The sequence below is a fragment of the Beta vulgaris genome, chromosome 6, assembly GCF_026745355.1.
Source record: "Beta vulgaris subsp. vulgaris cultivar EL10 chromosome 6, EL10.2, whole genome shotgun sequence".
Taxonomy (NCBI): domain Eukaryota; kingdom Viridiplantae; phylum Streptophyta; class Magnoliopsida; order Caryophyllales; family Amaranthaceae; genus Beta; species Beta vulgaris.
Window position 1 is genome coordinate 14,690,043 of NC_079207.1, and position 60,948 is coordinate 14,750,990.

The 60,948-nt window shown below is 36.8% G+C and overlaps 5 protein-coding genes across 7 annotated transcripts; 2 read left to right on the forward strand and 3 right to left on the reverse strand.

Moving 5' to 3' along the window:
• Positions 1–8,102: 8,102 nt before the first annotated feature.
• LOC130591770 (uncharacterized) lies at positions 8,103–10,385 on the reverse strand. The gene has a single exon (XM_057395681.1). The coding sequence runs from the start codon at positions 10,383–10,385 to the stop codon at positions 8,103–8,105; it is 2,283 nt and encodes a 760-aa protein (XP_057251664.1).
• A 21,551-nt stretch (positions 10,386–31,936) lies between these two features.
• Positions 31,937–33,175, reverse strand: LOC130591771 (protein FAR1-RELATED SEQUENCE 5-like). Its single transcript, XM_057395682.1, has 2 exons — positions 32,825–33,175; positions 31,937–32,203 (listed from the first exon to the last, which is right to left on the reverse strand). The coding sequence occupies exons 1-2, from the start codon at positions 33,089–33,091 to the stop codon at positions 31,937–31,939; spliced, it is 534 nt and encodes a 177-aa protein (XP_057251665.1). The 5' UTR covers positions 33,092–33,175.
• A 3,555-nt stretch (positions 33,176–36,730) lies between these two features.
• On the reverse strand, positions 36,731–41,517 carry LOC104895865 (putative F-box protein At3g23950). 3 transcript variants are annotated; one of them, XM_048645851.2, is made up of 3 exons: positions 41,366–41,517; positions 38,702–38,792; positions 36,731–37,953 (listed from the first exon to the last, which is right to left on the reverse strand). In XM_048645851.2, the coding sequence occupies exon 3, from the start codon at positions 37,950–37,952 to the stop codon at positions 36,849–36,851; it is 1,104 nt and encodes a 367-aa protein (XP_048501808.2). In that variant the 5' UTR covers position 37,953; positions 38,702–38,792; positions 41,366–41,517; the 3' UTR covers positions 36,731–36,848. The 3 variants fall into 3 exon arrangements, with proteins under 3 accessions (XP_048501808.2, XP_048501810.2, XP_057251624.1); XM_048645853.2 differs by having other exon boundaries at positions 38,702–38,773; positions 41,366–41,496; XM_057395641.1 differs by lacking the exon at positions 41,366–41,517 and having other exon boundaries at positions 38,702–39,511.
• Positions 41,518–48,504: 6,987 nt separating this feature from the next.
• On the forward strand, positions 48,505–55,972 carry LOC104895866 (hypothetical protein). Its single transcript, XM_010682504.4, has 3 exons — positions 48,505–49,067; positions 49,143–49,358; positions 55,588–55,972. Exons 1-3 carry the CDS (start codon positions 48,801–48,803, stop codon positions 55,654–55,656), a joined length of 552 nt encoding a protein of 183 aa, XP_010680806.1. The 5' UTR covers positions 48,505–48,800; the 3' UTR covers positions 55,657–55,972.
• A 1,136-nt stretch (positions 55,973–57,108) lies between these two features.
• Positions 57,109–60,037, forward strand: LOC104895867 (hypothetical protein). The gene is made up of 3 exons (XM_010682505.3): positions 57,109–57,770; positions 58,580–58,738; positions 59,050–60,037. The coding sequence occupies exons 1-3, from the start codon at positions 57,180–57,182 to the stop codon at positions 59,821–59,823; spliced, it is 1,524 nt and encodes a 507-aa protein (XP_010680807.2). The 5' UTR covers positions 57,109–57,179; the 3' UTR covers positions 59,824–60,037.
• Positions 60,038–60,948: the final 911 nt, after the last annotated feature.

Here is a 60,948-nt window from a genome sequence, read left to right on the forward strand (position 1 = left end):
TTCATGTTGGGCCCATCTCATCTGTTCTCACTGCAACAAAAAGGGCCACGGCAGCACCCACTGCTATGATCTTCACGGTTATCCAGATAAAACCGCAAAGGGTGGGGCGGGCCGTGGCCGTGGAACTCCTCCAGCGCGCGCTAATGCTGCTGTCGCAGCGCCTACTGCCGACCCTTCTGCCGTGGCTGTACAAGGCAGTCCGTCCACATCCTCCTCTCTTTTCACCTCGGAACAGTGGAAAGCCTTAGCCGGGCTGTTGGGTAATGTTACGGGTGTTCCTGCCACTCGTCTCAATGGTAAGTTTGATAAACAATTATGGATTATTGATACAGGGGCTTCTCATCATGTTACGGGTGTCAGTTCATGGCTTATTGATTCTAAAATCTTTGCTTGCTCTGTTGGTCTTCCTAATGGTGCCTCGGTTCAATCCACTTTTATTGGCTCGGTTTGTTTGTCCTCTACTATCACCCTTAAGAACGTTCTTTTTGTTCCTAATTTGAGTTGTAATTTACTTTCGGTTTCCCAACTTTGTAATGATTTACAGTGTATTGTTCAATTTAATGATTCTGTGTGTATGATTCAGGACCGCATGAAGGAGCAGATTGGAACGGGGAATAGGCAAGATGGACTCTACTATTTTGCGGGCACCAACTCCATTCATCATCTCACTGCTTCTCCCTCCACTTCTCTTCTAGAACTCTGGCATCAGCGTCTTGGTCATCCCTCTGAGAAAATTGTAAAAATGCTTCCTCTTCTTTGCAATCATAAGGGTCATTTAAATCCCAATTGTGAAATATGTTTCCGTTCCAAACATTCTAGGACTAAATTTCCTACTAGTGACACTAAGGCCTCCCGTATTTTTGAAAAGATTCACTGTGATTTATGGGGTCCTTATCGTCATGTTTCTTCTAGTGGTGCTCGTTATTTTTTAACAATTGTGGATGATTATTCAAGAGCTGTATGGACTTATCTTTTGGTTAATAAATTGGAAGTTTTGCCTATGTTCATGTCTTTTGTGGCCATGGTTCAACGTCAATTCTCTCAAAATATTAAAATCGTTCAAAGTGATAATGGCACTGAATTTCAATGTTTACTTGATTTCTTTGCTGCATCTGGTATTCTGTTTTATACTTCTTGTGTTGGCACTCCTGAACAAAATGGGAGGGTCGAACGAAAACATCAACACATTCTAAATGTTGCCCGTGCCCTTCGTTTTCAAGCCCACCTACCCATCTCCTTTTGGGGTGATTGTGTTCTTGCTGCTGCTCACATTATTAACCGCACTCCATCTATGGTGCTTCATGGTAAATGTCCCTTTGAATGTCTCTTTAGCCATCCACCTTCATATGATGCTCTTCGTGTTCTTGGTTGTCTTGCTTTTGCTCACAATCAAAAAACCAAAGGTGACAAGTTTGCTAGTCGTAGTCGAAAATATGTTTTTATTGGGTATCCTTTTGGCAAAAAGGGGTGGAAATTATATGATCTTGAGACTCATGAATATTTTGTCTCTCGCGATGTTAAATTTGTTGAGCACACTTTTCCCTTTCAAAATTCACCACCATCCACCTCCTCTTCCACTCACTCGCCTGATACCGAGTTCGATATCCCTTACGACTTTGCTGCCTATGACCCGCCTCACGCTAGCCCAGATTTCTCCCCTTCTTCCGCCACCAATACTGACCCAGGCCCAAGTTCTCCCACGGGCCCCATCCCTGCCTCTGGCCCGTCTGTCTCCATCCCCCAGCAGCCTCCCGCGTCCGCTTCCGCACATTCTGGGCCTCCTAGCGCCCCATCTTCCCCCCCCACAAATTTCTTTTCTTCGCTCCCCGAGCCCGATTCCCCTTCAGCTCCACAAACGGCCTCTGGGCCTTCTTCCCTATCCACTTCAGATCCGGCCCTTTCTTCTTCTACATCAAACACTCCAGCTTCTTCCCATTCTCCTCCCCCATCTGATTCGGCCTTGGGCCGTGGCCACCGCGCTAAAATTCCATCCACCCGTCTACGCGACTTTGTTACTCATGCTGTTGCTGCCCCGCATAGTCAGTCCTCCTCTCCTGTTCCTGGTTCCACTACTTCTTCAGGTACTCCGTATCCCCTGGCACATTACATTAAGTGTGACAATTTTTCTGTAAATTACCGAAAGTTTCTTGCAGCTCTTATTTCTACACAGGAACCTCGTTCTTTTAAGGAGGCTATGCAGGATGCCGGTTGGCGAGATTCTATGCAGCAGGAAATTCAGGCTCTTGAGGAAAATGGCACTTGGACTCTAGAACCTCTTCCTCCTGGCAAACATGCTCTTGGCAGTCAGTGGGTGTATCGCATTAAATATAACTCAGATGGGAGTATTGAACGTCTCAAATCTCGCTTGGTTGTCTTTGGTAATCATCAGCAGGCTGGTCTGGATTACAATGAAACTTTCGCTCCGGTTGCCAAAATGACCACTGTTCGTGCCTTTCTTGCTATCGCTGCCTCTAAAAATTGGGAGTTACATCAGATGGACGTTCATAATGCCTTCCTTCATGGGGATCTTGAGGAAGAAGTATACATGAAGCTTCCTCCCGGTTTTTCTCGTTCTGATTCATCTTTGGTTTGTCGTCTGCGAAAGTCTCTCTATGGCTTAAAACAGGCTCCTCGGTGTTGGTTTGCCAAGCTCGTCACTGCTTTGTAAGGGTATGGATTTTTGCAATCGTACTCAGATTATTCTCTCTTTACCTTTACTCAAGGTTCAGTTCAGCTCAATGTTTTGGTGTATGTGGATGATCTCATTATTTCTGGCAATGATTCTGCTGCTATTTCTGTCTTCAAAGCTTATCTTGGTGATTGTTTTAAAATGAAGGATTTGGGTTCCCTAAAGTATTTTTTGGGTATCGAGGTAGCTCGTAGTACTTCTGGGCTCTTTCTTTGTCAACGGAAGTATACTCTGGATATTATTTCTGAAGTTGGTCTTTTAGGGGCCAAGCCCTGCGGTTTTCCGATGGAGCAAAACCATCGTCTCAGTCACGACTCTGGTGAGTTATTTGATGATCCTGAGCGGTATCGTCGTCTGGTGGGTCGTCTTATATATCTTGCGGTTACTCGCCCGGATCTGGCCTACTCGGTTCATATTCTCTCTCAGTTCCTTCAGGCTCCTCGTACGGCTCATTGGGACGCCGCCGTTCGTGTGGTTCGGTACCTGAAGGGTACCCCGGGCTCAGGTATTCTTCTTAGTTCTGCCAGTGAATTGACTCTTCAGGGTTGGTGTGACTCTGATTGGGCCGCTTGTCCTATCACTCGTCGGTCCTTATCTGGTTGGCTTGTTTTCTTAGGCTCTTCTCCCATCTCTTGGAAGACTAAGAAGCAACACACGGTTTCCTTATCATCGGCCGAAGCCGAATATCGTTCCATGTCTGCCATTACATGCGAGCTCAAGTGGCTCAAAGGTCTTCTGCTTAGTCTTGGAGTTCATCATCCTAAGGCTATTCCTCTCTTCTGTGATAGTCAGTCTGCGCTGCATATTGCTAACAACCCCGTTTTTCATGAGCGCACGAAACATATTGAGGTTGATTGTCATTTTGTTCGTGATGCTATAAAGGATGGCTTGATTGCACCTTCCTACGTTCCCACTACTGCTCAGCTGGCTGATATCTTCACCAAAGCTCTTGGCAAGTCTCAGTTTGATATTCTCATGTCCAAGTTGGGCATTTGTGACCCTCATGCTCCAACTTGAGGGGGGGTGTTACGTTATTTAGGGATATTGTTAGCATGATTTTAGGAATATTAGAGATATTCTTGTATATGCTATTCTATCTTTTAGGGAAGTTATTATCTTCCTGATTTCCCTCCTTATGGAGTGGACTTTGTACCCTATATAACGTATGATTGAATGAGAAGAGAGGCAAGCTTTCCCAGTGCATTATCACTTTGTCAAGCGCACAATCTAGACATCTAGTAGTATGGGTTCTAATATCATAGCAAAAGACTTTGGCACCAACTCGCAGCAAAATCACATTATCCCAAGTCATCAAAAGTTGTAGATTGTTTCACTGACATTGTAAATCTTTAACATTTAACTGAATATGATGCTTCGGTAGCCATGGGATGTTCGTAGAACGCATTGACATTGTATTGGCATGTATAGTGTGCAATACATCCAAAGTTATAGACAAGTTATCTCGTATGGATGATTTGCAGAGCTTCCCATCAATCATCTCTAAGGATGACGCGTACGTAATTCCAACTATATATCGCCCATATCCATAATCCATTACCTTTTCTTTCTTCAAATCAAACATCAAAGTCTTGCCAGAACCCAAATGCCAATAGATAACTCCACTCACAGCGATCCCTCTTGTAAACTTTAGCTGTTTTGTCATTGTGCTAAAAAACATTTCAGAGCAAACTTTCCAAGAATCTTGCAGCGAGGAGTAAATCTCAAATTCATAAGCTTCCTCAATGTCATTAGAAGCAAAGATGCAAACCACCTTATAATCAGCCACGAAATTCAATAATGACGGTTCAAACACAAGAACAATGGCAGGATCAGATCCATGATCAGCAGTAGGCTTAGGGAGTTTTTTCCACTGCTGATTTACAGGATTGCAGACATAGTATGGCTTGTCCGCAGTGCGGCCTTGACAGCAAAGCAGGCCATTAGAGGAGGACTTCAAATCAACTGGTTCGGGCAAAAACTTGAGTTCTTGATCAGCTACACCATAAGCTCCTGAGACTGAGGAGAAAGAAACTGATTGCTTGTGAATGAACAAAGGAGTTGATATTTGAAGTTTCCAGTCCTTACACACTGCAAGAGACCTGTGAAGGGCCTTTGCAGGGAGATAGCAAAGGGCGTACTCTCTCAGTATAATTTCTAAGGTCTATGCAAAGTCTATTACTTTTATTCCTATTTGTCAAGGAATTTTTTCGATCCATCCTGTTAAATAATGTCCACAGAGAAGTCAGTTTAATTGAAGTCCTCAAAATCGGATTAACGTATTCCTAACTGTTATAACTTGTCACAAAAGATATTGGGAAGAAACTTGGGGAAAGATGGGAAGTTTTGAAAAGAAGGATAAGGCATGTAAGTGTTTTAGTGTGTTATAAAGTTACAACACTTAGACATATGAATTCCACTCAAAATTGATAGAAGAAGCTATCATAGACTACCTCTATTTTTTTTTAATCTACATAATTTGACCTTGCCAACGCAAAACTTATACCATTAATATCTCTACTTACAAACAACTAAAAATTATAAGAAGTTATTAGGAACATATATGTTATGACGAATTTAATAAGATCCCACATGACTATTTCTTTTGTGTAGATACAAATGTTATCATCACTGGTGTACCGAGTCAAACAAGCTTTTGCAATCTAAAAAGCTAATCACCATCAAGTTCATCACTTTAACTTTCTAAGTTTTGGTTCTAAAATCTTAAAGAATAGTCATAGGATACAAAAATTACTTTTTCCGTTTTCCAATTTCCATAATTTTGTTTTAATTTTTTTAAAAGCAAAAATACAAAAAAAAAAGCTAACAAACAAGCCCTAAGTAATAGCTTTTGATGGACTTAAATTTGTATTTTATTATACGACTTATTTTTTTTTTTTTGGAAACAGGAACATTATAATAAAGCATAAATAGGTTCAGACATACACGCACTTATCCATGATCATCATGGACCATGTTAAATGCAGAAAAGTAGCAGGTACAAGCATCTTGCTGTAGAAACATTATACAGACCGGGGGAGGGGAGTTGAAAAATTCTATTGAATTAAAAGCTGATGTCCTCCCTTTTGCATATCTTGCTAGAGCATCAGCTAACTTGTTAGACTCTCTACCTTCATGGAGCAGCTTGATTCCTGCGGTTTCTTGGAGCAACCCCCTACACATGACAATTACATTATAAATATTACTTTTTACATTACTAGAACTTCGTATTTCCTTGATTGCGTTTTTGCAATCTGAGCCTATTATGGCTTTCTCCCATTTCATGTCGCTAGCCCACCGTAGGCTCATGAGTACTGCTCGAGATTCTGCTTCATGGGCATCCATACAGTGAGTAGCCATTGTAATGCCGCCAAGCCAAGAACCCCTATTGTTCCTGCACACCGCTGCTAAACACGATACTTTCGAATTATAATCAAAGGAGCTATCCACATTTATTTTCATAAATCCTGGAGGTGGGGGTTGCCATAATGCACTAATCAGAGACGTATTGGTTGAAGGGACCTGGTTGGGAATATCATGTAACAAGCGAGGATGAAGGGGTTGATGGCGGCCGTGAGAATTTGGAGAGGCGAGGTCGGGAGCTTTACCCACCTTAGGATGGCTCCTTGAAAAGAACCATTCGGTGGTGGCCCAACGCGAATTTTTTATAGAAATGGAACAAGAAATATTCTTCCTGTTTAACACCCAAGCATTCCTTCTCAACCATATAGCCCAAATAGTGAAGATGAAACTGACATTAGAAGGAATTTGTGCCCCATTCCCCCCCACGCCACTGCTATGATCTTCCGAAAAATTCAACTTAATCCATTCATTGAAATTAATAATATCTCGAACCATGAAGTCAACATTTCTCCAAATTTCCATAGCTCTATGACATCTCCTCAAAATGTGATCCATGCTTTCTTCAACATTAGGACAAAAAGGACAACTACTAGGATGATTAGGTACACGGTAATTAATATTTCCATTCGAAGGCATTCTATTCCATACAATTTGCCACACAAAGAAATGGTGCTTAGGAAGCCCCGGCCCTTTCCAAATCCACTCCCATGAAATCTCACCAATCCGAGGAGAGATGGAGCTCAAAGCTTGTTTTGAGCTAAACTTCCCTAAGTGAGACCATAATGAGAAGAGACTATCAGGCTTATTGGTGAGCCTAATCGAATTAATTCTATCCTGGATTTCAAGAGTAAGAGGGATGGAAGATAAGCAAGAGATGTTGTTTGAATTAAGATACTGGACTTTAAGGGAGAGGTCCGACTCTTTAAGAGGACCGACAATTAACGATCTTAGGCTTTCACCATTAACCCATTTATCGTTCCACAAATTGATGCTCGCCCCATTTCCAACCTCCCAAGCTAGGCTATGGACGTAACTCTCCCACCCAACCCCGATGCTCTTCCATATATGAGAGCCTTTCCTAAAATTAAGCGGTTCGTCGTTTTTATTGAAATACTTTTCCTTGATGATTTTAGAGGCCCAAAGAACATTATTATCGAATTTCCAGCAGAGCCGCGCTAGGCTAACCTTATTAATGGAGTCATGAGAGACCAAACCCAAGCCTCCCTCTTTTTTGGGAGTACAAATGTGTCTCCAAGCGATCCAGGAGATTTTCTTCCTATTTTCGCTACTGTTCCAGAAAAAGTTACTACAGATGGAATCCAACTTACTTTTAATGCCAACGTGAAAATTGAGCAGATGCATGTAGTACCTTGGAATAGCATGAAGAGTTGCATTTATTAAGATGGTTCTCCCAGCTTTGTTTAGGCATTTGGATTTCCAAGATGCAAGCTTGCTAGTAATCTTGTCAATTATGAAACGAAGCTTCTTTTTCGATGGTTTTTTATGGCAAAGAGGGAAACCCAAATAAGTACCAAGGTCTTTGGTGCTGGCTATGTTCAGGTCTTGTTCAAAATCATCTATGACATTCAAATTCGTATTAGGAGAAAAATAAAGCATGCTCTTAGAGGTGTTCGATTTCTGGCCCGAAATGTCAAAGAAATTTTTAAGAATATGATTAAGAGAGGATAGAGTTGAAAGATTAGCTTCTCCGAATAAGAGAATGTCATCGGCAAAAAATAAATGTGAAATTTCCGTTCCCCCCCGACGGACCTGAAAAGGCTTCCACTCTTTTAAGGCACATGCTTCGTGAATGGTGCTGGAAAGGTATTCAAGACACATAATGAATAGGTAAGGGGAAAGGAGGTCTCCTTGTCTAATACCTCTAGAGGGGATAAAACTTTCCGTTCTATTTCCGTTAACCTGAATACAACACTGACCAGCTGAAACACAGCTCATTATTAGTTTTATAGAGTTATACGAGAAATTCAATCTTTTGAGACAATGTTCAATGAACGGCCACTCCAGTCTATCATAGGCTTTCTCAAGGTCTAATTTAAGAGCAAAGAGGCCCTTTTTCCCCCTTCTTCTTATTCATAGAGTGGAGAATTTCCGATGCAATAATGTAATTCTCCTCCGCACCCCTACCCGCAATGAAACTATTCTGATTAGGAGAGATAACATTTTGAAGATGAGGCCTAATTCTACTAACGATTATTTTTGTCACAATTTTATAACAGGTGTTGACTAAATTTATAGGCCTGAAGTTATTAAGCCGTAGAGGGTTCTCAATTTTTGGGATAAGCGAGATAAGGGTCGAATTCCAAGATTTGGGGACCTCACAATTTCTGAAAATGACTGCAGCACAATTGAAACAATCCTCTTTAATGGTATCCCAGAAGTGGTGGTATAAAAGAGCATGGAAACCATCATCACCTGCCGCTTTGGTGCCTCCAATTGAGAACACAGCCTCTTTAACTTCCACTAGAGAGGGCACCAAGCTACAGTTGATGGATTCACGCGAAATAATTTCGGGAGGCATTACGGATCCTTCGGATGAAAAGATATTCTTATAATGGAGAAAAATGGTTTTATTAATATCGTTCGGATTTGTGATGATATTTCCCACATCATCTTTTAGCATTATAATTTTATTAGCTCTTCTTCTAAATATAGTCGAAAGGTGGAAAAAATGGGTATTGCGATCACCAAGCATTAACCAATTAGTCCTAGATCTGATGTGCCAGTATTCCTCCTCTTGGTCTAAAACTAGATTAAGGTCAACATTTAATTTTGCCTCAAGGTCGAAAAGGAAGGGATTCTTTGGTTCAGCTTCAAAAGCTCTTTGGGCCCCTACAAGCCGCGCCTGCAAGATTTTTTTCTTCTTAAAAATGTCATTATCCTTTTGGATCCAAGAAGGTATTTCCCTACTTAGGTCCGCTAGTTTACAATGCAAAAGGTTGGGACTTGCAGTCCACTGGAGTCTAACCCAAGGATCAAAAGGGGGATTTTGGAGCCACATGGGTTCAAATTTAAAAAACTTTTTCACCTTTTCCTTTTCAGCAGTTTTTAGAGTGATTAGCAGGGGGTTATGGTCAGAGGATAATCTAGGAAGATTGTTCACAACAGTATTAGGAAAAGTTAAAGCCCAATTATCACAACCCCACCCCCTATCTAATCTTTCAAAAATAGGATAGCTCCTTCTTTTATTAAACCAAGTATACTTGCTGCCAATGAAACCCAGATCATGCAAACCACAAATTTCCATAGTTTCCTTGTACTTCCGCATTTTATAGTCTTTAGGAGGATTGCCTCCAAACTTTTCATGGTGGTAAATTACTTCATTAAAGTCACCAGTAACAAGCCAAGGCATGCTAATATTTTTGCTCGTGTTAATAAGATTATCCCACATTTCAAGTCTACCTTTGTACTTTGTATTAGCATATAAAACAGAAATAAAAAAGGGAGAGTAGTTCTGAACCTGAATCACACCATGAATTGCTCGTGGCTCTTTTGTTATGGTTGTGAAGGAGTGAAGGCCCTCATTCCATAACATAAGAATGCCTCCCGAGTAGCCTTGCGGTTCCACAGTTTCAAACGAGTTGAAGGGCAAGCTACTAATAATCTCCTCAATGTTGTCCCGAGCCACCCTTGTTTCGGTGATTATGATAATCATAGGATCATGGTCCCTGATTAACTGCCTAATATTTCTTCTAAAACCTTGACGAGCCACCCCTCTAGCATTCCAAAGAAGAATTGACATTCCCAGATTGAGAGGTGGAAGGTTTAATAACTCCCCGAGAATATCCGGGTGTGTCTGGTAGTTGATCGTCACCATTCTTTCTGCTTTCGAACTGAACAGAATATCTCCATTCACCTTCATCTTGACCCCCGCCATTATTCCCCCGTCCATCTTCGAGAATCCCCACGCCATTTTCAGTGATATTTGGGTACATACCTTTGTCAAATGAAGCCATTTGACGTTATCGGTTTCGCTTCCCGCTTGCACCATTAGCCAATTCTTGGTAATTGATAGGGCTTTTCGCTCTCGAGGAAGCACAGGTACGGGGTCGGAAAGGAACTGCAGCTCCCATGGTATTGCTTCTGCTGAAAACTCGTCGATTGTCTTTCTCATCCACCAACTCAGATATATTCCCACTATTTCGGAAATTTTTTTGATGTCTGCTAAGCACGGGAGATGTGCTGGAACTAGCCTCCCCGACTCTTCCGGGTATACCATCATCATATTCTGAAGAAGGGGAGGGGTTGCTAGAGGCCTTAGAATGATTTCTTTCAGGACCCGTGGATATACTCGGGACCAATTTCCCATCAAATCCATTCGATAATAGTAATAATTGTTTGCCCAAACTTCTGGAAATGTGAGATGCGGACGACGTCGCTTTTGATAGTATTACATGAGCTGGGTGAGGTAATTTTGGAGGAAAAGGGGTAAGGGCTGGGTCGCAATCCTCCATGGAGAGAGAGGAGGAAGCCATGATCTTTTTGGTTTATTTTCTCTAACAGCTTGAAAATGGATATGGGTTCTTTTCTTTTTGGAGAGGAGGAGATACTTGGGGCGTCGAGCAGGTAAAAAGTAGAAGTAGGGGTTCTAGGGAGGTTCAGCTTCTCTGAAGAAAATCCGGCCATCAGAGATTTTTTTTGTGACGGTTTAGGATTGATTGATGTGATTTGGTTCAGCACCTTGGGAAGACTCTCCCTACTCTGCTCTATGATGCTAAGAGCGTAGGAGTCGTTCAGAGCTAAGAAGGAGTTCTTGTTATCTTTCGAAAGTGACTGGGGAAAGGAATTACCTTTTTTAGCCCATACTTTAAGAGGAAGCACCTGGCCCACCAATTTTTCTTTTCCTTGCCTTTGCTTGGCCTTCAGCCAGCTAGTTTCCCCTTTTAAAACTTCACCTTTTGTTGTCTGCTTTACCCCCAACATATTCTCAGGAGCATGCATTTCTTTGGCGACGTACTTCATGCAACTCTTTTCATGATGGTTTACACGATTACACTCTTCACACAAAACCGGCCAATCCTTGTAAGAAATGGTTTGTTTGAAACTACCCAACCAAATGAATTCCTTCCTTCTAACAAATATATCCATAATGGTGAGAATTCGGACGAAACGCAACTTGTTAACGTCTATTGATCTCATGTCAATCTTAATAACTGAACCCAAGCAACTACCAATTTTCCTTAGCACAGTTTCGCACATGAACTCAACTGGAAGTTCATGAAGCTCCACCCATATAGGGAGACAATGGACTTTTGCCAGGGAGGCTTGAAATCCCGGAGACCATTTAATCGTGGATATAAAGGTTCCATTTAAGAACCAAGGCCCCCCTGCAAGGACCCTATTCTGTTCTTCAAGAGACGGAAGCTTAGTGATGAAGAAACCCTTACCAATAGGACACGTTGGACATGAGGGAGATGTTTTCCATAATTTTTTTAAAGATGCTGCAACAAATTCAGATGAAAAAGATTTCCCAAACGGTTTCGAAATGATGGAGAAAGCCCAAGGAGAGCATAATGACTGGTAATCCACTTTGGAAATAGGAAGGAAGAGCTCGACCGAATCATCAAACCCAGGGGGAGGAGACGCGCTGTCAAGGGTACAGCCCTCATACGAAGGAGCATGAACCAAGGAGTCTCTGAACGATTTCGGAGAAGTATTAGTAGCTGGCCCTTCAGACTCGCTGATTCCTGAGGAAACCTGCACATGGGAAGAGCAAACAATGGAGTTAGTCAAGATGGGAGGGGTGGGTGGAGGGTCAGGAGGCTTATTTTCTTTGGTTTCGAGTGGGTTTTTTTGAGGGATGGGGAGGGGGGAAGGGGAGGGCATTCTCTCTCTCTCTGAGTGTGGTATTTTGAATGTACCTGATTATTATCTTGACAAACTTTTTATTATACGACTTATAACGGTGCAACCTGAACTTTCCATTTCTAAACCAAAAGCTGAAACCTGAGAGAGATACCAACATGCAACTAACACAATTATCTTCCCTCGAGAAATGAAGAGGACAAGAGTGTTTAGATCAAATTTCTAAGGGAAATTTCCTCAGGTACCCCTGAGGTTTGACGTAATTCCCAAATTACCCCTCACATTTGGGGAATTCCTCAAATACTCCCGAGGTTTGTGTTTGGGTCTAAAATACCCTTACTCTTGACAGAACCCTAACGCCGTTAACTTTTTTTCTCTCCTTCCTCCCACCCTCCTCCATGGATGAACCTCCAAGCTTTCTCTCTCCTCCCATCATCCCCCGCCATCCTCCAAACTGATTTGAAATAATAAAGAAAACGAAAAAATAAACAAATATGTAACAATTGAAAAACGTAAAAATAAATCTGAAAAACAAACAAAATGAGAAAAAGAATAGAATTTTCCCAATTTTTTTTTTGAAAGGAGTCGATCTTTGAGTCTTCAATCTTCAAGACTCTATCTTCGAGTCTTCGATCTTCGACAAAGAACTCGATAAGCCAACGAAGAACAGTCGACGAACAACGACAAAACGTGACGAAGAAGAACGACAAAACAGCCGACGAAGAACAACGAGTTTCAGGTCTGTTTTCAGATCAAGTCTTCAGATTTGTCGATGAAGAACAGCCCACGAAGAACTCGAGACGCTGCGATTAAGTGGAGAAGTGGGCTTTTCCGGCGGAATCTGGGCGGTTTTCCCGGTGGAATATGGGAGGAAACAAGGAGGGAAAAAAGAGAGATCGAGGAGATGAGGGAGGAGAGGCACTGATGAGATGAAGAAAGAGAAGATGAGGGGATGGAGGAGAGGCGTGAAATTGATAGAGGAGGAGAGAGAGTGAAACTTGAACAAGGAAAGTGACAGAATGAGTTGAAGGTGTATTTTTGATCTATTATATTTCTCATTGACAGCCAAGTTTATATACAAACATAAATGGGACCTTGCTTTACACTTGCTTTACACTTAATACGCCCAACTACTAATAAGCTTTACACTAAATGAGCCCAACTACTAATATACAACCTAAATGTTATTAATAGGATGTTTCCTTCCCTGACACCCCCCCTCAAGTTGGAGCAGACGGATCCCAAATGCCCAACTTGCGAAGAAAGGACAAGAACTTCTGTTTGCCCAAAGCCTTTGTGAGAATGTCCGCTAACTGATCATTTGTGGAGACATGATTGGTGACAATGAAACTATCCCGAATGGCATCATGGACATAATGACAATCAACCTCGATATGTTTAGTGCGCTCATGAAAAACCGGATTTTGGGCAATATGTAAGGCAGATTTACTATCACAAAATAGAGGCATAGCGGAAGGGTGATCGACACCCAGGCTAAGAAGTAGAGCCTTCAACCATTTTAATTCACATGTAAGAGAGGCCATAGAGCGATATTCCGCTTCGGCAGAAGAGCGAGACACTGTATGTTGTTTTTTCGTTTTCCAAGAGATAGGAGAACCACCAAGGAAAACAAACCAACCAGTCAGTGAGCGACGAGTTAGGGGGCAAGCAGCCCAATCAGAGTCACACCATCCTGTCAAAGTCAAATTGCAGTGAGATGGTAAGAGTATACCAAGACCGGTAGACCCTTTAAGATATCGAACAACACGTAAGGCTGCATCCCAGTGCTCCGTACGAGGGGTCTGCATGAACTGAGCAAGAATATGAACGACATAGGACAAATCAGGACGAGTAAATGATAAATAGATGAGCCTCCCAATGAGATGACGATAGGACTCGGGATCAGAGAGCAATTCGCCAGTGGCCAAAGCAAGCGAATGGTGTTGTTCAAGAGGAAATGATGCCGGTTTGGCACCCAACAACCCAGTTTCGGCAAGAATATCAAGTGTGTATTTCCGTTGGCACAAAAAAATCCCTTCGGGACTGCGAGCGACCTCAACACCAAGAAAATATTTCAACAAACCAAGATCCTTCATGTGAAAGCACTCACCCAAATATGTCTCAAAAGCAGCAATAACGGAAGAGTCATTGCCAGAAATGATTAAATCATCAACATAAACAAGAATGTTTAAATGAACGCGACCCCGTCGCAAGGTAAAGAGAGAGTAATCAGAGTAAGACTGCTGAAAGCCATAATGGTGAAGGGAAGCAGCGAGTTTGGCAAACCAACAACGAGGCACTTGTCGCAAACCATAAAGAGATTTGAGTAAACGACAAACCAGACCTGGCTTAGAAGAAAAACCAGGAGGGGGTTTCATATAGACCTCCTCCTCCAAATCACCGTGAAGAAAAGCATTATGCACATCCATCTGATGTAATTCCCAGTTCTTAGCAGCGGCAACAGCTAAGAAAGCACGAACAGTGACCATCTTAGCGACAGGAGCAAATGTCTCATTATAATTAATACCTTTAACTTGATGATTACCAAAGATGACAAGGCGAGCTTTTAGACGCTCCACAGAACCATCAGCCTTATATTTTATTTTGTAGACCCAACGACAACCAAGCACCTTCTTATGTGATGGTAACTCCGCCATTTCCCAAGTGCAATTATCTTCCAAGGCACGGATCTCCTTGCACATGGCCTCGCGCCAACCTTCGTCCTGCATAGCTTCCTTAAAGGATCGAGGCTCATGGCCAGTCATGATAGCTGCAATTAAAGTACGATGGGGCAAAGAATATTTTTCACAGTTAACAGAATGAGCAATAGGATAAGGAGTACCTGAGGAACTGTTGGAACCAAGAGTGGGCGAAGAAGGACATATACAAGGAGTCGGGGAGGAACCAAAAACATGTGCGACATAGTCACGAAGGAGAACCGAAGGACGTTTCTCACGTAAACCGCGCCCCAAATGATCAGTAGAGGGAAGATGAGGGGCAGGTACGGTAGCCGGGGGGCAAGAGGTGGCAGTAGGGGATGGCTGGGTTGGTTCAATAGGAGTTGGATGAGGCACAATAATAGGGGGGACATCCAAAGAAGAAACTGGCTCAAAGTCATCATCAACAGGCACAACATTAGGAGACACCTCAACATGCGCATTATCATTTGCTACATTAGGGATCACAGGGACACACCAAAAGGAAACTCGTTTTCATAAAATTGGACATCCCGAGACACAAATATATCGCCGGTGGCGAGGTCATACAACTTCCATCCTTTCTTATGATTTGGATACCCCCACAAAAACACATTTTCAACTACGAGAGGCGAACTTATCACCACGGGATTTTTGATTATGAGCAAAACAAAGGCACCCAAAAACCCGTAATTCATCAAAAGTAGGAGGAGTATGAAACAACATCTCAAAAGGAGTTTTATTATGTAACACACTGGAGGGGGTTCGATTAATTAAATAAACTGCCGTCAACACATCCCCCCAAAAAGAAACAGGTAAATGAGCTTGAACATTAAAGCGCGACTCACATTAAGGATATGTTGATGTTTTCGTTCAACTCGACCATTTTGTTGAGGGGTGCCGACACAAGAGGTTTGAAAGATAATGCCATTCGTATCAAAACAGGCTTTGAGGCAATTAAATTCAGTACCATTATCACTTCGGACTATTTTGACATTGAAGTCAAATTGGTGATGAATCATAGCAAAAAATGAAGTGAGTGCAGAAAAAACTTCAGTCTTAGTAGTCAATAAATAAACCCACACAACACGAGAAAAATCATCCACAATAGTGAGAAAATAAAGGGCATTACAGGAAGAGGGAGTATTATAAGGCCCCCATAAATCACAATGAATAAGCTCGAATGGCCTAGTTGCTCTGTAGTCACTAATAGGAAAAGGATCACGAGTTTGTTTGGCTTGGGGACACACAACACAGGCCTTATTCAAACACTTCTTAACAGTACTAGAGCGAATCGCAGGAACTAACTTGATAACTTTATCAGAGGGATGACCCAAGCGACGATGCCAAAGCTCGAAAGCTGATAAGTCTGGAACTGTCACTACACAAGCTTCAGGTAAACCCCGAAAGAAGTATAGTCCATTCCGACGCTCACCGGCTCCAATCAGAGTCCCCGAGAGTTAGTCCTGTATTGCACACAAAGAAGCAGAGAAATTTACTAAACAATGAGAACCATCAATTAATCGCGAAACAGAGATTAAATTGCAGCTAAGACCAGGCACATAGAGAACATTCTCAAGATTCATATGAGGAGAGAGAGTGACGTGACCACACATAGTGGCCGAGACACGACGACCACCGGGCAAGCCAACCGTCCACTCATCAATGGAGTGAACATCAAATAAGCAATCATATACACCCGTAACATGGTGGGAAGCACCGGTATCTATAATCCAATCAACGCAAAGAGGCTTACCAGTCATACGATCAGATGTAAAATTTGCGGAACTCAGCATATTAAGGAGAGATTGCACCTGATTTGGGCGTAAGGTAGGGGCAGCAGCATCCACGGAGGATTGCGGGACATCACTGCCAGGCCGGATAACTGCGGAGACGGCGTTGACACGCGCACTAGCAGCACCCGCAGCAGGACCACGCCCACGGCCTGCACCTGCAGAAGCAGCAGCGGGGTCGGACCCCTTGGCAGCCTTTTGACGGTCCAGCCACCAGTCCGGGGCGCCATGAATAACAAAGCAAGTGGAGGTGTCGTGACCCCGTTTTTTACAGTAGGTACACACAAGTTTAGACTTATCGGGGCGAGTAAAACGGCCTCGGCTGTGGTCATCTGAAATAGCAAAAGCACGAGCCTCCTCCACAACAGCCTTAGTGCGTGCAATGTGCAAGACCGTTCCTCTTGGAGCAAGGCTTGGTAGGAACGATCAATGTCTGCTGCTGGTGTTTGAGAGAGCAAATTAGTTCGAACCATAGCGTAATAGTCATCATCGAGACCCACAAAAAATTGATGTAATTTTTCCTCTTCGCGATCTTTGAGAAATTTTTCAGCAAGATTACAACTACACGCTCCACAAGTACATGTGTGCAGTGGTTTTAAGCGATCAAGTTCATCATAAAGGGCCATTAACTTAGTAAAATAATCCTCAACAGACATGGTTTTGGTCTGTTTGCATTCGGTAATTTGTTGTCGAAGTTGTTGTAAGCGCGGACCATTTGCAATACAGTAGCGTTTTCAAGATAAAGCCACAAAGCTCGAGCAGTATCATGAAAGGGAAGAGAGGCAGCTACTTTCGCATCCAACGTACGAAGTATCCATGAGACGATCATGGAGTTGACAGTCTCCCAATCAAGTGATTGAGCAGCGGCAGCGGGCTGGACGATAGAGCCATCAACGAAGCCGAATTTTCGGCGAGCCTTGAGAGATAAGGTAAGGGCACGAGCCCAAGCAACATAGTTGTCACCCTTGAGGGTCACATGAGAAATAAGATTACCGGGTTGATCACCGCTGCCGAGGTAATACGGTGAAGAAGGATCAGGTTTAGGATCCTTAGGAGCTTCAGTCATGGTGAGAACACGGTCGGAGCGCGCGTGGCCGGAGCTGTGGAACCAGACGAAGAAGAAAAAAAAATTATGGTTGTGGCGCTTGAGGCTCCGATACCATGAAAACTTTCGGGATATTACATCCTCTCCCCCTTAGAAAAAGTTTCGTCCTCGAAACTTAATAATGATAGTCAGTAATCATATTTTCATTTACTCATATATACATATATACAAGCACATAATTTCAAAGTCAAATATTCACATGCATATTATGAGTAACTTCAAAATCATCATTTAAGCAAATAGGTGAGGGTATTTCGTTTTCATCTGATCTTCTACTTCCCAAGTGGCTTCTGACGACGAATGGTTAGCCCATAGGGATTACTTTATTCCTAAGTTGCTTTTTCTCATCGATCGACAACTCAAATCGGTCTTTCTTCATATGTTAGGTCATTTCTAAGCTCTAGGGGTTCGTGTCTAATTACATGATTAGGATCTAGTATGTATCTTCTCAGCATTAACACATGAAAGACATTGTGGACCCTATCCAAATCTGTCGGCAGCGCTAAACGATAAGCTATTTCGTTGACTCGCTAAAAAATTTCATATTTGAAATCTCATAATTCATAATACAATTAGTCAGCAGATTGGATTTCAAAACCTTGCATAACACATTTCTTTGGTCACAGAAAAATATACATTTGTACTAAGTTACTCATCTTTTTATTATGATCTAAAGCATGTACGTATTTACATATGGTTCTATCAGTATTTCTAAGGCATCAAACTTATATCTAAAAATTCAATTATTAACGACTTATCACTAATCAGAACTAGTATTATACCATTACAAAATATCATTGAATTTGATGGCTTTGAGAATATCTCGGGATAGGGTTGGTAAGGTAAGCACTGCTTACAAGTAATTTGGTTGTACTTTCTTTCTTCCTCCAACATATGCACTAATGATTTTTTTTTTTTTATATATCCAATAAGGCCCTTCATCTATCTTCACTTAATACCCTTATCACAATTTGTTCGTCATTTAATTCTCTACCTCTATTAGTCACATAATCTCAAAACCAACATTACAATCCTAAAGATGATGTCAAATTCCCAAAAAAATCAATTTCCATGAATTTCAAACACAACTACTTGCGTCCGTTCAATTTCATAGAAATCTTTAGCCCATATTTATTTAATCGAACTTGTCCTTAATTTATAATTCCCCCTGGCTTAACTATTCCTTGCACACATCTGTATGTCCTTTATCTTTTCACCATCCATCATCTTATAGCACGAACTTTGTCAGACTTTTGAAATCTTCAAAATTATAATAATATCATCTAGTAATTTATTCCTAAAACCTCAAATTTTCTACTTCTTATTCACATATCCTTAATTTCAGTCGTTTTATCAAACCTGTTTCATTATCACTGTCCCGAGGCTAAGCGTCTATTTTCTTAATAATGTTGTAACATATTTCCAACCTAATTATACATTTAATTATCTGATATGCGCAAGGTTCATTCTCGCTTTATCAAACCCAAATACGTTTATTGTTCTCCCAACTTCAATTTTCTCCACATTCATCGTAACATGTCATTTTCCATATGAATCTGAGCACTCAGAATTATCTATTACACATTCCCAAACTTATCTGAATAACCGTACTAAGGTAATTATCATTGTCACAAAGTGTTATACCTAGTTCTCCAAATACAAGATGTCTCGTCCAAAATCTTCAAAATATGATGACCTTAATAGTTAAGAACTTCTCAAAATTTATTTCGACGTCCAAATGCTTACTTCCTAGTTATACTCCAAGTAGTTATTATATCTCCAAATGGTACATCCTTATTCCTTCAAGCTAATAATTTGTCTAATTAATGCTCCACTTAAAAACCATAATTTGTTCCTCAACAATTAAAAACCATAACACCCAACATTAGCTCGCGTAACGTACTTCAACTTTTAAAACTCGAATCTTTATGATTGAAATAGTGTTCTTGCTTCCTAATTCCTCAAGTAAGAGTCTTAATTTCCCTTGACATATATATATTATTTTGAATCATGAGATAATAGCACGAACTTTCTTAAAATAAAAATCGATCCTAAGTTACGACTTCGATAATGTCCACAACACCAAGAACCTATTAGATGGTCATATATATTTACTTATGACTTAACCTTTTTATCATCCAAAAGTTCATGCACCAAAATATCTCCAAGTATTCTTTATGTTATCTCGTTGACCCCTTTTTGTGTTTTACTTTGATGTGAGATATACCTACTCATCTTCAAAAGGTTATTCACAAGTCATTAGTCTCTATTACTTGAATAGCCATCAGCTTATCCTCGAGCTACTCCACATCTAATTTTCCTCAAAATTTATACCTCGGTGAAACCCTCATAAATTTTCTATTCAACATCACATATCACGTAATCCATTATCAACTCGAATAGCGATCAATTCACCTAAAGTTTCTCAATGCCTAATTTCTCAAAAGGGTCATACCTAGGCGCAAACCTCATAAATTAACCATTCATCATCTCGTTTCTTAGACTTAATTACCCAAATGGTCATGCATTAGCCTTGAGTTTCTCAATATCTAATTTCCCAAAGGATCATACCTAGGCGTAAACCTCATAGCTTTTCGATTTACATCTCATTTCTTAGACTCTATTACCCCAAATGGTCATTTATTAACCTCGACCCTCTCAATATCTAATTTCCCAAATGATCGTACCTAGGCGGTGCAAAGTTTATTACTCCGCACTTCCGGCTAGGTTTCAGCTCTGATACCACTCTGTAACGCCCCGAAAATTCATAACCTTTATTAAACACAATTGCTCATACTTAGCAACGGAAATGGAACTTAGGCCTGTGGGATATGACCCACTAATACAATGCAACCTTAAATAGTCCTTGATAACTATACATAAATACTCAACCCAATAATAATAATAATTTCTCCAACACCAGATACCGCACACTTTCCCTTGAACATGTTCCTTATTAACAGCGCACTTGCAATGGCTATGCTCATACCTAAAACAGCAAACAAAACATCATGAGCCGAAGCTCAGTAACATTCTACCCTAACAGCGTAAATTCATTTCAATTCATTTTATTTGCAAACAGGGAGAAGAGAATATAGTAAAACATATTTCAAATTCGTAATGAAATAATAGCAAAGTAAACATTTATGAATAACATCTTGATACTTCATAAGTTCCCATTACCTTTTCATCTTTTAGCTTGGTAACTGGCGAGTATAGACATGTGATGACCCTCAAGGAGCCCAGCTCCCTTTTCGGGTACACCACCATGTGATGATCCTCAAGGAGCCCAGCTCCCTTTTTGGATACACCACCATGCGATGATCCTCAAGGAGCCCCGCTCCCTTTTTGGATACACCGCTCGCACCAAAATAGCATGCGGTACCCCCAAGGAGCCCAGCTCCCTTTTCGGGTGTACGGCGGGTGCGAAGGTACGTGCACGGCCATAAAGTAGATAAGCGTAACATTATACTGCCAGAACCTCTTTCACTTTTATTTATCATGTTTCGTTCGTTTAGCATTCATCGGCATAAGCCATAGATCTTTCATCAATCATACTTGAGCATCAATAAGTCATAAGATCACCATTTACGAAATTCATTCGAAAACAATTTAATCCCACAATCCATATAAGAATCACATAGCAAAATCCTTAACATAATTATAAACATCATTTCATAAACACATTTCGAAGGGGATCGTGGGTGTTAGCAATAGATGTTACCTGGAGTCCTGCTTAATAACCTTGAAAGCCGAGGGAGGCTGTAATATCCTTTCCGTTTAATCTAATCAATTAAGGGATTAATAAAAAGACTTGTTAATATTTATTCTAAATTTGAGTTTCTTGATCCGTTTCCATCATGTGTCTAATTTACGAGGTGTGTAGGAGTTTTATATATTAACTTCTTTGGTGGTTGATATAAAGTCGTAGGCTCCCTTTTCACTTAAAACTTATAAGCGTCTAAGTCGCAATTCATTATTTGTGAGCATGAACGTCTTGTTATAACCATTTCGTATTTTATAAATTGAACATTAAGATCATGTTATACTCTTGTTAACCTTTAGTTCGAAACTTCGTTCCACTAGTCATAGGGTCCCTTTAAACATGTTCGTCATTTTATAAATTAAAACAGTGGTCGTTGATGTCATGGTTTGTGACTTAGGTTTAATAATTTGTACTTATGGACCTCGTAATATAACACTTTAATTCTTGAAATCTGAACTCTATAAATAAGTGTCTGCTACTTTATAATATATAAATTTAACAAGTATACTTAATTAATATTACTCTTTAGTTGATGATATATTAGAGTTATACGAAATACACTATTTAAGTATTATCCTTATTTAATCGTTTATTAATCGTTGAATCATAAGTATTATATTGTATGTAGTGAGTTGTTTATTATATTTTAGATACTAAGTAAAGAATCTATCAACATTTAATCCAAATAACTATTAAGCCATCTCACTTGATCAATTTTATTTACTGATTAATAAAATCAACCCAATTAGTAAAACAAATATAAATTATAGTTTAATCATTTATTAGTCAGAATCTCGTCTCATAATAATCAGATTGCAAGGATTATATATATTATATGACATATATTGTTAAGTATTATCACATAAATTATCGTTTAGTCATTTATTAATTATCGAATCACAAGTATTATATAGTGAGTCTTTTATTATATTTTAACTAAACATCAATATTAATATCCAAGTGAGTTAAAGAGTCTAACTATCTCCCTTAGTCCATTTTCATTTACTGATTTAATTTATTGAGCCCAAATAATTTATCAAACTATTAAACTCTAAAGCCCAATTCAACAAATTATGAATTAAGCATATAAAGGGGAGAGGTATGTTAAAACATACCTCTGCTTCAACTAGTGAAGCACGACAGAGAGGGTTGCCACGAAGGAGGTCGAAGCTCCGGCGACTGATGGTGCGGCGAGGCAGAAAGCTGCCTGTGTGTGCGCGCGACGGTGGTCCGGTGGTGCTGGGCGGTGCGCGCGAGTAGCACAGACCAAGCAGAGGAGAGAGAGAGAGAAAGAACTGGGCGAAGAAGAGAGGAGCTGAGCGACGGAGAAGGGGATAGGCTGGGTTGCGCCGCGGTGGTTGTTGGTGATGGACGAAGGTGGTTGTCGGCGGAGGATGGTGGTGCTACGGTGGCTGAACAGAAAACAGAGGGGTGAGGGAGAGTTGCGAGAAACAGAGGAGAGAGAGAGAGGGAGGAGTTGTGCGAAAACAGGGGAGTTTATGGGGTGGTTTTGGAGGCGGTTTTCCGGCGATAATCTCAGGAAGATGGAGTGTATTTGTTAGTGATGGTGGTGCGGTTTGAGGGAAGTAAACATGGCTATTTATAGCCATGGTTGTGCTCCAATTGTGCCCAGATTGAGTTGATGAAATTGAATTACAAAAATGGGTTATTGGGTGATTTTGGTTGAGAAATGAATTTTATATGAACATGAGTTTGATTGAGCAAGAATAATTCATTTTGGAGTTAGAATCCATGGGTGGGTTTGATTTGATGAAAATTGTATTTTTGGATGGGTTTGGTTGAATTGGAATTTTTAATGGAGGTTGAGTTTGTTTGTGTAAAATAATCATGAGTGGAGTTAAAACTCCATTGTTGGGTATTTGGGTTGGTTTGTGAAGAAAATGTGGGAATGGGTTGAAATGTTGATGAAACGTATTCTTCTGTGCTTTGCTTGAGTTTTCTATTTCTTTTTCTTTTCTTTTCTTTTCTCTTTTCTTTTATTTTCTCTTTTTCTTCTCCTTTCCATTCTTAATACCACTAATTTGTCCTATCATTGGATTAGAAGTAATTCTAATATCTAATTTGTTTATTATTTTGTTTTCTTACTTTAATCAATTAACATAACTTGTTATCAATTGCAACTCTTGTCGTACATAATAAATATATATCTTCTAACAAACTCATTATCCATTACTTGGACATAAAATAACGAAATTTCGATTATAACTTATTATTAGATGAAAAAAAATTAGCCACTAATTATTATTATATAATTTAAGCAAGTTTAAATTTTCGGGATATTACAGAGTAGCCCACAATTTTTTTTATATATATAATCCTTTGTTTTTTTGAAAAATAAATCCCATAAAATGTAACTAAACAAGAATTCCATATACCTATATTTACCAAAAAAAAAAAAAAAAAAAAAAAAAAAAACATATTTGTAATACGAGACGCAATTCCACAGTGTACATGAACATAATATGAATTTTTAGCCAAAAATATCATAACTCATAAGATTCAAAATCACTCCACATATGACGTTGAAAAAAAAAACCCTTTAATACGAGAGAAAAACAAGAAAAAAAATCAATCATTCAAAAAGCATGGTTTGTTGTAACTCGAAAATTACCAATAATTTACTGATAAAACATACCTGATGAGAGGACTTTATTAAGTGGAGCAAAAGAGCAAGAAAACTGAGAATATTCGTGCTTTTTATTTTGTCGTCCTCACTTCTTCTAATCATACTCGAAAATGTTGGATTTGAGCATTACTCGAAAATGTTGGATTTGAGCATTTTTTGGTTCCGATTTCGAGTCTGGTCTGACTTTGACCCGAAAAAATGTGATTTGGACAACAAAAATAAGCCTGAAATTTAGTCTGGCTCGTTGTGTGGGCCTCTTTTTAATAGTAGCAGCCCGACCCGTATTTTGATTCCTATAGTGAAAAGGTCAATTTTTCAACTAAAAAAGTTGGTTTTATATTGACTTTTGCCTTTAGCATTGAGTTTGCATTAATCAACCAATATTAAGTATTAACAGTTGGAGAGAGAAAGTGAGATAACTCAACTACTAATAAGTCATCTTTTTTTTCTCTCTCCCCTCTCTCCTCTCTACTTTCAAAAACCCTAGCCTCCATTGTTGATTTTTTAAAGGGGCTTCCATCGGTTTTTACCGTTGGAAAGCCCCCACCTTTGCTTTTTTATTTGTTTTTTAGGTTTCCAATAACGATTTCTCCCTCGAAAGACAGGGTTTTCGATCTCCTTCTGAAGAAAAGGTTTTTCGATCTCCTTCGAAAGACAAGGTTTTTCGACCTCCTTCGAAAGACAGGGTTTTTCTCCTGAGGGGAATTTCTATAGGTTACAATCCGGGATACTAGATCTAATGGATTGCCGTGAAATTATTTTGTTGGTGAAGAATTATGCGGGATCACAAAGGTTATCAATTTTTCGAATACGGTCAGATGAATCCGACGGAAATCGTCCTCACGACTACAAGGGATCGTTAGATTGTCTCTCCAACAAGGCTGTATTTTCCAGCGATATAAGCGGGAGATGTTCCACATTGCAAGATTTGTTTGACGATCGTAGTTTTTATGAAGGAAATTTTTGTTTGATTCAACTTATGTATTTGTTTGATTCGATTGCTTATGTAGATGTCGTATGACTTTTTATTAATGAATTAATTTTACTATTCAAAAAAAAAAAAAAAAAAAAAAGTATTAACAGTTGATTTCCCCTAAAAAAAAAAAAAAGTATTAACAGTTGATTTTATCAATAAACAGTTATTAATCAAATATCCAACATAAAAAATCAATAAATAGGACCTAGCCAATATCAAATTGGCAAACACCCGTTGTCAATTTTTGTTTTCTTCTTTGCTTAACAAAAACTAGTCTTAAATACATGTGATGCGTGCATTAGTTTCAAAACTTGTTATTATCTATAGATACTCTATTCGTACTATAATTATGATTACACCTAAAATGTGAAAGATTAATATTTAGATAAATTTAGATATATTAATTAAATTAAAAAGTATCAAATGTAATGAGTGTTTCAGACTTTTCAGGTGGACGTATGTATACCATCTTCTTTTATAAGAAAAGGTCAAGATATTTTGTCCATTTAACTTTTTGATTGAAATATTTTATGCATGTACCATTTTTAACTTGCTTATAACGGCAAGTTGAAATGAAAAAGAGTTCTAAAATTGTTTTCTTTTGTAATTTTTTTCATTCTAATAGATCACTAAAAGTAATTTCTATTTTTTAGAGGGGGACACCATCTTTATCCCTCCTTTCCTTATATAATAGAGATAAAACAATCTTTTAGGTTGCATAATTGCATTATCAGTTTTGTTAGAGCAATCGGTCTCCTGTTTAACGTGTCACATACTCTAATGACAGTACATCATCATTAATAATTCCATATGTGTACTGTTATTGTACCCATAATCTCTATTATATAAGGGAAGGGGGGAGATATGGTGTCCTCTTTTGAACTGACTATTTCCCCCCCCTTCCCTTTCTAAATTACAAAAGGAATCTCAAAATTATAATTGAGACTCAAAGAAAACTACCGAAAATTAATTTACAACACTTACTCACAAATCACTTAAAAGAAGAACTTTACAAATCACTCATACAATTAAGAAAATCATGTTGCAAATCATTCAAATAATCAAGAAACTTTATTAAACCTTAAAATAAATTAACATACAAAGTGAAAGAGTGTAATCCCTTGATTGATTCTATTCCCATCCAATCAGTATATACATTTGCAACTATGCTACTCATAAGGAAACTACTCTATAGTTACCTCTAAATACAATGATAACAAATCATCCTATAATATACAAGAATATTAACATATATTCTAACACAAAGTAAAACTAATAACCTAGAACGTCAATACATACAAAAACATTTACTACAAAAATTTACTTACAAATCACTGTTCTCAAGAACCATTCACAATTACTCACAAAGGTTACCTATAAACACAAATTTGAGAAAAACATAAGATTTTGACGGTGATATCACACATTTATCCATCAGCATAATTTGCGAACTTCCAAAAAGGCACATAATTCTTTTAACCTTCAAAATTATTTCACATTAGTTGAAATAAACAATAGGAAATTAGTTGACTGCTATGTAGTTAAAAAAATGGGATGACAACAATGAGTTGAAAAGGGCTTTTATACAATCGGACTTAAATTTAGTTCATTTTCATATAAAACAAATTTAGTTCATTTTCATATAAAACAAATTTAGTTCATTTTCTAAAAAAATGCCAATATTTAAATTTTTGCCCAAAACTTTTGCAAAAATTCCATGTTCAGAAATAAATTTTGAAAAACAAAACAATATCAAACTTTTTGCGAACAATTTTTTGCAAAAATCCATTTTCAGAAAAAAAAAACTAAATTAATTTGCAAAAAATAACGATTTTTGTTTTTCTAAAAAAAAATTCCAATATCAAATTGTGTATGAAAAAATCAAAATTTCATTTCAAATATAATTGAAGCTCAAAGTGTTAAAATTTAGAAAACGACAAAATTTGAAATGATGGAAATTTTTAAATATCAATGTGTACAAACAAAATTTAGAAGTTAGACAAGGAAAAAAAATTAAGGTGTATTTGTAGTGAAATCATAATTTAGAAGTTAGACAAGGAAAAAAAATTATTTACTTTTTCATAGTGTTTTCTATATATAATGAAACTTTTACATATATTTGGACCTATCTCTTTATATTATATTATAGCGATTAATTATCAAGGCAAAAAGGTTTATATAAAATATCATTCAATAATTAAAGTACAACATATCTCTCTATTATATAAGGAAAGAGGGGAGCTATGCTGTCCACGAATGAAGAGACTATTTTATCCTTTTTTTCCTTTCTAAATTACAAATCCACTTACAAACCAAAGGGAGATTCAAATAAAAATACTGGAAATAAAATTATAACAATCACTCACAAGTCAACTAAAATCATAGAATTGCATAATTTACATTATACAAATCACACAAATAATGAAACTTTACAAAAATCAAAAGATTAACTTACAAACTACAACCAATACACTGCAACGTCAATAGATACTCACAAAAATTTGACTTGAAATTCAAGTGTCCACTTTCTTCACAATATATGAAGTAGTGTACTTAATTCAAAAATGAACTAAAAAATTATAAATTAGAAATCATAGCTAAATTCAATAAAATTTCTATTTTATTCATAGAATTTTGACCTTGAAAAGTAAAAAAAAAAAAAAAAGACTGGTGAAAGACTTAAGTGACAGAGACTAAACCAGTTAAATTTTGCAAATAAAAACAATTATACTTTGTATGTCTAATGTTCAAATTTTGACTTTTACATACGTCGAAAAACATTGAGCTTCTGTTTTGAAAAAAATCCAAGCACGCATCGCGTGCAAAAAATGCTAGTTAGTTATTAGGCCCGGACTATTCCCCGGGTAAGAAAAAATTTCATTTATTAATATAATACTTTATGATAATAACACTAAATACAACTTAGCTAGTCTAGTGGTTAAGACTTTAGTATATGTACTTGAGGTCTCGAGATCAAACCCTATACTACACAATTTCTAAAAAAATTTATTGTACATGGATTACATGAACTTAATCTCTAGGGAGAGCGCCACGTGGCACAGTTTCTTGTTTATGCATGTCTTTTATTATATTTGTATAGATAGATAGAGAGATTCTTTGTCAAATCCCACATATATGCAGTGGCGGAGCCAGGATTTCAAAATCGATGGGTCACAAAAAAAGACAAAGAATATTCAATATTGAAAAATTTACAACGCAAAGACTCATCGTTTCCTATATTCATTATCTAATACAAATTAACACATATGAACTAACTATTACTCCCTCCGTCCCAAAATATAGTCCTCATTTCTATTTTGGGAGTCAAATTTTAAATACTTTGACCAAATATTCTTACTAATGTATACAAAAAAAAACATATTCATGAGGAGTCTTGTTAGATTCGTCTCAATGTGTAAATTCGTAATGTCAACTTTTTATATTTTTTACTAATAAGAAATAGAAAATATTGTAGGTCAAAGGTACGTCTTCGACACTGTGCAAAATTAAATGGGAACTATATTTTGGGACGGAGGGAGTAAACTATATGAAAATCAATCAATAAATTATCATTATAAAGAAACTAAATCATCATAGAAAATTATAAATTAATTAACACTACCTAATTTATACAAATTCACATTTCACAAATTCAACATTCAAAAAAAAAAACAAGAAACTAACTAATAAACTAAATGCATCAATCACTAGTTATCACACCTTACAAATTCGAAATTTCACACATATATGCAAATATTACAATTAATATCAACCAAATAAGATTTTAAATATACAACTTAGGAATTAGGAAATAAATAATGTAAAAGAATTAAAATTTAAATTATGTAAATGTTAATAAAATAATACCTGCTGGCTGCCTGCAGACTGGTTGGAGGAGGCGAGGAGCGGTGCCGCGCGCCGCAGTGCCGGTGCGGGCTGCGGTGCCTGAATGTTGATTGGGCAGCCAGCAGTGAGAGTGTGAGAAGGCAGTCAGTGAGCTAAAAAAAATATTTTAGCGTGAGAAATTGAGAATTGAGTAATTGACTGTATTGAGAAAGGAATGAGAGAGAAACTGATAGTTTTTAAAATTAAATAATTTTTAATTTTTTATTTAATTTAAAATCTGATAAGAGTTGGGAGTTGGGAGTTGGGAGTTGGGAGTTGGGAGTTGGGAAGTTTGAGACCACTATAATTAATAAAACATATGCAAGTGGGCCAAAAAGCAGAAACTGACATTAAGAGTGTAGCGTGCGCTTCCCTAATTTAATTTCTTTTTTTCTTTTTTTTATAAAAAATATTTAATTTTTTTTTTTAATTGGAGGAGTCACGTGACCCAATGTCGCTCCGCCACTGCATATATGCATCAACATTACCTCCTTGAATTTTATTCTAAATATCCCTAACACCCCACATACATATTATCAGTAACTCAGGTCGCAAAAATATATTTATTATGAATAGTATCATGTAAAGAGTTCATAGGACACAAATGAGTTGACTCGGGTTAAGTTTTAATCTTATCAAGGTGACAAGGTAAGCTTAATAAGGATTAAATTGTGCGAACATGATTTAAGCTCGAACTAGCTAGCTTTCTTCAAATCCTTGTTTAAATTCGGCTCATTAAGAATTAATGTTGCTCGAGCTTAGCTCAATAACGTTTGCTTACGTTTTGAGGTAAGCCCAAAGTCAAATGAATTGTAGAGGACTTTGGTTACTAAACAAGCTCTACAACTTAACCCTCTTTGAAACACCAATATTGTAATTTTAATGAACTACCAAAACTAGAATGAATAAATACGAGTTTTAAAATGAAACCATCTATATGAAGTGCAATCCAATTACGAAAAAAATTCAACTGTCTTCCACTTCAAAAAGGAAAAAGAAAACAATTGATAACCAGTTTATGAACAAAGGATATAGATTGTACAGTGATTTATTAATGTGAAAGTATTGGCTCATACCGTCTGACCCAATACCTTTCGTCGGACAGGCTTATCTCATTAAAAACGCACGGGCTTTTTTTTTCATATTTGTTTTGTTGTTCAGCAGCTTTGTTTATTTTTAGAAAAAACATTTAACGGTTATTAGGTCATTATCTTTTTTCGAGTTTCAAACTGTTTTTTCGATATCTGCTTGATTCTCGCTAGTTTTAAAACTGATTCTTCTTCTTTTCAAAGAAACCGATATATTATTTACTGATTATTTCTTGAATTTTTCTGCTTCTCTGCTGTTGAAACTTACCGTGTTTTTTTGTTCGTAATTCATTACTGTTGCATCGCAAATATGGTGAAGAGGATCAGAGATGATGATTCTAGGTATAATTTCGTTTGATTTTTGCTGCAATTTTTTTTTTGTTTTCAAATTTTTAGCGTTTTTGTTGTTGTAATTGTAATGTAGCCCGAAGTCGAAGAAGGTGAAGAGTGTCGCATCTTCGGGAAAAATTTTGGCACTGTCTACTGCTGGGAAGAAGAAAGAGAAAGATGGTGATTATGATCCAAGGTAGATTTCAAGTTCTTAGTGTAGTAGATATTTATTTTGTTTTTTTCTATTTTTGGATGTTTTCAGTTTATTAAGTGATTTATTTCATGTTGTTAGGGTTTGTGTTTCATTTTGTTTTTTATACACATATGTTTTCATTTGTTGTTGTTTTTCAGTGTAGATATTGTATATTCTTTCAAGTTGATTTTCAGTTATTTTATTCTTTCGTTGCTACTTGTATTCTTTCAGTTGATGTTGTTTTTCAGTTGATATTTATATTCTTTCAGTTGATTCTTGTATTGTTTCAGTTGATTCTAGTATTGTTTCAGTTGCTTCTTATATTCTTTCAGTTGATTTGTTTTTTTCATTTAGACATTTCTACCTTTCTTTTGGTGTTTTTCATTTGTTTTTCTTTACTTTTTTTTTTTAAAATAAAGATGTGTAACTGAAAAATGAAGAGTGTAACTGAAAAATGAAGTAGTGTAACTGAAAAATGTAAATTGTAACTGAATATTTTTAGTCTCATTGGAAAACAATGAAATAAAGAGTCATTATACTAAATGAAATAGTAAGAAGACCAACTGAAAAATAAAGAAGTCTAACTGAAGCACTATATAGACTATCTGAAAACAACAAGTCTATCTGAAGCACTATATAGACTAGCTGAAAAACGGAGAAGTCTATCTGAAAACAAACAAGTCTATCTGAAGCACTATATAGACTAGCTGAAAAACGAACAAGTCTATCTGAAGCACTATATAGACTAGCTGAAAAACGAACAAGTCTATCTGAAGCACTATATAGACTAGCTGAAAAACAAACATGTCTAACTGAAGCATTATATAGACTAGCTGATAAAACAAAAAAGTCTAACTGAAGCAATGTAAATTTTTAATGAAAATTTTAAGTGTAATTGGAATAGAATGAAATGAAAGAATAATTATACTAAATGAAATAATAAGGACTAGCTGATAAACAAACAAGTCTAAGTGAAGCACAATAAAGAAGTCACTTTGAAGGACTGTAGAGACTAGCTGAGAAACAAACAAGTCTAACTGAAACACTATATAGACTACCTGAAAAACAAACAAGTCTAACTGAAGCACTATATAGACTAGCTGAAAAATAAACAAGGCTAACTGAAGCACAACAAATACTAGCTGAAAAACAAATAAGTTACTTTGAAGGACTGTAAAGACTATCTGAAAAATAAACAAGTGTAACTGAAGCACAATTAATATAAGCTGAAAAGCAAACAAGTCTAACTGAAGCACTATATAGACTACCTGAAAAACAAACAAGTCTAACTGAAGCACTATATAGACTACCTGAAAAATAAACAAGGCTAACTGAAGCGCTATATAGACTACTACCTGAAAAATAAACAAGGCTAACTGAAGCACAATAAAGACTAGCTGAAACACAAGCAAGTCTAACTGAAGCAATATAAATAGTAATATAACTAACTGAATCTCGAGTAGCTGAAAAATAAACAAGGCTAACTGAAGCACAATAAAGACTAGCTGAAACACAAGCAAGTCTAACTGAAGTAATATAAATAGTAATATAACTAACTGAAGCAATATAAATAGTAATATAAAGACTACCTGAAAAACATATCCTTATTTGACGCGGTGCACCACTTGTGTCTCTGATCATATACTTGTTCGAACCATTCCTTTTTCTCGTGTCCATACATTTCCATCATTTTCGCCCACAATTCTTCAAAGCCTGATTCATTTTGACACCCCATCAAGCAGTTCTTGAACATGTTCTTGAAGTCTTCATTGGTCTTGAGGGATCCGAAGTGGCTTACAAAGTTCTTCTCTATATGCCAAAGGCAAAGCCTATGTCTTGAATTTGGGAAAACCTGTTTTAAGATAGTACATATTATGCTAGAAATCACTTTCATTTGAATGCTTGTGAATCTAATTGAAATAGTAAAGAAATAATATGAAGACCAACTGAAAAATAAAGAAGTCTAACTGAAACAGTGTAAATGCTAACTGAAAATTTCATTAGACAAAATGAAGTAATAAAGCCAAAATGAAAACTAAATGAGTCTAACTGAAAACTAAATAAGTCTAACTGAAAAGTAAATTAGTCTAACTGAAAAGTAAATAAGTGTAACTGACAACTAAATAAGTCTAACTGAAAACTAAATAAGTCTACCTGAATAATAATTAGTCTAAATGAAAAATAAAGAAGTCTAACTGAAATAGTGGAAATGCTAACTTAAAATTTCATTAGACTAAACTGAAGTAATATGAAGCAACTGAAAACTAAATGAGTCTAACTGAAAACTAAATAATCTAACTGAAAATAAATAAGTCTAACTGAAAACTTAATGAGTCTAACTGAAACTAAATAAGTCTACTGAATTATAAATAAGTCTACTGAATAATAATTAACTCTAACTGAAAACTAAATAAGTCTAACTGAAAACTAAATAAGTCTAACTGAAAACTAAATTAGTCTAACTGAAAAATACCTTTTCAATTGCATTGCCCATTGCCTTATCTTGATCAGTGAAAATTGTCTTTGGCTCTTGTTGGCACATTGCTCTCTTGAATGTTTCTAGTAGCCATTCAAAGCTCTCTTCCTTTTCATTAGTTATGAAAGCACATGCAAACATTGTTGTTTTCCAATAGCAGTTTATGCCAACAAATGGTGCACATATCAGTCCATATTTGTTTGTCCTATATGTTGTGTCGAATATCATAACATCTCCATATGCTTTGAAGTCCTCCAACATCATTGAATCTCGCCAAAAGTAGCTGACAATGTTGTTATGTTCCCCAAATTTCAGCCTGTAGAAGAATGCAGGATCATCATCCGCTCTTTGCTGAAGTAATCCAACACGCTCTGCATATCCTTTCCTTCAACCAATCTTGTTCTGTACTGTGTGATATAGTTTAGATGGTCCCTTTTTGTGTGGCCCACTACTTCTTCTGATCCAGCCTCATGACACAAAAAGTTGTATGCATTGGCTTTATGCCAGATTCAACCATTGTTTCTATTAGTTGTCCTTTTTGTTCAGTTATCTTCCTTTCTGATTTCAGATGATGTATTTCTTGTTGTATTACCAACTCATGGTTGTGCTGCAACTCATGAGCTACTACAACAAAGTCTTGACCAGGTTTTCTTGCTTAAATCTGACCATGGCTTTGCATGCTGTTCTTGTTTCATTGACTACTCTTTCCTTTCTTTCCTTGGTTGGCTGCTCAACATCTGGTATCTGAACATGTTGTTGTTTTGTGTCTTTTTCTTTTGGTTCTGTTATTTTGTTTGTTGATTTTGAGGCTCCTTCCTTTGAGCAAACCAAGTAGAATTCGTATATTGAATTATCAATTCTCCTCCTCCTTAGAGTTTGTTTCCTAATACTAAATCCTAATGCTCTTGAGTGTGCTTGATACAAGTTGTAACCATCTTTGTGATCGTAACATGTCTCCCTATTAAACTGCTACTGATATTTCGTCATTGATGTACTTGAGATATTCATGTTCAGCTGTTGAGTTCATTGACAAAAAATAAGGACACTAACTAAAGAACAGAAAGCACTAACTGAAAACTAAACAAGTGTAGCTGAAAATGATTGTAATAGTATCAAATGAAAGAATAATTATACTAAATGAAATAAATTAAGGACCAACTGAAAAGAAAATAAGTCTAACTGAAAAACTAAAGAATCTAACTGAGAAATAATAAGTCTAACTGAAAACTAAATAAGCTAACTGAAACTAGATAAGTCTAACTGAAAATAAATAAGTCTAACTGAAAAGTAAATAAGTCTAACTGAAGAGTAAATAAGTCTAACTGAAAACTAAATAATCTAACTGAAAACTGAATCAGTCTAACTGAAGAGTAAATAAGTCTAACTGAAGAATAAATAAGTCTAACTGAAGAGTAAATAAGTCTAACTGAAGAGTAAATAAGTCTAACTGAAGAGTTAATAAGTCTAACTGAAGAGTAAATAGTCTAACTGAAAACTAAATAAGTCTAACTGAAAACTAAATTAGTCTAACTGAACACTAAATAAGTCTAACTGAAAACTAAATAAGTCTAACTGAAAACTATACTAACTGAAAACAAAATAAGTTTAACTGAGTAATAAACAAGTCTAACTGAATATTAAATAAGTCTAACTGAAAAAGAAGTTAATAAGTGAAAAATAGACTTTTATTGCAATGTAAATGCTAATTTTATACATACTAACTGATACAATCGAAATTCTAACTGAAAATTAGTAAATGCAATTGAAAATTAATTTTAGACATACACCTGTTTCTTTGTCTTCTTTTCCAGCTGATTCTTCATGTAATTTCTTTTTTTTTTTTCTGATGTGATATCTGTGTTACGATTTTCATTGTTTAGTTCAATTTGTAATGTGAGATCTGTGTCAGTATTCTCATTGCTTAGATCAATTTGTAATGAACTTCCGATTTGTGAATTCGAATCTTCGGTTGACATTGTTGGTTGAACTAGATTTGAGTAGTGGAATGTTCAAATGAGATTTAATTACAGGAAGAAAGTGGATCTGTTCGATATGTTGCGGTTGTTTTTGTTTTTGAACAATTGCGGATGAAGGGGATGAAAGTGTTTTTTTGTTTTATTTTTTATTTTTTCGGTCTTCATTAACGCGCGCGCGCGTGCTGCTCGTCCGATGAGAATGTTGTGTCGGGCGAGTCCGACACAATACGTTCTCTTTATTAATTGACATCTCAAAAATGAAAAACATTATATGATTCTAACAAGGTCATCTTTTGTGCTGCAAGTATTGAACTAGAAGTAAACGAACATTAACGAGTTGAACACAAACATATTCGAGTTTAGCTAATTTACAAAATAAGATTCAGATATTCTGCTAGGGCATCTTGATTTACTAAATGATTGTATTAATCGAAATTGTTTGTTGAGTAGTTTGCAAACTCATTTTAAAAACTCTTATGAATTGATTTTGTTGAACAAACAAAGTCAAATGTTCTTCATTGTATTACAATAGCATTATTTTATATTTTAATTGATCATAAGAGAATCAAATCAAAACTGTAGGAAAATCACATCATTTACGTGCCTTGAAGATTTCATTAGGTAAAATTAATAACATAAACCAATAAGAAAGAGTGACACATTAATGGTACCTAGTTTTGAAATAGAAGATTTGGATTTGAAGGTTACCAACAATGCCAATTTTTAATGATAAAAGGAATTTCCATATGTTTGTTAATTAGAGTAAATATGAACACCAATGTTCAATCAATTGTTTTTTTTTAACTATTGCCACTCACATAGTCATATCTCATATATGCCTCATATAGTCATTGAAGTAGGAGTTAAAACACCCTTAGAATAGCTTTTAACATAGGAAAATTTGCCAAAAAAACCCGTTTACGAGTTCATTTTTGCGGAAAAAAAACCTTATAAAGCATTTTTTGCGAAAACAAACCAAAATCAAAATTTTTATAGGAAAACAAACCTAGTATCAATTTTCGGTGTTGACCATAAAATTTCCAACGTTGACCACCACTACCAACACCTGCGCCCAGCCCCCCACCCACCCCTGCAGCCCCCACTTCACCCCTAGCCCAGCCCCACCACCTGCAACCCACCCCAACCACCTGCAACCCACCCTTACCAGCAGCCCCCAACCCCTCCCTCCACCCCCTCAGGCGGTAGCCCCTACCCTCTCAAGCGCCATCCCCCACTCCCCTTCTCCCCTACCCTCTCTCCTCTCCCTTCTTCCCTCCTTCCTTCTCACCCCTCCTATCCCTTCGTCCATCCCCTCCCCCACACCGCAACCCACCCCATCCCCCCGTAGCTCCCCCCTCCGCAACCCAGAAAATCTGAACCCACCACCATCACATGAACATAACACCTTGAAACCCCCCACCACCACCACAAAACCCACTACCACCACAAATGAAACAGAAACATTCAAAAATCGAAGGACGAAAACCATTGTTTATGGACGACGCAGCGGCAGGGGAATCTAGGTGGCACAGCAGCCGGGGGTGGACGAAGGGAGAGGAGAGGGGGAGGGGTGAAAGAGGGAAGAATGGAGAGAGAGGGTAGTGGCAAGGGGGGTCAGGTGTTGCCTGAGGGGGTGGAGGGAGGGTTGGGAGTTGCTGATAGTGGTAGCTAGGTTTCATCTTGCAAAAATAATTTTGATTTTGGTTTGTTTTCGCAATAAAAATATTTTTTGGTTTGTTTTTGCAAAAAATGCTTTATAAGACTTTTTTCGCAAAAATAAACTCGTAAAAGGTTTGTTTTTGACAAATTTTCCCTTAACATATTATGGAGTATATATAAGTTAATATCATCATGAAACTAGCTGAATGTGTGAGGTAAAGCATACCAATCAGAGTCGCAAGGTCAATATCACTACAAGAGCAAGATAGAAGTTCAAAATATAGACATACACTAATACACAATCAACCTGAACGCTGAGCAGTGAGCACCAGTACCAAAAACACAAAGTTAACTTCGTCCCGCGCCGCCATTATAAATTAGAGTCACTAAAGGCACACTAGGCTATTAACATAAGGAAAATAAACATTTTTACTACTAAATTCTACCTCAGTGCTCAAATCTGTAGTTACTTTAGTTCGTAGATCATGCGCAAAGATTTGTCTTCCATCAGGAAACACGATCACATCACTTCCTACAGCCAAAATAGTTCCTTCAGATTCATGCACTGCACGCCCGGTGCCTGCATGACTAAGCAGAACTGTTTTTGTTTCCCATGTTCTGTTAGCAGCTTCCATATGCATGGTATTTGCAAACTCATTGGACAATACACATACTTTTACTTGACAACCTTTCTTATGTGATGCACAAAGCTTTCCGTTCATGATGCCCAAGGTAACAGATCCGTACAATTCAAAACACGGAATCACCTTCACACGGTTTTTCTTCAGATCAAAACCAATAAGCGCATAATTATTTGACACCCAGTAAACAACCCCGTTTACATGAAAGCCACCTGCTTTTAATATCCTTCCATTTTCACCAAAGCAAATCTCAGGAGAGATTTTCCACGAGTCTTCAGCTGATGAATAGATCTCAAATTCATAAGCATCATCAAAGTCAGTAGACGGGAAAGCACAAATTAACTTAAAATCAGCCACAAAATTTAGCAGTGATGGCTCAAAAACAAGTGCCAGGGCAGGGTGCTGTCCATGGTCAGCTTCAGGCAGGGGAAGCTTCTTCCAATTCTGATTGACAGGATTGCATATGTAATACGCCTTTTTATCATTGCAACCTCGACAACAGAGTAATCCATGCGAAGACGCGAGCAAATCAGCAGGCTCAGGTAAAAACGTTAGATTAGGGTCTGGGATGCCATATGCCATTGGGTCAAGGGAAACAAAGGAGATAGAGCCGTTAGGAGACTGACAAAAGAGACCTGACATAGAACGGAAAGCAAAGGATTGGCTGTGCTCAAAGAACGGAGTTGATATCTGTAGTTTCCAGTCTCTGCACACAACTTTGAACCTGCAAAGAGATTTAGCAGGAAGGTAACGAAGAGCATGCTCCTGGAGTATCTCTTTGAGGTCCATATATATCTTGTTGGACTTGGACACAGCTGTAGATTTACCCGGCTTCTTTCCTTTGTCCATCCTAATTATATCACAAAAATTCCAAGACTTAAAAAAAACTACACACAGCATTGGGAAAAGAGGATGACTGAACAACCAAAACTATTTTTAACCTTGAGATTACTGGGACAATACAATCATATAGCATTTATCTCAATATCATAAGCCACTCATAAGCCGTGGCGTATCCAGGATTTATGGGATGGGGGTACGGATGAGAAAAAATCAAATAAAACAAAATACAACACTTGAGTTGATTTACGACTAAAAATTCAAATCAAAATACAATGCCAATATCAATTAATGATTCAAATTACAACTAATTAAAAACGACAAAAATACATAAATTTCAAATAAATAAAAATTACAAGTGCATCCGACGACCTTTCATAGATTGGAAGCGGTTAATTACATCATCATCACTAACTTGCAAAAAAAAATCTCTCTCAATACAAGTGACTGAATAATCAACACCACTTCTCTTCCAAAAAAATCTAACTTTTGTTTTTCATCTTCCACATCTCGTATAAGTAAACATATTATTAGATATTAATTCCAAAGTTCCTTGTTTCAAATTACATTTCACAACATCTAATTCCAAATTCAACTCATTTCAATTCACCAAGTAATCTCAATCCCATATTTCACAATTGCACAACATTTAAATTTCATAATTTCTTCTTTCAATTCAAAATATCAATTCACATCAAGAAGTCTATAATTTATAAATTAGCAGAAATAAACAAAAATAAAAATAAAGGAAAAGTTACCTTAACCAGAAGGGTTCTCAGTTCTGGGCTTCTGCCTTCTTCTGGCGGAACCGCGTAAGGCGTTCTGACGTTCTGGCCTCCGGCGAAGTGGCTACAAAAAGAAAGAAACAAATGTTATACTGACAGAGAAGCCCGGAGGATAGAGAAACAAAGGGGAGCGTGAGTAGCGTCTGTATTGGGCAGCATTATTTTATTTATTTTCCTTGTTTTTATTTCCTTCAATTTTTTTTGGGAATGGGGTACCGTTGTACCCACCGTACGTCCCCTATAAATCCACCACTCCTCATAAGTTATAACCACTAGCGAATCCAGGAATTTACAAATGGTTGGTCACAACACAATCTACTAGGAATTGCAACCCAGTTCAGGTCCGACCCTAGTCCGCTCCGATTCGAAAAAAAAAATTCGAGTCGACTCCAACAAAAATGTAATCCGACTCCAAGTAGGAGTAGGGTCGGAGCCGGATCTCATAAAATAATCCGACTCCGATTTTGAGTCAATCAATATTTTTTTCTTAATAATGTTAATGTATTATGACTTTCAGCCAATTGTATTATATATGATTTTCCCATTGAAGAGATTATTGTTAAAAATAATAGGAAAAATTGTTAGAAACTACCTAATAAAGACACTTTTTTTAAAAAAACTACCTTATATCATGTTTATTTTACAAAACTACCTTATAAGTGGAAAAACTTTAAAAAGCACTACCAAATTCAGAATTTACTAACCATGGTTAACTATTTCCTCCAATTATCACTCTAATATAAGATTACTAAACTATCCCAACCTCTCTTCGCTAATTTCCCTCACAGGAGCGTTAAACTATTTAATACCCCCTTAAATCGTTTGTGTAATTTCTTCTCCCAACCTTTTGCTTCACCAATTAATTCTTCATTATGAGTAACAAAAGCAGATAGAAATTGGGTTTTGGGTCATGAATTGATGTCGTTTATGATGATGAAGAATATGGTTTGATGATGGTGCAAAGCTTGCTCTACTAGACACTTTTACTGCTGGTTTGTTTTGGGATTGACTTTTTGGGAGAGAAGGTGTGCTTGTACTTGCCACATGTATATTTGAGAGATAGAGCATCAAGTGATCAAGAAAGTGATGATATCGTAATTGTAACGTACTGAATTTAGGGGTATTTTCATAATCTTTATTAGAGGGATAATTGGAGGGAGTAGTTAACCATAGTTAGAAAATTATGAATTTGGTAGTGCTTTTTTAAAGTTTTCCACTTATAAGGTAGTTTTGTAAAATAAACATGATATAAGGTAGTTTTTTTTAAAAAAGTGTTTTTAATAGGTAGTTTCTAACAATTTTTCCAAAATAATACTAATATTAAGATTATTTGTACTTTATAAGATTTCCATATGATTTTTAGAATAAATTGTAATAATTATATTATTGTATTATAGAAGACTATTCTATTATAAAAAATGGGGAGAAAAATAAGTCGGATCGGATTTCCGGAGTCGGACTCGGATTTAAAATCCGACTTCTTGTAGAGTTGGAGTCTAATTATGCATAATTCGGTCCAAATCCGACCTGTTGTCATCCCTATGGTCTAGTAATGACATTCCAACTAATAATCTAATAACCAATCTTTAGCCATCTCCAAATAATCTTGGTAAGCTATAAACTTCTTATTCTGATATACATGGCTAATCTATTATTCTCACAAAAGTTAGAAGTCACCCAACAATCTCTTTTCAAATGACCCATAGCTCGTAATAACACAATTTAGTAATTTACCTCTCTTACCCACAACCCAAAACCAATCTTAAACAACCCTAAATCAGTAAATCACCCATATCAAGGACTTAAACAACAAACTATAAGTAAAATAATGCATTGAAATTATCACATGAGAGAATTTCCTAAAAAAAAAACCATGAAAATAGAAACATAATTCAACCAAACACACCAATTTTTTTGAAGATACAGACCCAATTACTACCCAAAACATATTCACAAAAACAAGTTAATTAAAACTTAAAAATCAGTACATAGACTAAAAGCACACAGATTATTACACCTTTACACCCCCACAATACTCAAAAACCAACCCGAAATGAGTTACGAATTGTCACTTTTCTGGAACCATGCGTAACAATTTTCATGTTTCACGACTTTCATCAACATCAACATCAACAAGCATATTACTACAAGATAGCACCACTCAAACACAGAAAAGTTTAAGCAGCTTCATTCTTACTGGATCACATAAATTGCAAAACAATCATCTTGTATTCTTGTGTTATAAAAAAAAATTGAGTTTAAATCAACTAGGGCATACAAGTTATTTTTTTAAAAATGACAGTTTATGGCCAATGCGAACAAATTAGGGCATACAAGCTAAAAAAAAGTTGAAAAGAGACGGTCGAAAAAAAAAAAGTTGTTCAATCAGCAACCTAATTGGATGTACAATTAACATGCGATTACTTCAAAAAAAAAATTACTTAGAAAATCACCAAATACAGACCAAAATAATGTAAAAAGAACAAAATGGGGTCGATAAAAATTACAATGGTTGCTTAGAAAATATACGGTACATCGAGTTAAAATGAAAACGTAAATTCATCAAAATAAAAATGAATGAGATTAAAGGAAGGAGAAAAGCAAAGAAATGGAGCGTAAAGAAGAAGCAATGGTTACCTGTAACTCAGTAAGAAACGAAGAGCTTGAGATTAGGGATTTCAACTGTAGCTGACTTCTAATTTCCTGCCGGAAACTTTCCTTTTCTACTTCAGAGACTTCTCAACCTCCAATCAGATGTTTTGATGATTTTCTTTTTAGGAAATTTCCTCACATGGTCCTAAGGTTTGATTGACGTACCTCACATCTAGATAATTCCTCATATACCCCTAAACTTTGTGTATAGGCTCAAAATACTTTTATCATACACCGAAATTCAAGTGCATTAATTTTTTAAGACACCTTTGAAACTTAAACTTTGAACTTTAAAATTCAATAAAGGTATTTTGAGAATTAAGTCAAATCTCAAGATTATCTCAAGAAATTTTCCTTTCTTTTTTTCCAAAATTGGCCCCTACGGCTACCATCCCTATTCCCTAGGCCCATTTTTACCACCTTATAAATAGTTCGTTTTTACACTTACCACCTTATCTTTTTTTTTCAACTTTACCATCTTAAACTTTCCAACTCACTAAAAACTACCACCTAACTCGTCCTCCGGCCAAGAATTCGTTGAGGGATGGCTCACATTTTGAACTAAAAAACTATTCCCCCTATTTTACCATCTCTCTTTACCCGATTTTTCTTCATTCACCATTCCGTTTCCTTCAACAAATGACATTTTTATCTTCAATTTCCTATCATCAACACCCTCTATGTAAAAATCCTCAACTCCTCTTTGATATTAAGAATACCAAACTCTTTTTTCTACCCTCTCTCTCTTCTACTTCACCCAAAAATATTAAGAATACCAAACTCTTTTTTCTTCTCCTTTATTTGGACTTTTGCAGCAAGAGAAATTCCATAATTGCTCTTTTGGTGCTTTTGGAAAGAAGACTGAGACATTTTGTGCCTATATTAATGAAGATTAATGAGAATCAAAATCAGCATTATGCTAAGAACACCATAAATGCCCGAATTTAGGCCCATTTTACCAATAAAATTAAAGAACAAGAAATGCCCAAAATTGAAGAAAAACCCTAACATATTAAATTGGGCTAAAAAATCATGTCTTATAGTAGCAGAATCTTCAATTTCTCCTTTGATCGAGGTCAGATTTACCAAAAAAATAGTAAGCCCTAACTTGATTTAGGTTTTCGTCAAAGAAATTTGGGTTTATGGAGGGATTGAAAGATGAAATTGGGGTTTTAATGAAGACGAAATGAAAAATCAAGGGTAAAAGAGAAAAAATAGGAGGGAAACTAGACATAAAACAATTATTTGGGACCCCCCTTAGCTGGATTCTTCGTCAGAGCTGAGTCAAGGTGGTGATTTTTAAGAAGTTGGAAACTTTAAGGTGGTAAGAAAGAAAAAAAAAGATAGTAAAATGTAAGACAGGCTATTTATAAGGGGGTAAAAATCAAAAAATCCTAACTAATAACCAAGATATATTCAACTATATTGGACTAGGTAGAACAAGTATTATGATTTTGATCTCTCACATACTAATTTGAATATCATCTTTTCCATCACCAAGGTACACCATCTTCTTTGTGCTGGTATATGCCTTTAATTATCTGACATTGAGATTATTTATTTAGTTTGATTAGGTTGGTACTATATGACCGATAATCCTAAACCTAATAAAATCAGTTTTCCTTGTTGCGTGGACGTAGCTAACATATTATTAGTGAACCACGTTAATTCTTTGTTGCTTTAATATAATCTAAATACTAATAACATATCTATGCTACCCATCTCTGTTGCTATTATAATTTATTTACATAAACATAGTACAATGATAAACTCATCTACTCATAGACTTCCATTACATATAATTGAGACAAGAAACTGAAAATTGAACTTAATTTTAATAATTTAGAAATATATATTTAAAAACTTATTTAGGATGGATGTCGTCTAGCTCAGTTGTAAAGTCTTGTGGTGGTGGTACCTGGAACCTGAGAACAAATCACGTCTACACCACTGCGCTTAGTCACTCATTTACACCAAAAAAACTTATTTAGGACTCATACATGTTAGACCATATTACGTGACATATCTCAATTGAAGGCCAAAATTTTCGTTCAGAGTGTTTTTCTTCTTCCCTATATGCTTTCATAGCCACTGCTTTCCAAAAACTTCTTCTTCATGCCATTTGCTTCCTCGAAAGATCCTCATACAATATTTTTTTTTCGGTTTTTTCACCATATACCCCTGACAAAGTTTTTTTGCACCATATACCCTTCGACTTTTGAAATTCACCATATACTATTCACCTTTCAAAAAATACATCAAACTACCCTTTTGACTAACGGTGTTAGACTTTCGTTAGTCATTAACCCATAATATCTCCTAAACCTAATTAATTACCCTAAACCCAAAACCCTAAGAAACCCTAAATCCTAAACCTAACTAACCCTAAAAGCCAACCAACCCCCACCACCAACCCACCACCTACATCCCACCACCCCCACCCCCACAACTCTAGCCCCACCAGCCCCCTTCCCTTGCAGTCGCGCCTCCCCCTCCCCACCACCCCTAGCCTGCATCCCCCCCACATCCCCCTTCCTCTTCGAAAAATAAAGGACTCGCGAAAAACAGAGGAGAGACAGAGCGTTTCGGCGAAAAATAGAGGAGAGAGAGCGTTACGAAGAAAAACAAAGGAGAGAGAGCGTTCTAGCAAAAAACAAAGGAGAGAGATAGCGTTTTTTTGGCGAAGGTGTTGCTGTGCGTAGGGCTACCGGAGAAGGGGAGGGGGAGGTGGGTCTACAGGGGAGGGAGGCTGGTGGGGGTCAGGTGATGGTGGGGTCAAGTGGTGGCGCTGAGGAGGGCCAGTGGCGGTGCTGGTGGGTTAGGGAGAGAGAGAGTTAGGGTTTACTTAGGGTTATGTTATGGTGGGTAGGGGTGTTCAATGTCGGATATCGGATCGGATCCGATCCGAAAATTTCGGATCGGGGAAATTGTGATCCGAACCCGATCCGAAATTTTCGGATATCCGAACTTTTCGGATCGGATCACCGGGTTTTCGGATCGGATACCGGGTTTTCGGATCGGGTCACCGGGTTTTCAGATCGGGTCCGTTGAATTTTTTGAAAAATTCCGATCCGAAAACCCGAAATTTTTCCGAATATCCGATCCGAAATCTTAAAATCGGATCGGATATCCGAAATTTCGGATCGGATCGGCGGATTTTCGGATCGGATATTTTTGCACACCCCTTATGGTGGGGGAGGGGTGTTTAGGGTTAGAGTATTAGATTGGAGGTTAGGGTTAGTGTTAGGGTTAATTTAAGTTAGTCAAGTAGGATTAAAGGGGAATTTAGGGGTTAATGACTAACGAAGCTTAATGTCGTTAGTCATTAAGGGTAAGTGAAGGTATTTTTTGAAAAGTGAAGGATATATGGTGAATTTCGAAAGTATAAAGGGTATATGGTGCAACAAAAAATTTCAGGGATATATGGTGAAAAAACCGTTCTTTTTTCCGTTTCTCGAACATCCTCGGTTGACCTAACTAATGGGGGAGATGAATTTTTCTGCTATAGGAGGATGTCATAGGTTTTGCGTTCTTCTTGAATCAAACCAAATCTAATCCAGATTTCATAGCTGCAAATTAAGGTCATTCATCCCTTAAATTACACCTTCATACCCCAATTGCTAAAATAAATTAACATCTTTTAAATTGCAGTTAAAATTTGCCTAAATCTATCCCTTCTATTTTATAACTAAAAATTAGGGTATGATATTTCCTAATTTACCTTTTAGTATTCTGATAGGTAGTCCTACACCTGCCAAAAATAATTTCTACAAAACTTCCTAACAATGTAGTAAGGTAAGTAGGATCGAATCCACGGAGATATGGCTGTTTTAATCTAGCTTCTAACGTATGGAAAAACTAAACAAGATCAAATATATGACAATTAACTAAACTAATAAAACTATGAAAATCAAACTAAAACGATCTAGAGTTATGTTTCACCATGCATGTTCATATGCATAATCTATCAGAATATCATTAATAGTTCAATTAATCAAATATCTAGAGCACAAGTTCATCATATGATCGGGTCTTAACGCTCTCAAATCAACATATGTAGTACGATCACTGACATAATCAGATTTGTTAGTTTAAGGAAGCCTATGAGGAGTACGATCTCTCAATTAATGACTCGTTATTAACAAAATTTAATCAGACAATTGATAAGGTTGCAAGTTTAACAAAATAAACCTAATCAATTAGAAACATTAATGACTAATCAAACAATCAACAACATCAATCAATATTCATATCATATACACATGGATTCCCGAACTTTAGAAAATAAAATTACTCAATCATGAAATAAAGAATAAAAACTACATCTGAGAAGGAAAACATAATTGAAATAAATCAATGAAAGAATGTGATTAAACTCATGCATTAATGAAGAAGAATAAAAACTAAAGAGGAAAAGGAAGAAGAAAACTAAAACTGAGAATAATAATAATGTGAGACTGAAAGAGAGAGAAGATTTTTTATAATATTAAGTAATCTAATATAAATAGGGAAATAAGTTACAAAATAAGGAAAGTCAAAATATTCATTAAATGAGCGGATCTAGTGATCCGCACATATTGCAAATTCTAGCAAAAACAGTCTGAACTTCTGGAAGGCACAATCTCCTTGAATAGAAGTCTCATCGGGGAGTGTCACCTATCGTTGGAAAGCTATTCAAGTATAATTTTCAAATCCACTGAAATTATTAAATTCTCATAAGCACATTAAACGTTATAATAAGAAAAGTAGACGTGACGCTTTTTTCACATTTATTCTAATGATTTTCTACATTGTTTGTGCTCAAACTCGTGCTATAATATATCTAAACCGTATTTATGCATTGTAGCATTCGTCCAAATGCTCAGAATCCTCGAGCTTAGCTAATTATACTCCAAATCTGTATTCATTACTTGAAATTCATCAAAAATAAGAAAACATACCGAATACGAATATAATAGCATAATTTAAGAATATGATGCAATAATGAACCTAAATACTTCCTCCGTTTCGTTTTAAATGCAACATATGAGTATTATTTGTGAGATATACAATATTCATTTGTTGCATTTAAAACGAAACGGAGAAAGTATGAATCTAAATGCTGTAAAATGCAACCTAAATGCATCTAAAAACTATATATAAATATGACTTATCGTATTCCTAATTAATTATTGAAAGTAATATAGCTTTATTGGTTTATTGCTTTTGTTTTGCAATTATTTAAGATTTAACCAACTCTTATAAATTATCCAGCTTTTTTTTTTGTTACAAAACACATTGTTTCTCGGAAATTCAAATGTATTTTATATATTTGGATTTTAGATTTATACTTCTCCTGATTTAAAGAGGATACTGAACAACATTTCGATTAGAGATCTTTTGGGAAAAAAGTACTTATGAGACATCAACATCCGTTAATTATTGCAATATTTGGTTACGAAAAAAAGAATAACCCTTTTAATAACTGGCATATGACGTTGTTTAAAAATGTTGCATATGACTAAATAGTTATTATGGGCACTTACCTAAAATGAGCTTTTTAGATGTCAACACCTCTTTATGTATCAAACTAAAAAAAAAATAGAAAGCTAGTTGTGTAAGGCAAAAAAAAAAAAAAAAAAGACCACTCACTACAAAGTAAAAAACCATAAGCAAAATATGTTGGAGATCTAGAGTATGTGTGCAATTTGATTCATGTTATGTTAGTCTAAGTTGCTTGGTTAATGCATCTTGACTTAAACAACATATATCATAAATGTTTTTAATGTGGAGCGTTGCATCGATGATAGAGCGCACACTCGAGATTGGCAAGAATTGGAGTTAACGAAAAGTTGGATTTGGCACCCAAGGAGCGTTCGCTCCAGCGTGGAGCGCCAAATCTATTTCATCAGTTTTGTCTTTTCTTGTGAAGCTTGCTTAATGCATTGAACACTTGAGCGTTTATTGTTATTTCGACAATATAATTGGCCTTTAGTCTCTCTATATATCTCATTACAAATGTTACAAGAGAAAATACTCCTATTAGACTTTCATCGAAAGTTCATCAAATTTAGTTTTCAACATCTCAAATCTCTTAATAATACATTTGTTCTCATTTGACATTATTCTTGTGAGCAACAACTTTGTTGTTTTTCTTCTTTTTTTTTTTTTTTTTTTTGATAAGGAAAGAAAACTTAGGAAGACCCTTCAATCAGGGGACCAACCTAAATGTTGTTTTTCTTCTTTGTATCACGAAAGTATATCTTGTACAACATGTACTCAAGCGTAGGGTCGGAATATTGCTTTTGGAAAAGTGCAATCACGTCTAATATAACATATCTGAGACCTTTATTCATTATAAAGTTCTAACATAATCAAAATAATAGCGGATGAAAATATAAAACACATAAAAGGATTTTGACGCCCTAATATTTCCTACTAACGCCCTAAATACAGTATTTTTATACTGTATATTTATACCTCCATTTTTTTCTATCTTCTTTCCTTCCCCTCCCCCTTTCCTTTCACCACCATTGGAGCCGCCACCACCAACACCACACCAACACTGTCGTCGTACCACCGCGCATCACTACCGGTGGACCACTAACGAGAGACTTTTTTTTTTAAAAAAAAATGTATACAGGGGCGTCCACCATGGACGCCTTTAGGGTTTGAATTTTTTTTTTAAAAAAATATGGAGAGGCGTCCACCATGGACGCCTCATCATTGGTGGAGGCGTCCATGGCAGGCGCCCCACCTTGTGGTAGAGCCCTTGCCATGGACGCCTCCTTTTTTTTTAAAAAAAAAGTCACTGTAAATGGAGAAAACAGAGGATAAAAGAAGGGTGTGGGTGAGTGGTGGGGTACAGCGGTGGTGGCGTAGCAGAGCAACGGTGATGGAGCGACTGTGATGGTGCGACGGTGGTGGTGTGTCGGCATCAGTGGTGCCCAGTGGGTATGTGGAAGAAGATGGGAGGAAAAAGGAATAAGAAGGGGAGAAAATATGAAAATTAAAAATACCGTATAATATCGTATATAGGGCGTTAGTAAGAAATTCTAGGGCGTCGTTCAGCAAACTAGGAAAAGAAAGGCAAAACATGTTGATTGGTACTATTAACTAGTAACTACTACTAATATGGTCACTGTGCAGAGGAACATCAAATCTACCCTCGTCGGCTCTTCCCCACTCCCCCATAAGGCCATAACTCAATATCATATCAGATCGAGTGATCGACTTTCTTTTTGCCTTCCATAATAAAGCAACTCTCACATCTGAATCCCTTCCATTTCTTTTTACAGAAAATAAGCTTTCAAGTTTCATATGTACAACTTCATCTTACCCTAATTGCACAACAAGAACTAATTCATAATTCAACCTAACAACAATTTAAATTCCCACTGCAACTGAGAAAGAAATTCCCAGAAAATAAAAGTACAATAACATGAAGGATGAAGATTCTCTCCCACTAACAACTTCAAACACAACCTCATCAACAGCAACATCCGTTGCTTCATCAAATAAGAAAGACACATCCGATGTGAGTCTTTTTGGTAAAGGGCGGTACAAATTCTGGGCATTGGCAGCCATTTTATTGCTAGCTTTCTGGTCCATGTTCACCGGAACCGTCACTCTCCGGTGGTCCGCCGGTAACCTTAACCGTCTTTCCGACGACCTAGACACTCCTTTGAGGGACGATCTCGACGTTCTGGTGAGTACCCTTTTCTCTCTCATTGATTTCTGAATCTGGGTTGGTGTTAATTTTAGTGGGTTTTGATTATTGTAGGAGATGGAGGAGAGAGAAAAAGTGGTGAAGTATATGTGGGATGTTTACACTAATAGTCACCGGATGAGATTGCCTAGGTTTTGGCAGCAGGCTTTTGAGGCTGCTTATGAAGATATGACTAGTGATGTACCTGGGGTTCGTGAGGCTGCTATTAATGAGATTGCTAAGATGTCGATTCGGTCTATTGATCTTGATCCACCTCCTATTCAATTGACGGTCAGTATTTGTATCTTGATACTGTTATTGTGTGTTTTTGTTAGAGAGTGACTGAACGCAGTGATGAAGACGGGATTCGATCCCAGGTCTTGGGTATTACTCCTATAAGACCTTATCAACTAAGTGGATGGCATCCACTCTCTGTTTTCCTTGTGTTGTTATGCTTAGTATTATTATTAAATGGGTGACTGGAATATGGGTTGATTATTAAACCATTTACTCATTTAGCCATTTAGGTAAGATGGTTTTGCAATAAGAGAGGTAAGACCTATCTATTCTAGAGTTTCGGAGTTATATATGTTCACCTATATTTGGTGGTGGAGTTTATGACAGTGTAGGCCTGTAGGGTAGTTAATTCATTGAAATTTTGTATCAGGGAACTTCAATTTGAACGCTACATAGCTGATTTGTTGATGGTTATGTGGAACTGGAAGTCGAAGAACTTAGCCTGAGATGTTTGCCACAAGGCAAATTTGACGAGTTTTTTGAGTAGTTAGGATGGAATCTCATGTGGGTTTAACCACTTAAGTCAATTTCAGATTCAAATTAGGAAGTTGAAGAATTTAGCATGAGATGTTTGCCACAAGACAACGTTGACGAGTTTATTGAGTAGTTAGGATGGATCTGATGTGGGTTTAAGTCAATTTTGAGGCTCAAATTATTGGGTAAGTGCTGTGACTCACCCTTAACCACTTGTGCTGGTGACTTACAAGAGAAGAAACAGGCAAAAAGAAATGACGCTGAACTGAGAATATTCCCAGCAGTACTGGGCTGGAGAATGAGCAGAGGAGTGCTGGAAATATCTAACCACCTTCTAGAAAGGGCAGGCTGGTCTTTGACGAAATATTACTGTTGTAGGTAGTGGGTGTGTGTTGTAATAAAAAGGGGAACTGTACCAGGGGGAATTCATTTAGAAAAGTATTGAGAGATAGGAAACCTTCGGAGAGCATTCATCCTCTCAAATGATGAACATTGTATGAAGTTGATGACCATCGATTGGACGCAATACTATCTACCCTCTTTAGCCTTATTTTACTGTTATTTACTAAGCCTGATCTGAGTTCATAGCAGTAAGCACTTTGTTTGTAGGTCAAGAGGTTCTTTTTTCCCCCCTGGTTGGATCATGAGTGATCGTTTGATTGATGTTTATTGAAGAAGAGAAGGTGGAATCCATGATTCCTGCTAGTCAGTTGCTATTTGAGATAAGCAGCATACACGCTTCTCCTTCATTGACATACTTGCCGTTGTTTTCCTCTTTCACCTTTCGCTCTTCCTGTTGTATTCATGGAAAGCATATAAGCATAGGCTCACATTATACTCACTCCATTCCATATTAATCAATGCAATTTGACTGGCACAAAGTTGTAAGAGCGTTATTTGACTTCATTATTTTATTGTTGGTCGTGAGGTACTTTTTTTTCTTTTTATTTGGTTGAATGTAGGGCCTCAACATTTGGAGTAAGAGTTTGGTGTGATGTTTCTTTATTGTTGTTGGGGGCTTGGGGCTCTCATGAAGACAGAGAAATAATATAAATTTGATGGTCACCATACTATTTCCGGAATTGTATTTATTGGTGTGGAACACACGGAAATGTGAAGTGTATCGTTTAATATGGGATGGAGGGAGTATCTATTAGCATATTCATGTTGCTCTTGATGTTTCTTCCTTTTCTTTTCACGGAAGAGGGGGGGGGGGGTTGGGATTGGGATGGAAGTAGCGGTGACTTAATATTGAAAGTTAATCTATTCTCTATTTAAAGGCTGTTTAATGTTATATGACAACCGATGTACCTTTTATATAGTTAGACTGCTTATGGAGTATGGGGATGATAATGTATAAAGTAACTGTATTGTGGCCTGTAGGTCATTCTAGTAAATCTCATATTTATCATTCATTAGTTGACGCTTAGCATTTCAGTTAATATTTTTAAGTTTAGCTATATAATCCACTGTGGCTCATGTGACCGACCGCTTCTTTATGGGATCAAGGCTGTGCCATCACTGTATATTATCCTCTTTGGTGAATTGGATACAAATGTCTACTGACCAATTTTGGATATCTTAGACTCTTGGAGGGGGTCCAATCTTGTCCTTAATCTAATTAAGGACATGTGCCGTGAAGAATAATATGCAAATTTGGATTACTAGTTGGATAATTTATGTGATTGCTATGCCTGGTGTGAGCATTTGGTTTGGTCTGGGGGGTGTAAGTTCTAGTAAATCTTGAAGCTTGATTTAGTTGCAGAATTCTTTAGTGATGTCAAAATCTTGAGTCTTGACAAATTTGGTCATAAAGAGGGTTGATTTTGATAAATTCTAAATTTATCCTTTTTAGAGAACCCATTATATAGCCATGTTAACAGAGATTTACTTTCGATGTGGTTGTATATGTAGGATGCCAGGATTTGAGAGTGCTATGGGCCCATGTCAACCTTTTTCTTGGGTTTATTAGGAGGAGTTTATATGGTGTTGGCCTCCATGTTCACTTGTTTTAGTCAATAATCTCTAAAGGAGCCTCCGTGTGTGTGTGAGGGGGGGGGGGGATTTAAACTCCTATTTTCCATTAGTACCTCATTTATACGTTATCAACCCTAGGAAAATTTAATTGGTCAAACTAAGTGATAAAGTTTAAAATGAATTTTTTAGGTAACAAGCTTGGCAGGTTTAGGCTCTAAAAAGTAATTATGTTGCTTTACCTTAGAAAAACTTTGCACAAAGTAATAAAGAAAATAATAATGAGTGTCAGCACACCATCAAGGCTTTGGGAATGGGTTATTGGTCACCAAAGAAAATAATAATGAGTGTCAGCACACCATCAAGGCTTTGGGAATGGGTTATTGGTCACCAGTATGTAAGGTGAAAACATTGAGGCTCGAACTGAGATGGTTCACATAAACCATATAGGATAAGAAAGCCTCACAGTCACATCATGATTCTTCTACTTGCTTTCTATGTTCTTTCTTTTTTGGGTCAATTGGAAGATTCGGGTTTTTAACTTGCAAATTTGCTGGGTAAGGGGCTTCAGTTTTGTGCAATATCTTGCAAAATAGTGGGAATTGATTTGATGTGGTTTCTGAGCACTAAGCTATTGGGCAAGACTTGTTTTGTAGCTTTAAAAGCCAATTTGGTGGTTTTTATTAATGTTGGTTTCTGGAGAAACAGGTTTATGGTCCTAATATTAGATGAGTATTGACAATAGGATTGGTGAGAATTATTGATGTGCTGATTGCTCCTCAATGATAATGACTTCACAAATCATTAAGAAAGCTGATCTAAACTACAAACATACCAAATGATGCTGACTCATGCTATTTAGCTAGTAAATTACTCATTTTATACTAACAACATATAGCTTATTGGGTATATTATAAAGCTTATATATTACTGAAGAATATAAGACAACACTATTCTATTATTATCGAACCCATTTCCTTCATTAACAATTATTTCAAGTTTAATTACCTAATATAAAGCCCTAAAATTATCTACAAAAATAACGAGATTTTCCAAATAAATAAATTTCAAGACTAGGAAAATAATATGAAGGAGAAATTAATTTTCGATAAATTTCTTTTTATTCTTGCCATCCTCATGGTGGTATGCATTTGCACGCTTCATTATCTCGGCCTTTAGCTCCCATCATATAGGACATGCTTCAGCTCAAAATAAGACCTGCATGAGGAACTTTTTAGTGGATCTTGGACTTTTTCTGGTGTCAAAGATTGCAAGCATCATCAATGGCTGGAATTTATTTATCCTTGCTTGTACAAATACGGTTCCATAGGTATAATTCTAGGTGGTAATGATTTAATTCGTTGGTTATTATTCAAAATCGCATCATATTGTTGACCTTATTCCAACTGGAAGTTAGTTTGCTTTGGCGAGCTTCAATTATCTCCTTGATTCCTCAAGGTCTCTTCAGTTGAAGATATGACCCCGGCAAATTGTCATATGTACAACATGACCTGAATGTGCATTTTACAAAATTAAGGTGCTGAATATGCTTTCTGGGGTTTTAGTTAAGGACTATGGGCTAGGTAGATGTTTCGATCTGGCTTTACAGTTATATACAATTGGCGTTGGTTGATACTATTGAGACGTGTCTTTTTATACTTAGATTGCTTCGCTTAGACTTGTAATCATTTATTTTTCTTATGTACTTTTTTGTTTGCATCCCGTCAACACTTGCTCTCTTGTCGGCCAGCAAGAATGTCCTTTCGAAGATACAACATTTCTCATTCTTCTACAAGCCAAAAAGATCCTTTCCTCACCAGGCTTGCGCCTTTGCCACCAGATTGTGTCAAAACACTCGGACTGTGACACAAGGGAAGGATAGCACAATGGTCATTGTGGCTCTTATTGCGGTGGTGGCACTTATGAAAGGGAGGGGGAGGGTTGCCAGGACTGTATATGGAATTGGGAGAGTAAACAGGAAGCTAGAGGGGCTACTGGATGGGAAAGTGGCGGCAAGGGGAGGAGAGCGTAAGAGATAGGACTTAGGAGGATATGATGGATTTGGTGGTTAGGGAATATTCACGATAGTGGGTGTTACTAGTAGTAGAGCATCCCCTCTCCTTGTAACTCTATGAGAAGGGAATGATTGCATTCCACCTTCCTTTTCCGAGTTAACAAACCATACCTGGAGTTATGTCGGTATGTGTTTCTGTCTCAAGGTTTCAGTTTTCCCAACTTAACCAATTAAACAAGAATTATGGATTTGGGATTATTCACACCCATATCAAGCTGATAGCAGAGGCTTAACTAAGTTGGGGTTTAACATTGTGCAACATGTAGCTTCTAGTTATATAATCATTATGTGGTAACTTTGAACAGAGTTGCAGAGAGATGGTGATGAAGGTTTCTTATGCCCGGTGTGGAGAGGAAAACATATAGTGAGGCATGAGTCTGGTTTTCCCTCACACAGATTATACTAGGATTAAGAGTTGTGAAAATCACGGACATTGACAAGAGTATCTTGCTTTTTCGACAGAGGATATGAAACAAGTCTGTGTTTGGGATCAAAGTTGATATTATTTTCTTTTTTAAGTTACAAAGGAGTCAGGAGGATTATTACTTGGATCTGCTACGAACTTTGGAGGGTGACTGCTTGGCGAATAGAATAAGAATGTGTTTGGATAGGGAAATAGTGTGAAAAGGAAAGAGAGGGATTCTCTTTTTCTTGTTTGGACCTAACATGGTACTAGAAGGGGAGAGTGTGTGAATAGAAGGATTCATTTTCTTTCCCTTCTAATAAACGAGATCCTTCCAATATTGGAAATGCTCTTTAAGTTTTATTTCTATCTGTGTTAATTCTACCATGTCATATTGTAGTTTTTCTAGTACACAATAAAACTTTATATGCCAAAAATGATTTTGAAGGAAAATGCAAACTCACTCTTGCCTCCCTCGTTCTTTCCTTCACTTTTCCTCTCGTCTCTTTCCTCGGTGATTGCTTTCTAAACAACGTGTAGGTTTGCGGAGTCGTTTTTGACATTTACTTTGAGACATTAAGGCCAAGTTTCATCTAGGGGGAAGGTAAACTATAATATGTAGTAGTTATGGGGTGCTAAAGTATGACTCTGCAATGGGATAATAGGTTTCCTAACCTAGAGAATGATTTGCTCTCGACTTCTCTGTTAAGTCCTAGCAACCATCTCACGACATCCACCCTTCCAGTAATTCCCCATCAGCCCTAGTCCCCTTATTTTTATTGCTATCATTCCATGCTTGGCCTAAAGAGAAAGTTGATGTTGGATTTTTTTGGGGAAGACTTTTGATGCATTCATGGTGAAATATGATAATTTGTCTGAAGGCTAGCATCTCTTGTTCTCATGATGCATATTGCATATTGTTGATGCTTAAAGCTTTTCTTAATCTGTTTGTTTGCTTTATGTTGTTCTATTCAGGCCAAAAGAATGGTGGTCAATTAATTTCATTTCCTGCCTCTGCCACTAGTAAAAGATTGTTGGTCAAATATAGATTTCTTTCATTTTGTTTTCCTTTTCTTGAGGCCAGGGGATTTCGGGGGGCTAAGTATTTGCAAGTTGAGTGACAAGGTAGTCTGGCATATCTATTAGCTATTGAAATGGCATGGAGGGCCACATTTCTGTAATCTCACAACATATCAGTTTTAGTGGAAATTGATCCCCACCTCTCCCTCCCTGCCTCGATGATTCGTGGACGGATTCTGAGTCACTTTTGTTGTTTGTTGGTTTTGCTGTGCTAACAGGGCGCTCGAGAACTGAGTCTTAAGCATGCTGAAATTAGAAAGACAGCAACTGCATCTGGGAATAGTTGACATTGGACACATCTATGCGTCTGAAGCTACTTTACACTTGCTTGGCCAACGAAAGGTTTGCTTGTAAGCTGCCAATTTCTGCCAGGGCTCACACGAAATTATTAGTCAGCTGATCTTGTTTACGACAGGCACAATATGTACTTAGTTGGAATTTCACTTATTAAAAGTTTTAGTGTCACTTGCTATATAAATTTCAAATGAAAGAAACCTCTGTTCCCTTTACAATGAAATTTATTGTATTGGTGCTAGAGTATAAGAACATTTGTAAAATAATGAAGTGAATATCATATCGTAAGATAAGAAAGTGTTTATTTCATACTTATCTATTTAAATGCTCAAGAGTTATATTCCTTCTCTACGAAGTTTGTTAGAAAAGAGAGAAATGATTCCGTTTACTGTTATGCCTTGTTACATTTTTTTTTGACATCGAGAAAATTTGCATTAATTAAAAATTGGAGTACAACCTAATGCTAATATAACCAAACAAAAATAACTATCACTAACAAGAACTACATTAACTCGTACATGCTTGGTAAAGAAAACGCTGACTACTAGAAGGAATTTGTTGAGATACAAAACCCTGACGGTCTTCATAGAGAGATTGTCGAACAACAACTTGTAGATTCCTACGTCTACTAGATGCGAAATCCCAAGGTCCTTGATGATCCTCCTGGGATTCTCCTGATTCAACTAACAAGGAAGTCACGTTAGTGGCTTTTGACCCTGCTGCGAGGGTATCCACAGTTCAATCACACTAGACTGAAACTCGGAAGACGTGTAGGTACTATTACATACATGAGTACATGACTACTTTAGAAAATATGCAGCCCAAAATCCAAATCATCATCATCAGATGCCTACTATCATACTAAAACCTATGTTATACATGTTAGATCTCTTACAATAATTAATTTCTATTATATAAGATAACTTTTAAAGAGTTTGATGTCCATTTGAAATATCTTAAATGTACTTTTTATATAAAATATTTTACTATTTCATGTTAATACTGTGACTATCATATTGTGTGGATTTGAAGTTAGTCATTTATAAGACAAATATAGATTTAAAGCAATCCTCCATTCCTGTTATTTTTATGAAAAAATTCAGATATTACAAGCTTTGTAATATAAACACACATGATATTCTATAGTGACAAAATAATCATTCGTAAAGTAAGTTTGATGAGATTTGACTTTCAGCCTCCCATCTAGAAGTTGGTGACTAACCAACTATCGTAACATTAATGTCCAATTAATTACTAATTGGTTAATGAAGTAAGACCCTATGTCCCTATTCTTTTAAACTTGTTTTCAATTTAGTTCCATTTAATTACTCTCTAATCTTTACATTTTAGTTTAGTTCGGTTTTTCTCATTCCAAAAGCACGAGATCTAGCTAGTTAGGTTTAATATACAAGGATGGCGTTAGCATATACCAGTTCCCAGTTTCCACTAGACACATCTAAAGTCTAAACATCTCATAATTTGGGTTTTCTGAAATCTCAACTTCTGAAAAGTTGAAATGAAGTGTCCATACTGCTCAGCACCGGCGTACAACGGGAAGTGCACAAACACCCCATCAGGTCGATACATAACCGAATGCATCTCCTGTGGTCGTGTAATCGAAGAACGTCAAACACAATCTCACCATCTTTTTCATCTTCGTAGCCAAGATTCTCCTCTTCTTCTTTCTACTTCCGACCTCTCTCTCTCTCCTCCTCAACCACCTTCACCTGACCCAGATGACCCATTTAATCATACTGGCTTCATCACTGCTTTCTCCACATCTTCTCTTCATCATTCTCCTCTTTTTTCTCTCTCTTCTCTTTCCTTCTCTGGCTACCTTGCTGAACTTGAACGTGCTCTTGAGGGTACTTCTGTCAATTCATCATCTTCTTCTTCTGGGGTTGTTGTTGATAATTTGAGGGCTTATCTTCAAATTCTTGATGTTGCTTCTATTTTGGCTTTGGATTATGATATATCTGATCATGCTTTTCAGTTGTTTAGAGATTGTTCTTCTGCTACTTGTTTGCGTAATCGTAGTGTTGAGGCTCTTGCTACTGCTTGTCTTGTTCAAGCTATTCGTGAAGCTCAGGAGCCTCGTACTCTCCAGGTTCTTTTTTTATTTATTATTTCGATTGGATATGGATAGCGACTAAGCGTAGTGATGTAGACGGCCGCAAGGCTTTACTAACTAAGCTAGATGACATTCACTTTTAATTACGATAAATTTTGGGCTTTATGATGGAATTGGAACTCATAAACAATTATTTGGATCTTTCTAGTTTCCTTTGTTAATGTCATGAATTGAACTGTCTGAATTTTCTACTTCTTTAGAATTTGGAATTTCGGTTTTTAAGGGTGTTAGGTTGTAAATTTTCCTATTATGCTGTTTATGATGGAGATGGAATTCATAAAGAATGTTGGGGATTTAATGCTTCAATTTAATAGGTGTTCTTTCTGATTAAATTACTATGATTTCGAAGACCTGTTAACAATGCATTATTTTGATTTCTTCAATCTTAATTTCATTTCTTTCAAGAATCAAGGGTTTGTTTAGGTATGAAAGTGCAATAAGGGTGAACATAATGCATATAATTTCTTGATTGGTATTGTTCATAACCATTATGAACTAGGGCACTAGGTATCACTCGTATTATGTCCTTCTAGCTTGAGTGTCAGTGTGTTTTACATCTCCGTGGTTATTAGTTGTCAGAACAAAATATATGAAAGGAACGAGTCGAGCTCCATTTTATGGATATCTCCCCCAATCTTACAGGCTCGAATAATTAGATACGACGCTCGTTTGTGATCTGTATTGTTATTTGAGTGAAAAAGATTTAAGGAAGTTGCCTAGGCTATGCTAAAGAAGACTTGATTAAAGGGCATTTGTAACTGAGGGCATCTTATCCTGTACAACAGGAGATTTCTATTGCAGCGAACCTTCCTCAAAAAGAGATTGGAAAGTACATCAAGATCTTGGGAGAAGCTCTACAACTCAGTCAACCAATCAACAGCAACTCCATAGCTGTACATATGCCTAGATTCTGTAACCTTCTTCAGCTTAATAAATCCGCCCAGGTAAATAAAGCATTTGCTGATGTTTGCTCGGCTGATATATAATGTATACTTTTGGAATATAGGATTGTTTTGTCAACCAACTGATATGCAAATCTGAGTTTACATTGTAATATTTGCTCATATGCAAATGATGTCCTGGTTACGTGTCTGAAGCATGTCAACATTGGTCTTGCTAGTTTTGAACTTCGGTAATGCATTTCATGGCATATGCTACATTTTTTGCATTGTACTTATCTTATCTGATATTGTTAGGTGAGAGCACTGTTATAAATTGAGTATTTTGGACATTTATATGACTCGTTGTTGTATAGGAACTTGCTACTCACATTGGAGAAGTTGTGATGAACAAATGTTTCTGCACGCGTAGGAACCCTATAAGTATATCAGCTGCTGCTATTTATCTGGCCTGTCAATTAGAGGATAGACGCAAGACGCAGGCAGAGATATGTAAGGTAACAGGTCTCACTGAAGTCACACTTAGAAAAGTCTACAAGGAGCTGCTTGAGAATTGGGATGATCTTCTCCCATCTAACTATACTCCAGTTGTCCCTCCTGAAAAAGCATTTCCAACTACTACAATCGCTTCTGGCCGCTCTGCAACCCCTAGAGCCGAACTGCCAGAAATTGCTACATTGGATCGAGAAAAGCAGCCTGAGATCAAACAGCCCAAAACGAATCAGGTCTCTGAGACAACCTATCATGACAGGGCAAAGGTGGAGAATGACAGTAATGCCACTATTACAAATAAGGCACCCACTTCTTGGAAACCCGGGGTTCAGCTTGGTACTAATGTTGTGAAGAACAGTGGTGAGATCAATCAAGGAATTGGGTTGAAGTTTACTTCAAGTATGCCAGAAGCAGAGCAAAAAAGCATTGGCTCTCTGAGACCTAATCCATTTGCTGCTGCTCAGGTTCTTAGTGCAACTTCCACAGCACGATCTTCACATACATCAAGCTCTTCTCCGCATGTTCAAAATCCGCAACCAGGGCATTACCAGACAGCAGTAGGTTCCCGTTCTTCGGAGTTTAAAGATTCTGGCAGACATAATTTAGGCAAAGGGTCTGATGGAGCTGCAGGAAGATAATTCGATGCAGTGTAGACATGTAGTTCTTGGATTTTAACTTCAATATTGCTAATCAGGAAGGTTCTTCATTGTGTATAACATATCATCAAAGGAATAGAGGTTTTTTCATCTTTTTCATGTTGGAATACCTGCAAATTTTCCTTTCCAAAAAGGATGGATATGCTCTATTGCAATGTACTTTGGATCTTTTTTCTAATTTTTTTTGTCGGGTGTACTCCGTAGATCTTAAAAAAGATAAAGGAGATGAAATGTCTCCAAAAAAAATTCACTTAGCTTGGTTCATAATTTATAATCTCCCCGTCCTATAATATAGTGGTTGTTTCTTTTTTTAGACGGTTTTCAAGATAAACATTTTACTTTCGATATTTTTAATTTCTTATTTAATAAAAAATATATAAATAAGTTGATATTATAAAACTACACATGGAGGTGAATAAGATTATACATGAATATGTTTTTATTATAGGGAAAATTTCATAAAACTATTTTTTATAATCAAAAAATTACCTTTTAAAATTTTTCTTTCAAAAAACTACTTTATATAACAAATTTGTTTCAATATACTACCATTTTATCATAAATGGGGTTTAACCACTAATAATGATTCACCGTAATTTGTTTTTCTTTCTTTCCCTCTCGTTTCTCTCTTCTTTTCTCGCTAACCCATTGACAGCAATACCTACGACGACTGTTATTTATTGATTAGTATTAAATATTAACGTAAAATGGTAGTATCTTGAAAAGAATTTTTTATATATACAAATGAGAATATTTGGTCAAAGATTTTAAAGTTTGACCTGAAGAGAGAGAAACAAACATTGTATTATGAAAGATGAAGTAATTCTTATGAGCTACATACAAACACTCACATTTTGACACTTTTTTAAAATCTCTATTTTCTTTTATTGGTCATGTATTTCCCATTGGGCATTTCATTGTTATTCCTATCTTGAATCTTTTCATATATAATGTGATTTTATAACTTGAATTCCTCATTGATTTCAAACTGTAATAGATATATTCACACTATTCAATATTCATATTTTACTTAAAATCTTTATTTTTAATTAATTTTATCTATACAAATATATTAAAAGGTGTTCCCATCACAAGAACGCGGCATAA

Excerpts from the sequence above, each read along its gene's own strand:
- LOC130591770 (XM_057395681.1), bottom strand. The coding sequence starts at position 10,385 with ATGGATTTGATGGGAAATTGGTCCCGAGTATATCCACGGGTCCTGAAA.
- LOC130591771 (XM_057395682.1), bottom strand. The coding sequence starts at position 33,091 with ATGATGTTGGAGGACTTCAAAGCATATGGAGATGTTATGATATTCGAC. Across the intron at positions 32,204-32,824 it reads TGGGCAATGCAATTGAAAAG|GTTTTCCCAAATTCAAGACA; the intron begins GTATTTTTCAGT and ends ATCTTAAAACAG.
- LOC104895865 (XM_048645851.2), bottom strand. The coding sequence starts at position 37,952 with ATGGACAAAGGAAAGAAGCCGGGTAAATCTACAGCTGTGTCCAAGTCC.
- LOC104895866 (XM_010682504.4), top strand. The coding sequence starts at position 48,801 with ATGAAGGATGAAGATTCTCTCCCACTAACAACTTCAAACACAACCTCA. Across the intron at positions 49,068-49,142 it reads GGGACGATCTCGACGTTCTG|GAGATGGAGGAGAGAGAAAA; the intron begins GTGAGTACCCTT and ends TGATTATTGTAG. Across the intron at positions 49,359-55,587 it reads CACCTCCTATTCAATTGACG|GGCGCTCGAGAACTGAGTCT; the intron begins GTCAGTATTTGT and ends CTGTGCTAACAG.
- LOC104895867 (XM_010682505.3), top strand. The coding sequence starts at position 57,180 with ATGAAGTGTCCATACTGCTCAGCACCGGCGTACAACGGGAAGTGCACA. Across the intron at positions 57,771-58,579 it reads AGGAGCCTCGTACTCTCCAG|GAGATTTCTATTGCAGCGAA; the intron begins GTTCTTTTTTTA and ends CCTGTACAACAG. Across the intron at positions 58,739-59,049 it reads AGCTTAATAAATCCGCCCAG|GAACTTGCTACTCACATTGG; the intron begins GTAAATAAAGCA and ends GTTGTTGTATAG.